Source organism: Dama dama, chromosome 22 (assembly GCF_033118175.1).
Source record: "Dama dama isolate Ldn47 chromosome 22, ASM3311817v1, whole genome shotgun sequence".
In the NCBI taxonomy this organism is placed as follows: Eukaryota; Metazoa; Chordata; class Mammalia; order Artiodactyla; family Cervidae; genus Dama; species Dama dama.
This window is the reverse complement of record NC_083702.1, coordinates 57,074,293-57,146,381: the sequence shown is the minus strand read 5'-3', so window position 1 is coordinate 57,146,381 and position 72,089 is coordinate 57,074,293. Positions and strand designations below refer to the sequence as shown.

Sequence of the window (72,089 nt, the reverse complement as noted above, 5' to 3'; positions counted from 1 at the left end):
GCCTGAGAGCCAGTGTAGGAAGCTGTGAGTGGCCTGCAGCAGTTTCGGGGACTCGTTTGTCACTCTGCGTGCAGTGAAGAAACATTAGATGGTCATCTGCAGAGGAATAATGTGATTTCATGTCCTTCTAAATGCCATCCCTGTGGTCAACAAGTGAAGAATAGACTAGCGTGGGAAAGGGCAAAATGGAAGCAAGGAAGCTATATTCATATGTTGTCTAATATTTCCTGTTTTATTAAGAATGTTTTTCAAGAATGTATATTGATTTTATCATGCACTTACTTTAGCATGTTTGGTAATAATTATGATTTTTTTCCTTAGATCTATCTACTATCACTATAGTATAGTGAATTATATCAATAAATTTCCAAGTCAAGAATCGATCTTGCATCCCTGAAATAAACCCTGCTTGATCATAGTATATTCCTTTTAATATGCTTACTGTTGCATAATAATGTTTTATATGAGATTTGTTTGTTAGTGTTCATAAATTTGATTGGTTGATAGTTTTCTTTCTGAGCAATGTTTTTGGGGTTCTGCATTGATGTTTTTATTACTGCAGAAAAAAAACTGGAAGCTTTCTTCTCTTTTCTGTAGTCTGCAACAATTTGAAATAGAATGAGAATTAGCTGTTCTTTAAAAGTTCGTTGGTAGTTTTTCTGTGAATCAGTTAAGCCTTGGGAATTTTTTGGAGGGAGTAGAGAGATGAAGCTATTTCACAAATTTCTTTATTTCTTCTATAGTAATTGATCATTTAGATTATATCTCTCTTCTGAAGTCAATTTTACAATGTCATATCTTCTTCATCTCAACCAGATTTTGAAATTAATTTGGAAAAGTTGTCAGTCAAAGCCATTTGATATGATTACTTAAGTTTCGTCTATATTTACAATTATTTCTTTTCTGTGTTTATGTTCTCTCCTTTCCTGATTATATTACTTAATAGTTTATCCATTTTACTGTATGTGGGCATGTTGTTGTTGCATTATTTTTAAAAACTAATTTTTAGATTTGTTAGCTCTCCATATGTTCTATATGCTGATTAAATAACTTTTGCTTTAATGTTTACTCTTCTGATTCCTTATGTTTACCTTATTAATCTCTAATTTCATGAGTGGGATTCTTAATTCATTCTTCTTGTTTATTCATGAAGTAGAAGTAAAGTTGCTCAGTCGTGTCTGACTCTTTGCAACCCCATGGACTGTAGCCTACCAGGCTCCTTCCACGGGATTTTCCAGGCAAGGGTACTGGAGTGGGTTGCCATTTCCTTCTCCAGAGGATCTTCCTAACCCAGGGATTGAGCCCGGGTCTCCCTCATTGTAGGCGGACGCTTTACCGTCTGAGCCACCAGGAAAGTGATTCCTGCTTTAACTGAATCATGTGGTTCTTATATGTAGGGTTTTATTGTCAGTTTTCAGACATTTTGCAATTTTGCTTTATGAATATTCTTTATGACCTAATAGGTGTTTGAGAGTGAGCTTTTAAATTTTCAAGTGGTGGGTGGTTTTTGTTTTATGATTTGTTCTGTTGCATTGGGATCAAGTATTAATAATATTTTCAGTACTGCTTCTTCTTGGAGTTTCTTGATGTTTACTTTGAGGCTTAAGTATGTCTTTCTCTAATGACTATTCATTTGATATCTAACAATAAAAATAATCAGTTTTCAGGTTATAGGATTTAATATATATCCATTTGAGCCACCATATTAATTTTTTAGGCCTCTTTATGTATAATTTTTGTATATCTTTATGTATAATGTTTGTACTTTTGATATATTATGGACTAAAGTGAAGTAACTGTATTTCTTATTACATCACTTGTAGTTCTTACTTTAGAAATGGCGATATATTTGGTAAGGAGACACTGAGAGCTTCTTTGTGGATTGTACCCTTTCGTATTATAAAGAGTTTATTTGTCTTACTTAACACTTTGTGTGCTGAATGAAACGTTAGTCTGATATTAGGATCACAGTTCTGGTTTCTTTTTGTTTTTATTATACTTGCCATGCATTTGCCTATCTTTTTGTTCTCAACTCTTCTGAATCTCTTTGCATTACCCATCTTTTATACAGCACACAATGGAGTTTTTTCTGTAATACTAGCTACACATCTTTCTCCTTTAATAGTTGAAATTAGACCATTAACATTTAATGATATGATAAATATGTTTGATCTTAGTTAGGTTTGTTACTTCATGTTTGATTTCTGTTTTATTACTTTCAAATACTTCATCATGTAGCTTATTTTTATTGCTTTATGTGTGTATGTTTTTTCTGATAAATTTGAAGATTTATGGATTTTTTTGTACTTATTGTTTTAAAAGTCTTAATTTTTTCCTCCACTTCTTTTGCATTATCTATTAATTCTCTACCCTGAGTAACAATCTTCCCCATCTTTCCTTCTTCTCTCTTCCTATTCAGTTTTAGAAGATAATCTTGCCTTTATTATATATATATTTTTAGTATTAAACCTCCACCAATTTATTTTTTTCCATTCAACTCCCTAGTTTATTATTTTTAACTTTCTATTTTATATTGGACTAAGCCTCTTGAAAAACCTGTATGCAGGTCAGGAAGCAACCACTAGAACTGGACATGGAACAACAGACTGGTCCCAAATAGGAAAAGGAGTACATCAAGGCTATATATTGTCACCGTGCTTATTTAACTTCTATGCAGAGTACATCATGAGAAACGCTGGGCTGGAAGAAGCACAAGCTGGAATCAAGATTGCCGGGAGAAATATCAATAACCTCAGATATGCAGATGACACCACCCTTATGGTAGAAAACGAAGAAGCACTACAGAACCTCTTGATGAAAGTAAAAGAGGAGAGTGAAAAAGTTGGCTTAAAACTCAACATTCAGAAAACTAAGATCGTGGCATCCAGCCCTATCACTTCATGGCAAATAGATGGGGAAACAGTGGAAAGAGTGGATGCCTTTATTTTTCTGGGCTCCAAAATCACTGCAGATGGTGATTGCAGCCATGAAATTAAAAGACACTTACTCCTTGGAAGGAAAGTTATGATCGACCTAGACAGCATATTGAAAAGCAGAGACATTGTCAACAAAGGTCTGTCTAGTCAAGACTATGGTTTTTCCAGTAGTCATGTATGAATGCGAGAGTTGGACTATAAAGAAAGCTGAGCGCTGAAGAATGGATGCTTTTGAACTGTGGTGTTGGAGAAGACTCTTGAGAGTCCCTTAGACTGCAAGGAGATCCAACCAGTTTGTCCTAAAGGGGATCAGTCTTGGGTGTTCATTGGTAGGACTGATGTTGAAGCTGAAACTTCAATACTTTGGCCACCTGATGTGAAGAGCTGACTCATTTGAAAAGACCCTGATGCTGGGGAAGAGTGAGGGCAGGAGGAGAAGGGGATGACAGAGGATGAGATGGTTGGATGGCATCACCGACTTGATGGACATGGGTTTGCGTGGACTCCGGGAGTTTGTGATAGACAGGGAGGCCTGGCATGCTGTGGTTCATGGGGTCGCAAAGAGTCAGACACGACTGCGCGACTGAACTGAACTAAAGTTGATTAACAATGTTATGTTAGTTGTCTTTTTATAACCACCTTTTTGCATTAAACTTTTATTTTTTTCCTTGATGTTCAGTTCAGTTCAGTTCAATCTCTCAGTCGCCTTGTCATCTCCTGTTTGACCACTTCCAATTTGCCTTGATTCATGGACCTAGCATTCCAGGTTCCTATGCAATATTGTTCTTTATAGCATCAAACCTTGCTTCTATCACGAGTCCCATCCACAACTAGGTGTTGTTTTTGCTTTGGCTCCATCCCTTCATTCTTTCCATGATGTGTCAGCTTTAATTGATTGACTTTGATCTATTAAATATGAGAAAAATACTGTGCTTAAGTTTTTTTTCTTTTCTATCTTCTCCAAGCTGTTGTTAGTTATAATATTTCTAATGTTTCATGTTTATATCACTATATTCTCTTATATAAACACAATCTTTATACTTGTTTTAATCTTAATCCAGCAGTTAAAAGGATTCAATTTTCGCCAGTGGTCTTTTGCAATAGTTTTTCCCAGTTATTTCTGAATTTGCTTAAGTTTACTTTATAGAAGATTCTTCATACATGAAGTTCTCTGAATTATTTAATGTTTTAAACTGTTGATTATCTTTTTATGCCTAAATGGCATTTTGGCTAACTTCTGATTTTAGGGGCTTCCCTGGTAAACAATCCACCTGGGTTTGATCCCTGGGTTGGGAAGATCTCCTGGAGAAAGGAAAGTCTACCCACTCCAGTATTCTGGCCTGGAGAATTCCATGGACTGTATAGTCCATGGAGTCGCAGAGTGGGCCATGACTGAGAGGCTTTCACTTTCACTTAGATTACAGGGTGACACTGTTCTTCAGGATCTTGTAGGTTGTGTATTGGTTTGAAGAAGTTTAAGGTAACCTGATTTTAAAATTTTAATTACTGTAAGTTACTCAGCCATTTTGCCAGGAGAAGCTTTGTATTCTTTATTTTGGTATTCTTTTAATCTATTTATTTCTATTTAGAGGATAATTGCTTTACAATATCGTGTTGGTTTCTGCCATACATCAATGTGAATCAGCCATAGGTACACACATGTCCCTCCTTCCTGAAGCCCCATCCCACCTCCTACCCCATCTCACCCTTCTAGGTTGTCACAGAGCGCCCAGTTGGCGCTCCCTGTGTCGTATGCTAATAGTTTCTTAGTACTAAATATACAAAGTCATTACATGCTGGGGATACTGTACCTTCCCTTAAGGTGATTAAATTCTTTTGTTATTTAAAAAAATTTTTTCCTTATATATTTTAATATTTGTCCTATTTCATTACTTCAGTTTCCTTTTTCTGAGACTCCAATTATGTACATGTTGGAATTCTTTTTCTTTTCTTTTTTTTGCTTGTCTATTACTACTTGAGTTCTTTTTTTCTCTGCTTCCTCCTTATCTTTTTCCTTTCCCTCTCTCCTCTCCTCTCATGCTCGTCTTTTCTTTCTTTGTTCCTTCCATTTGACTTTACTCATTTTTCTTATTTCTGTTCTTTGTATCTCTTACTGTATTTCAGCAGTATCTGTACTCTCTTAATATGCCTAATTCATACTCATTTCTTTTAATTTTTTTTCACATTCATTTTTTTTTCACTGTTTTTGCAGATCTCTGGGAACTCCTATTTCATGTCCAGTTTCCTATTTTCCCCTGGGGTCCTTTATTACAAGTTATGTTCTTGCTTCTTAGAAATAATTGTCTTCTTAATAGTAGTAGTAACATTTAATTAGTTAGATATTTGTCAAAGTTTTCATCTACTTCATTGAAACCTTTTTTCAAAAATATTTTGGTGAGTATTCTTCATCTATCACTACATTCGTGACTCTTTTTCTTAGTTTATTTTATTTTTTAAATAATATCTCTATGTATTATCCTTATCTGTTCATTTTGAATGTTCACCCTGAAGTGGAAAATTTATCATCTTCTGAACCCACCATTTGCAGGAGGTTTCTATGTATGAGCAGAGAAGACCCAAGATCATGCTTTAGTTGAGCAGGAATTTTCTGTTTGACCCACGTAAAATGTGAGATTTTGTTTAGCCTTACCTCTCCCCAGTTAACAGAAACAGCCAGCTGTGGGGTGGTTCATGATACAAGCTCTCTTTTCTCCTCACTGCCATAGGTTGCCTCCTGCAAAGTTTGGCTTTTCTACACTATTTTTATTTGGCTGGGATTCTTTTGTTTTTCAGAACCAAGTCACATCTGGGGAAACTCCCCTGTCTAGCTAGTTTGCTATCATTCTTACTGTAGTAGAGCAGACATTTAGATTTTTAATTTATGTTAGGGAAATAATAATTTAATAGGTCTCTATGATCTCTGCAGCTGAGGGAACGCCCCTCTTCATTCTTCTGCATATACCTCCATATGATCTATACTGCTATTGGTAGCCACTCCATCCACTTTCTGATATGAGGCTTCAACTATATCCTAATCAGATATAGAGCTTAAATTTCTTACTCACAATCACCTAATTTATTTGAGGGAGAAGAATTTCCAACAGGATAAAAGGAAAATACTAACTTCATACCACAATATTAGAACTAGAAATATTTCTGTTTCAGTAGTTTAACCTGAACACTTGTTTAAAGTATTTCAGCCATGCTTTTCCATTTTGATCAGAAAAAATCATGTCTAATGTAACCCAGATTGACACTAGTGTTTTCATTTACCAAACACTTATTCTGACCCCTTTTCTTTCAACAAATTTTAATGATGTATTTGTGATTATTTTTAATAATGATTAAATAAATAAAACCAATTTACTTTATAAAATTGATATTTTAGCCTTTATGTTAAAAGTAGGAAATAATGGTTCCCCAAGATCTAGAGGACTAAACACCTAATTTTAAATTGTATTTTTCATTTTTCAGTAAAAATAATAATATGACTAGAAATATAGTGCCTTAGAACTGTTAATGTTTGATAACCTACCTGATTTCTGAATCAATTAGTCAAAGAGTTCTTATAGTTGCAAAATATAACCATATTGTTAGAGCAATCCCATCAATGTATGAAATTAAATCTAAGCTCACTATAATGATTAATTTAATTAATAGAGTCTGTTTTAATTGGAGACACTGTAATAGAAAATACCCCTAAATTATATGAATTGGAAATAAGAGGAAAACACCTTAAAGGAATTCTCAGAAATTATATCAAAATTATAGTAATAAATTCAGAAAAGACAGTCTATCACTTTCCTATTTCTTAAAAGTCTTAAATAGACTCCGATTCCTTTTAGAATAAAAATCAGAACTCCTTGGGCTTCCCTGATGGCTCAGACAGTAAAGAATCTACCTGCAGTGCAGGAGATGTGGGCTCAGGCCCTGGGTCAGGAGTATCCCCTGGAGAAGGGAATGGCAACCCATTGCCATAATGGCAACTCCAGTATTCTTGTTTGGAGAATCCCATGGACAGAAGAGTCTAGCGGGCTACAGTCCGTGGGATCACAAAAAGTCGGACACGACTGGGCAACTAACACTTTCCCTTTCAAATATAATCAACCAAGCTTTCTCTGGTTTGGCTCTTACCTACATCTCCAGCTCCATCTTCCATCATGCCTCTAAGTTACCTTTTCAGGAAATCTTGTCTATTTCCCTCACGCTGGGCATGCACTTTTCTACTCTCGGGCCTTTGCACTTGTTTTCTCTCTGCCTAAAGAAACTTGTGTGTTATCCTTGCTTATTTAACTAATACTCCTCTTCAGATCCCAGCTCAAGGATGTCCTCTTTCAGGGAGCTTTCCCTGGCCTACTGGGCTGGCTGGCCTGCTGTATTTTCTCACAGAATCTATCCTTTTCCTTTGCAATTTTAATGTCTCCTCCGCTAGTTATAAGGTTGGTAAACATGGCTGTTTTTGCTTAGTATTTTATTCCCAGTGCTCATCACAGTGACTTTCACACTGTAGGCACTTTATAAATATTTGTTGAAAGAATTAATAATGATGCTTAGCATTTATTGATTGCTAACTTTGGGTCAGACATCTGTGTTATCTTATTGCAGATGGAGATTTTTCTTTTAGAAATTATGAAGTAAAGTAAAGAAAAAAAAGAAGAAAATAAATGAACTTAATTAAAGGTCCTTGAGGAAGAATTTTTGATCTTGCAAAGTTTTGCATATTTACTTCTTACGCTGGTTGAATATGAAAGGTACTCAGGAATCTAAAATTTGCATTGAAGGTATCTAAACTCTTAAGCTTGTAAAAATGAGCAAGGAATCTAATGATAGAGTTTTAGAAGATATATTTGGCATTTTCTGCTTATAATTGGATTAGGGTTACAAGCCAATCAAGTTTCCCCATACATTTTTTTGTTGCCACCCTTGATGCTATACTAAACCAGAAAGCCTGAGGTAGCAAGGGGGAAATACATTTTTTTTTTTTAATGTATTGTAATCTAGGCCTTTGTCTTCTGTAACCTAATGAGAAGCTTGCTTTGGCTTTTGATTTTTAATTTCTTATATTTATTCCTCTTTGTGGTGCCTTCTGGATATTCTCCTGCTCAGTGCTACTTTGAATTTTGAGAGAAGAAAGTGAAGTCTTTGGAGAAGGAAATGGCAACCCACTCCAGTAGTCTTGCTTGGAGAATCCCATGGACAGAGGAGCCTGGCGGGCTACAGTCCGTGGGATCTCAACGAGTCAGACACGGCTGAGCAGCTAACACATCAGTGAAGTAACTAAGAACTTCGGAAGGCTGGAGCAAGGAGGGGCTGTGGGAAGTATCTGTGTGACGCTTCTCATTTTACAGACGAAGAAACCGCCACCTGCAGAGCATGCGCGCCAGAGCCTTGACGAGACCCGTAGCTGCCAGACTCCACTCTCAACCATGCCTGACCATGGGGAAAAGACAAGAGTTAGACCCAGTGCTCACCGTGCTCAAATATCAAAACTAGTTTTCTCATCGACTTGGCTGAAATATAGAATCATTAAGAATATATGTTTTGAGAATACATGGATTTTACATAAACACCACGATGAAAACATAAAAGCATTTCAACTTTCAAGTCTATATTCCTTAAGTACGATTTTATATCATATAGAAGTTACCATTTTTGAGAGTTCCACATGAGGACTGTAGGGCATAAAGCACATACAGACCTTTGCCATAAGTATATCTATGTTCAATTCCCAGTCCCCCCACTTCCTAGCTGATATTGAAATAGAAGGGAAGGGGGCAGGACACAACTTTAAAACACAGGCAGGGCCAGTGACATGGACATAGGACATGACAAAGACTGGTTAGAACCAAATGGGTCCAAGACGGTGGAAGATTTGACTTCCAGTAGCCTTCAAACCTCATTATATGCTCACTGTAATACATTAGCATTCTAAATGACAAACCTACCGGCGCCATGCCAGGTCTGAGACCAACCATAAAAGGTCAAAAAGTGGGCAGTGGCCCATTTCCTGGACATCTCCACCCCCTTAGTAACTGGAATAATCCTCCCACTTATTAGCCCAGTGACCCATAAATATTAGCCATGCCATATTCTGAAGCTTGCTCTCTCTCTGATTTTTCAAGATGGTCCACATTCTGTCTGTGGAGTGCATGTCTGTCTATATAAATCCACTTCTTACCTGTCATTTCATCTCCGAATTCTTTCCAATGAAGCAAAAACCTCAAATTCACCAGCAACAACACCTTGGGCAGACTACTTATACTTAGAGCCTTGGTGTCTTTATGTGAAAAAGTAAAATATTGCTACCTGTTTAGAGCCAGACATTTTGGAGTGTGAAGTCAAGTGGGCCTTAGGAAGCATCACTATGAACAAAGCTATGGAGGTGGTGGAATTCCAGCTGAACTATTTCAAATCCTAAAAGATGATGCTGTGAAAGTGCTGCACTCATTATGCCAGCAGATTTGGAAAACTCAGCAGTGGCCACAGGGCTGGAAAAAGTCAGCTTTCATTCCAATCCCAAAGAAGGGCAATGCCAAAGAATATTCAAACTACCACACAATCGCACTCATTTCACAAGTTAGGAAAGTAATACTCGAAATCCTCCAAGTTAGGCTTCAACAGTACGTGAACTGAGAACTTCTAGATGTTCAAGCTGGTTTTAGAAAAGGCAGAGGAACTAGAGATCAAATTGCCAACATCCACTGGATCATAGTAAAAGCAAGAGAATTGCAAAAAATCCCATATACTTCTGCTTCATTGACTACACTAAAGCCTTTGACTGTGGATCACAGCAAACTGGAAAATTCTTAAAGAGACCACCTTACCTGCCTCCTGAGAAACCTGTATGCAAGTCAAGAGGCAACAGTTAGAACTGGACATGGAACAAAAGACTGGTTCCAAATTGGGAAAGAAGTATGTCAAGGCTATATATTGTCACCCTGCTTATTTAACTTACATGCAGAGTATATCATGTGAAATGCTGGCCTGGATGAAGCACAAGCCAGAATCAAAGTTGCTGGGGGAAATATAAGTAACCTCAGATATGCAGAAGACACCACCATGATGGCAGAAAGCAAAGAACTAAAGAGCCTCTTGAGGAAGGTGAAAGAGGAGAATGAAAAACCTGGCTTAAAGCTCAAAATTCAAAAATCTAAGATCTTAGCATCCAGTCCCATCACTTCATGGCAAATAGATGGGGAAACAATGGAAACACAGTTCCTTCAGATTGTGACTGCAGCCATGAAGTTAAAAGATGCTTCCATGGCATGGAAGCAACCTAGATGCCCATCAGCAGATGAATGGATAAGAAAGCTGTGGTACATATACACTATGGAATATTACTCAGCCATTAAAAAGAATTCATTTTAATCAGTTCTAATGAGATGGATGAAACTGGAGCCCATTATACAGAGTGAAGTAAGCCAGAAAGATAAAGACCAATACAGTATACTAATGCGTATATATGGAATTTAAAAAGATGGTAATGATAACCATATATGCAAAACAGAAAAAGAGACACAGATGGACAGAACAGACTTTGGGACTCTGTGGGAGAAGGCGAGCGTGGGATGTTTTCAGAGAACAGCACTGAAACATGTATATTATCTAGGGTGAAACAGATCACCAGCCCAGGTTGGATGCATGAGAGAAGTGCTCAGAGCTGGTGCACTGGGAAGACCCAGAGGGATGGGATGGGGAGGGAGGCGGGAGGGGGGATCGGGATGGGGAACACAAGTGAATCCATGGCTGATTCATGTCAATATATGACAAAAACCAGTACAATATTGTAAAGTAATTAGCCTCCAACTAATAAAAGTAAATGCAAAAAAAAGCAAAAAAAAAGCAGAAATATTAGTTTGCCAACAAAGGTCCATATAGTCAAAACTATGATGTTTCCAGTAGTCAGTTGTGGATGTGATAGTTGGACCATAAAGAAGGCTGAGTGCTGAAGAATTGATGCTTTTGAACTATGGTGCTGTAGAAGACTCTTGAGAGTCTCTTGTGTGCAAGGAGATCAAACCAGTCGATTCTAAAGGAAATCAACCCTGAATATTCATTGGAAGGACTGATATTTAAGCTGAAGCTCTCATATTTTGGCCATTTGATGCAAAAAGCTGACTCATTAGAAAAGACCCTGATGCTGGAAGAGACTGAAGGCAGGAGGAGAAGGGGATGACAGAGGACAAGATAGCTGGATGGCATCACTGACTCAATGGACATGAGTTTGAGCAAGCTCCTGGAGGTGAGGAAGGACAGGGAAGCCTGGCGTGCTGCAGTCCATGGGGTCACAAAGAGTCGGACGTGACTGAGTGACTGAACAACAACAGCCCCTGTTTAATAGACAGATATTTTTTGGCACATTAATAAGCAGATAAATACATATCTAATAATAAAATACTTTACAGATAGCTATGAGGAGTACATGGTATGACAGTGCCTGGAGTATAAAACCTGTGTGCTAAATCTTAGTTTGCCTTCCTTTTCTGAAATTGGTGGAACTGCTCATCTCAAGTCAGCTTGGGTGACGTTTTGCTTTTCATCCTGCAGAGACAGACTTTTTGAGATTTCCTAGGGCAGACACCATTGGAAATATTTCATGTCAATGTTACGTGACATGGAACATGTACTGAGAATTTTTTTTTTTTTTTGTATTGAGTATTTAAGTGGTTTCTAAAATGACCCCTATGGTGGTTGGTGCTGTAAGTGACAGGAAAATATGCATGCTCTTGTGATTGAAAATTGCTGCTTACTGGTACACGAAACTTTTGTTAATGTATTGATGGAAAATATTTGCATACTAGGTTTAAAGTTCTGTCAGTTTAATATATTTGACTATCAACGAGAAAACAACACATTTTTTTTTGTAAAAACCAGCAAGTCAAATTCAGTCTGCCTCATGAAGCAGATTAAATTCTTCAGAAGGCCGTTGCTACATGACACTTGAAGAATATATCACTTCAAGGTGAAAAATTGCTTCAGATTCTGGCTTTTTCTACTTAGAACCCTATGGCCTTGGGGATCAGCAATAGAATTTAGTGGGATAATTAACACTGTCTTGGGCTTCCCTCATAGTTCAGTTGGTAAAGAATCTTCTTGCAATGCAGGAGACCCCAGTTTGATTCCTGGGTCAGGAAGATCTGCTGGAGAAGGGAGAGGCTACCCACTCCAGTATTCTTGGGCTTCCCTTGTGGCTCAGCTGGTAAAGAATCTGCCTGCAATGTGGGAGACCTGGGTTCAGTCCCTGGGTTGGGAGGATCCCCTGGAGAAGGGAAAGGCTACTGAGTCCAGTATTCTGGCCTGGAGAATTACATGGACTATATAGTCAATGGCATCACAAAGAGTCAGACACGGTTGAGGGACTTTCACTTCACTTCACTTCTTCAAGTTCCCAGAACCATGAAGAAAGAGTTGAATTATCTTCCACGTGCCATATTGTTGTGGAAAAGCCATTGGACTAGAAACTCAGAATCTTGCATTTTCTCCTACCACTCTTTTTGTTGTTCAGTCGCTCAGTCATATCCAACTCTTTGTGACCCCAGGGACTGCAGCACACCAGGCTTCCCTGTCCTTCACCATCTCCTGGAACTTGCTTAAATTCATGTCCATGGCATTGGGCAAGACCACCTAACCTGTTTTGATCTCAGTTTCCTTTTTAATAAAGTGGTAGACCTGAAGTAAACTCTCAGTAAAGGAATATAATTCTGAGTCTGTCTCAGTTACTAGAAAGATATTTTCCCTAGAGCCATGGGGATCCAGAAACTGAGATTCCATTGTCCCAGAAGGGATCCTATGTTTACACCTCATTCTTTCCTATTCTGTGTATTCAGTGTTAGTCACTCAGTTGTGTCCAACTCTTGGCGATCCCATGGGCTGTAGCCCGCCAGGCTCCTCTGTCCATGGGATTTCCAAGGCAAGAATACTGGAGTGGGTTGCCATTCCCTTCTCCAGGGGATCTTCCTGACCCAGGGATTGAACCCGAGTCTCCAGCATTGCAAGCGGATTCTTTTACCACTGAGCCACCAGGGAAGCCTCCTTAAAGCTCTTAAGGATGGCATTTTGTACTCCCTTCCCACTGTTGCCTTTTCTAGGCCAAATATCCTTATTACTCTACATATTGATGTGGTTTCGAGTTATTTTATCAACCTGGCTGTGTCATCTGGATGGGCCACCACAGCTCACAGTCCCGTCATATGCTGGATCCCTTGACTTCAACATAACACTCTTTATAGAGTGTCTCCAGGGCTAAGGACAGAGGCCAAGATTTCTTAGCTACAGACCTATTTCAGGTTTCTCCATCTTATCTGCAAGAAGTCTTAGGACAATGATCTGCTAGTTTGGAAAACTCCTATCAAAGAAGGAAGTATATTTTGTTCAGGATTACTCATTTCTTAAAGAATCCAGGGGGCCTTCCAATTTATTCTGTTTCCTTTGCTAATTGCTCATAACATAGCTATTCAATTATTTCTAGTAGCATTTTCTCCAGTAGTTGATGTCAGACTCACTGATTTATAGGCTCATAAATCTAGAGGACAAAAAATGATCCTACCTGTTCATTGTATTTGTGACTTGAATTTTTTTCAAAGTCCCTAAATGCTCTTTTTTTTAATCATCTCACTTCTTATTCCTTCTAAGCCAAACTAGTGCTTCCAGAAGCCTGAATTTGAATGTCTTTGGGTTGGTCATCCACTCTCCTATCCACTCAGTCCTTACTAAGCTTTCTGTTTTAATCTAGAATTTTCACACATTTCAGGGACAGGACTGGTTCATGGAGGACTTTGAATCTACAGGCTATATTATTTCTGTTCTTTTTATCTTGAGGATTATTTCCCTTGGTAATAAATATGGAATCACAAAAAGAGTTGCTACCTTTGCTCACAGTGCATTCTCTGTCTAGAATCTTCTCCACTTTTCCTACTTAGACTCTTTCAAGCTTTATCTCACTTGAGAGCAACAATAACAACTATTTATTGTGCACCTACCATATCCTGGGTGCTGAGAAATGAAAGGGGATATGAAAATGAATGTGTCCTGACCCCGGGCTCAGATTCTTGGTCCTATGTGATGGAGTAATGTGTAAAGCTGGACTTACAGTGTGGTGTGAATGATGTGTTTTTGCATGTGAACTCAGGAGCCAGACTACCTAGCTTCAAACCTAGGCCCAAAACCTAGTGACTGTTTAGCCTGCAAAAAGTTTTCAACTACTCTGTGCCTCAGTTTCTTCATCTGTGAACTAGGGATAAAATTAGCACCCCCTTATAGAGCTGTTGTGAGAATTAAAGGAGCTAATGCATATAAGATATTTAGAATAGTACCCAGCATGTGTAATATTTCAGTGTTTGCTATCATTTCCATCATTCTTAAAATATAAATATAGTAAGGAAACCATTCTCTGATCACCTTCCTTCACTCATATAACCACTTCCACGTATTAGATGTTTCTTCTCTTTGCTGTACTACTCTGCGTATATGTATATATTTATAACAGCCAATGCTGAAATGATGTAATGGTCTCTCTCCAAGGTACTGGTGGTACTATATTGAAATCTTTCCTCTTGTTTGTTTTAAAAAGTTGTTATCTCAAGGTTACCTTTCCATCCACTGTTCTCATTCACTCTCTCTTGGCAGCCCCATGACTTATCTCTGATATTCTTTGACTTCCTTAAAATATAACAACTAAATGTAATCAACTAAAAGTTAAATCTTGACATGGAAGGGTCTTTAGGATCTCACCCCAATGCTAGTTTTCATTATTTCATTCTCATTGGTCAGTGCCCCAGCTATATGGTTGCTAAATACTTTGAATTTCACTTTTGTTTTATTCCTCTGCAATTTATATAGAATAGTTAGTTAATTAATTAGTGTTAGTCACTCAGTTTTGTCTGACTGTTTGCAACCCTATGGACTATAGCCATCAGGCTCTTCTTTCCATGGGATTCTCCAGGAGTGGGCAGCTGTTCCCTTCTCCAGGGGATCTGACCAACCCACAGCTTGAACTTAGGTCTCCTGCATCATAGGTAGCTTCTTTACAGTCTGAACCACCAGAGAAGCCTTTATACAGAATAGAGGTTGAAATTCTTTTATTGATGATCCCTAAATTAGAAAAGAACTGAAAACCAAGTTTTCTCCCTCCTTCTTTCTCTCCAGCTTCTTTCTTCCTTCTTTTCTTTCTTTCCTTTTTCCTCTTCCTTCCTTTTTTTTTTTTTTTTTCATCCTTTCTCAGAGATCTCTCTCTCCTTCAACTTATACGAAAATACATTTGACCACAAGTCTACACATGAACTGAGGGATGGAGTTTATAATCTTTATTTGTTATTCCATTTAGTATTAAACCAATATGTTTCACTAAAAAACTGTTAATAAATATATTACAACCACTGCTTCAGACTGTACTGGGGATTTTTTGAAATAGTGTATATATTATTTTATATTTCCCCACATTTTTTAATTCTAAAACATATCTGTCTCTAAGAGTTTCTGATAAGAGATTTGTGGATTTTACAGACTTTCCCTTGACTTTAAACCTTGGCCCTTCTGTAAAAAGGGCTTCCCTGATAGCTCAATTGGTAAAGAATCCGCCTGCAATGCAGGAGACCCTGGTTTGATTCCTGGGTCAGGAAGATCTGCTGGGGAAGGGATAGGCTACCCACTGCAGTATTCTTGGTCTTCCCTTGTGGTTCAGCTGGTAAAGAATCCGCCTGCAGTGAGGGAGACCTGGGTTCGATCCCTGGGTTGTGAAGATCCTCTGGAGAAGGGAAAGGCTTACCCATTCCAGTAATCTGGCCTGGAGAATTCCATGGACTGTATAGTCCATGGGGTTGCAAAGAGTCAGACACAACTGAGTGACTTTCACTTTCACTTCTTTCTTCTGTATAAATTGTGTGATTTTGAACAATTTGGTTAACCTTTCTCTATATCAGAAACTCTCATCTTAAAATGGAGATAGTATTAATATCTCTCCATGGAGTTCCTAATAGAACTCAATAGCTAACATATGGAAACTGCTTTAAATGTTCCTGTTTCATGGTAGGCACTCATTTATTAGTAACTAATACTTTTAAATTTGTTGTTGTTGTTGTTATTTGAGGACAATGTGTGGTTTCCAACTTCATGCCTGTATAATACCTACTGCACAGTGAGAACTCTGTAAAAGTTTGCTGGATAGCTGCATGAATGAATGACTTCATTTCCCCTCAGGAGTGAATTGATCCCTTTCCAGTTTATTTTTATTCCTGAAAAACAGGTTAAACAGGTTAAAATGCTTCTTTTTTTTTTTTTTTTTAATGCTTTTCACACACCTCAGCTTAGACTAGTCTTTTCTTTCTGATAGCATCTTATATTAATAGCTCTTGGCCCTCCTATTCTTTCCATCCTTGGATATATGTTTTTCTTTCTATCTTTTTCATATGACTCTATTCAATCAAGCACTTTAAAAATGTACACTGTCAAGCAACACTGCTTTCTTCAAATTTTCCTTATTCGTATTTTTTTTTTTTTGCTAAAGTTGTTTTAAGAATTTCTCATCATCCTTGAGACCACTTCCCTCTTGAGTTCTTCCTGGGACACGCAGAATTCCATCTATATTTCCTTGAAACTTTCTGAAATCCGCATAACATAGTACATATTTCTTTTCTGTGGCTACTACAAACCACAAGAAATAGACATGCTCTTCCTAGGCTGCTGCTGCTGCTGCTGCTAAGTCGCTTCAGTCATGTCCGACCCTGTGTGACCCCACAGACGGCAGCCCACCAGGCTCCTCCATCCCTGGGATTCTCCAGGCAAGAATACTGGAGTGGGTTGCCATTTCCTTCTCCACTTCCTAGGCTACCATCATTTTAACCCCAAGAAATATTGTCTTTTGTCCTGAGGGTCTACTTTTGGTTTCCAGCAAAACACATAACAACATCTCAGTACATTTTTGTTTTAAAAAAATTCAGTGCTTCCTTATTGGTCAGAATGAAGTTCAGTGAATCTGCCCCATGCACTGTGTATTCTATCGTCTGAGAGTCTAAACTGTTGCAAGGGCTGACTTGGAGGTGTCTGGCTGTTCCTTTGGAAGAGAAGGAAACTTTCTGAACAAGCGCAGATCATTGGAGTTACTCAACATTATCCTGTCTTTCTCCTATAGCTATTTATTTTATAAATTGTCTTTTCTAGTAGGGATATCTGCAGAACACCCCAGTGGCATGAGTCTTCTTGTTCCTTTTCTCATTCATTTTTATTCAAGTTCTTTTTGTCTGCCTTTCTCTACTGGCATCCTCTTTTTAGGTGCACTGTGTTTTACTTCCACCACTTCCATTAAACATATTGATTTTGAGCAAAATACACATTTTCATTGTCATAGTCTTATCATGACTCCTGTCATTTCAAACATCAGAAATACTTTAAGATCATACCTGTTTCTTTTGTTGACTGTCTCATTTCAATTTATTGTCCAAATATTGCTCATCCATAAATATGTATTGGAATGCACATTTATTATTTATGACACATTTCCTGTTACTTGAGAACTTATGCACCTTCTACCTACTGTTCACTAGTCATATGTACCTTCTTCTCTACAATTTTTGGGCCATTTTCCTTTCTCTCAAATGCAGTTTTATCACTCTTATGATCTAGTTGGAAAGTCTCTGCTAAGAATGTTCTTCTTAGAACACATTGTCTTTTACCAAGAGTTTTTTTATGCAGGAAATGCTTATCATGTTCTAGGAAGGCAACCCTGTTCCTTGACCCTATATAACTTTCAGGTCTTTAACTTCCTGTTACCAGTGGCCTGTTTCTTCGTTCAGTAGCGGTTATGTACTCTCATGGTCTTGATTGGAACTATTCTTCCTCTGATATCTCAGTTTCAGACTGCGGTCTCACATCTTTCCATCTCATTCATTCAGTCTTCAGCCTTGTCAAGACCAACAGCCCATTAGCCCTCTCCATTCTCATTTGCGAGGAGAAAGGAAAGGCTTCTCTTCCCTCCTTCTCAAGATATGATTCCATAGTCCATTAAAACAACATGACCTAGCAAATGTTTCTGATTCATTTTATCTAATATCTTTCTCATTTTTCTTGACAAAGTCCCAGACTGGTAACTTCTCAGATGAAACGGTTAAAGTTCATTGGGAAAAAAATCACACATGCATCCAGAATTTTATTTCATTTAAATTCAAGACTGTAAACCTCAAATCTGCCTGACAGCTCACCTATATTTATCTAGTAAACTCATATTTCTACCCCACCAATGACAAAGACTCTCAATGAATGACAAACTCTGGACAGGTTCCTCTGAGCCCTTTCATAATTAAGCCCTGACCTTGGGCTCTGTCCTTGGCTTGCTTAGGCCAGTTTTAGCAAAAATCCTGCTGAGTCAGTTTAGAAAAATCTACCATCCTTGGAATCTGATTACCCTTTTTTGTTGTTCAATTGCTCGGTCGTGTCCGACTCTTTACAACCCCATGGACTGCAGCACGCCAGTCCCTGTCCTTCACCATCTCCTGGAGCTTGCTCAAACTCATGCCCATTGAGTCAGTGATACCATCCAACCATCTTGTCCTCTGTCGTCCCCTTCTCCTTCCGCCTTTAATCTTTCCCAGCATCAGGGGCTTTTCCAATGAGTCGGCTTTTCGCATCAGGTGGCCGAAGTATTGGAGCTTCAGCTTCAGCATCAGTCCCTCCAGAAAGTATTCAGGACTGATCTCCTTTAGGATTGCCTGGTTTGATCTCCTTGCAGTCCAAGAGACTCTCAAGAGTCTTCTCCAACACCACTTCAAAAGCATTAATTCTTCAGTGCTCAGCCTTCTTTATGGTCCAACTCTCACATCCATACTGGTAAAACCATGGCTTTGGCTAGATGGACCTTTGTCAGCAAAGTAATGTCTCTACTTTTTAATACACTATCTAGGTTTGTCATAGCTTTTCTTCCAAGGAACAAGCATCTTTTAATTTCATGGCTGCAGTCACCACCTGCAGTGATTTGGGGCCCCAAGAAAATAAAGTCTCTCACTTTTCCCTCTATATTCTGATCAAATCCCTTATCCCCTCAACTCTTGGTATCTTATCACCCTGGTCTCCCTTCAGCAAGAATCCTGTCAAGTTGGTTTAGCTAGAATCCTCCTTACCCTTGATGTTTCTTTTGTCTTAAAAATTTACCACCCATTAACATCCACCATTCTCCTTGGCTATAAATTTCCACTTGTCCTTGTTGTATTATGAGGTAAGTTGATCTCTCTTCCCTACTGCAAACCCCCCAACTGCAGTGGTCTCTCTCAAATAAAGTCTTCCTACTGTCTTTCATGGGCTTCCCTGGTGGCTCAGATAGTGTCTTTAAGAAGTGTTATGAATAATTCTTTAACACAAAATGACATATTTCATGCTTTCTTTTCAAACTTCCAAATCTTTTCTTCTCCCCTTGCTCTTAGCTGATCACCTTGACTCACACTTTGTTCTCTTGATCTATGAGGAATGTCCTCCTCTTTTCAGCACCAAATCTACACACCTACATGCTTCTTCTTAGATCTTCCTTTTATTGCCTCCTGTGGTACTGGTAGAGCCGTGCCTTCTCTAGGAAGTTTCACTCTTCCACTTGCTCTAAATTCCACCCTTCTTGCCTTGTCAAAGGCTTCAGTTCTTCCCTCATTCTCTCTTTCTCCTCAATCAATAAACTCTTCTTTATACAGGGATGAATCCATCATGGTTAACATGCTCCAGACTCCTCCATATTGAACGTGTAGAAGGAAGCCTCCCTCAACTTCATCTCCCCCCCAACAGTTATTATACCGTCTGCTTCCTTTCATGACCAAACTTCCCAAAGATTTGTCTAAATGTGAGATCTCCACTTCCTTACCTCCCAGTCATCCCTTGACCCATTTCAGTATAGTTTTTACCTCCGGCATTGCATAATGTCACCAATGAACATTTAATTTCAAAGTAGTCTTTTTCATTCCTGTATCCCTTGACCTCTTCATAATATTCTGCCCAGATGGCCATTCCATCCCTCTTGAAATGGCTTCTTCCTTACCTTCTGGGGCCCAATGTCTCCTTGTTTTTTCCTCATCTCTTCAGTTGTTCCTCGTCTCCTTTTGTCATACCTTCTGATGTTGACATTTCCAGATCTCTAGCTTAGGACTCATTTTCTTTTCTTTTTTCTGTACAGATTTTTCCTAGATGATTTTTTCCCCTGGAAATTAAGTATCTTTAAATATTACCTATATGCTGAAAATTCACAGTTTTATGTTTCCAACCCAAACCATATCTCTGAGACATCCAAAGATGTTTCAATCTAATGTGTCCAAAAGTAAACTTTTGCTCTTCCCACCCCATCAATTATGTCCCTTTACTGTATCCCCCTTCCCATAGTTGTCATTCACAAACCTAGAAATTGTTACCTCTCACTTCTGACTCACCACCCACACCAGCCTATCCATCTCCACGTGTTAACAATTCTGCCCCCTCCGTCTACTCAAATCCATCTTCATTTTCCCATCTTGACAGCATCTCCCTACTTTAGGGCATCAGCATCTCTTTACTGGGTCTCTACAATTTATTTGCTTGTCTCTACATTTGTGTTATTCTAATCTATTTGAAACATGGCATCCAGAATGATCTTTAAAAATGAACTTTGATCATGTCACTTCTCTGTTTAAACTCTTCAGTGATACCCTTATATGTTTAGGACTAATTGACTTGAAGCCACATTCTGTGCATGCTCTAATGAACTTATAAACCACCATCAACCTCACTCATCTTGCTGCATTCACATTGGTCTTATCTTCATCTTCTCCAAACAAGAATGCTCTATCTTTGTCTGGAACACTGATCCCACACAAGTGGTCTGTGGTAGCTTCATTCTTCAGTTCTTGCATTACAGATGTCATTCTTGGAGGCACTATGATTTTATTTAATACTGTATATATTTTATTTGCTTGTTAACCCTTTTTTCCCTCTATCTCCTCCTGACTAGAAGCTCCATGAAGGCAAAGATAATGGCTCTTATTTACAAATGTATACCAGACATCTACCAAAGTGTCTGGTATGTGATGTGTTCAGTAAAAATTTGTTCAATGACTGAACCCAAGATTCTAGCCGGCAAGGTCTTCAGTGCTTCCTTGACTCCCGTTTTATTCTCTGTGAGGTCTGTAGTATGGTTCAGTAGATCAATAGGAGATTTCTTCATTTATTACTCTGTGTCATCTCACACTCAACCATGCCACTAGCCAGGATAAGTCCAGGGAATCCCTATTCCTTGATCCTCAAAGAGCTTGACTAAAGTAGCAGTGTCCATCTTGTTAATGTCTACTTTAACAATGTCACCTACCTTCCCACCTTTTAGAATTCTCACCGTATCAGTCAATTCATGGGGCTTCCTTGCTGGCTCAGTCAGTAATGAGTCTGCTTGCAATGTAAGAGTTTGATCCCTTTGATGAGAAGATTCCCTGGAGAAGGAAATGACAACCCACTCCAGTGTTCTTGCCTGGGAAATCTCATGGACAGAGAAGCCTGGTGGGCTATAGTCCGCGGGGTCATGAGAGTCAGATACAACTTAGTGACTAAACCATGACCACTACCAAGTCAACTTACACTTTTCTCTTTCAAAATCCATATGGTAGCTACTTTATCTGATGACAGTGGAATGAAAAGAAGAAGAAATCTTATTATGGTATATACTTTTGTTCACACTGAATAAAAGTTCAGAATAACTAGCCTATTTAGGCTCTATGCTCTTTGGATATTTAAAAAAAAAAAAATCCTGAGATGGAATAAAGTATTTGTTGTAATAACCATAGGGAAAAGTCCATAGATTTCTACATCTTATGGAAATTCAAAGGTTTTTAATATGAAATATACAAAAATATATCATATTATGTAACTTAAGTACTTTGATAGAAACATTTTTTTTTCTAAAATGACTATATATTTACTGTCATTTCAATAGTTTAATATATATAAATAGAATATATACTTTTGTGGTAATTAACAATGGTGCTATTTTCATCATAATCTTAAAAACATATTTAAAGCTTAAAGTTTACTTGTAAAGCATCTATAGCATTGTGACGAATTCAATATATTTAATAAGTAGTTAGAGAGCAGACATTTGTCTTAGGAGTATAGCAACCTATAAGTAGGATTATTCAGGTGCCAACATTATTAAAATAACATGAAAGCTGAAAGAAAAATCAGTTTAACATTTAAAATTCATTTAAATGCTCAGTTTTAATAGGAAGAAGAAGTACATAAATAACAGTGTATAACCAGATTAAGTACTGAGCCATTACTTTATCAAGGCTAGAAAGAAATGAATAAATTTCTTCCCCAGGTTTTTTACTGTTTTGCTAAGGACAGTCTAGATTAATTTGAAAATGCAGTGCACTTTTTCTTAACAGAAAAAAAATTGAATCAGCTGAGAGATAAGAAGAATAAACACTGAAGTAAACATTGCAGCCGAAACTAAAGTAACTGAAGTGAAAATGTTTTCATAATGAACTTTTATGTTTAACAAGCCCAGACACTTGGAACAGTGTAAGCTATATTAAACCCTTTTATGAAAGGATTATGTTTTGTATGATGAGTGTTTTAATATAAGTATGGTACACAGCGTAAAATACAACTACGTTTAACTCAAAGTAATTACGAGAATTCAGGCGAAATTATTTTCTCCTGTACTATCACACTGATACAGGAAAAAAAATTCTTCTGGAACCTTTCACCAACATGTCTCTGTTTCAATTATTTTTGGCAGTATATATATTGCGTCTCTGTCTCAGCTACCTTTTATATCGACAGTTGGTAGCACAAGCCTTTTAACGCACAAAGGGTAGCAGCTCTTCAGCCAATCTGTGATAAAAGGGAAAAAATGAAATCACTATGGAAACTGCAGGAAGGATCTAAAAGCTCTCTTTATAAAGTAAACGTCTTATGTTTGTGACTGCAGGGGTAAAAAATTCATAAATCTGTGTGATGCTATCATTTCTGATTTGTTATCACTGCAAATGCCAATTGGAAGCAGCCTGACCTTAGCTTCATTAAGTGTTGTCTGTTCAGAAATAGTTACTATTCAACAGGAGGAAGACGGGGGCCTGCAGAGAGGTCAGGGGTTTAAGCGGGTAGTGTGGGACAGAGGAAAGAAACTAATTTGCTTCGAATGTTTCTTTTCTCATTTGATTGTCTTTTTCTTTTAAATCACAGTGACTTGATGGACTCGGGCACAATGAATTTGTTCTGCTCTATGTTTTATTTTGGTTTGCGTTTCATTCAGAAATGGAATAAACCTCAGACCCAAATTCAACTTAGAAAACTATGTCTGTTTTTGCTTTTGAAGTGAAAGAAAAAAAACCAAAAAACCACTCACCTTCTCCTTTCAATCAAAAAGCGAATGAATACCAAGGAGAAGTCTTCTCACTTCAGCACCCTGGACCCTCAGGAGTCAAAAAGGAAGGATCCTGACTCTACAAGCTGGGATGAATTTGATTTGACAAGACAGAAACAAACACCTGTGTCCAGGAGGAAGTTTCCGAATATCTCATCAATGCTCAGAAGTTAAGTGACTTTTAAAAGAGTTGTATGGATGCTGAAATAAGGAACTTTTTATTTAATAATAGTTCACCTGTGGTGGAGGGATTATGAGGTCAAGAGGACACTGAAAAATTCTCCAGTGTGAAATTCTGCAAATTCAATAGTAGTCTTAATTCAGAGGAAGATGAATATTCAAGTAAGTAAACCAGTTTCAGCATTACATATGCTACTAAGCTTGTCTTTTCAATGTTTGCAATTGAATACTAGTTCATTAGTCAGATTCTCAGGCAATAGAGACTGTGACTTTAAAAAAAAAAAGTTTATGGCAACTTTATCACAGTTGTAATGCATTGAAATGAAATGTCAAAGATTGATGTGCATGGTAATTGATTTCATATCGTCATGCTCTATTTAGACAATTATAAACATCGCTAATCTAATGTTTCAAGGTACTTATGAACAATTAGTGATTCTGCACCAGCATCTCAAACACACTTTTGATGATAATAATATACTGAGGTGAGTTCTATAAATCCTAAAAGGGCTGTTGTGTAAATTATGATTAGAAAAAAATTAGTTTATTTTTTCCTGGTGAAATGATTAAGTCTTTGAAAATAAAAACAGGAGCATTCTAGTTGTAAGCATGTAAAAATTCAGCACAATTAGTAGAGAGAACACTTTGCTTTATAATAATATACTTATTTAAAATAAAGGAATATGACATCTACCATTTCAACTTTATATAACTTCTACAATTACTAATGACTAAATTGGCTGTTTGTGCAGCCTTTCCAATTTCCATGGTGCTCTCATATTAAAAGGGTGTCGTTAAATGGTCAGTGATACAGAATCGAATGAAAGTGTGTGTTTGGGTAGCCAAACATAAATATATGCAGGCTTTCATTTGAAAATATTTAAATGCCTCATACACACTGACTTCACTGATGCTTTTTGTGCATATAATGAAAACCAATTATCTGTGGAGAAAACTTGACTGGGTGGAAGGAAATTAAATTGGTTTTTAAAGACTTCCTTAAACAGCAGTAGCTAGGGAAAGCTCCAATAACATTTTAGCTGAAGATTGTAATGACTTTGCCATATTAATAAATCATGCTTTATCCTGACTTTTATCAAAAGACTTGGAGGAAAGACTGCACATGGCAGAGTGAAGAGGGGAGAGCACTTTTAGCTGAAGCTGCGGGGCTGTCCGCCGCTCTCCCACTTCCTGTGAAGCTCTGCAAACAGCTGTTGGGAAAGTCAGGTAGGTCCCAACTCACCCGAAAAGCAGGATACAGAGTACTTTTAACAAAACTTCCACTTGTAATTTCTTGAAGGGAATGTTCTGTGATTTTTAAAATGCTGTACAAAATAGATGTGAGGAAATCTTGACCAACTTTTCTGCCTAATTTCCTCTTGGAGTTTCCCAACTTCTTCACAATGTTTTTGTGCTGAATATCAACTCTCATCAATCAGCTCTGTGTTAATTTTTTTTTTTTTTCTCATTGTGCTGTAAGTCTGAGATCACTTAAGGAGAACATTTATGGAAACATGGAAAACATATTGTTTCCTTTACACATGGAACAATGCAAATGCTTTCCCTTTGTTACTATTCAAAATATTAGCATTCTGTTGTCTCTACCTATGTTCTCAGACGTGACTTCCAACAGCTCTTGGAGAATAAGGAAAACAGAATACTTTACCCTTATCTCCAAATATCTGGTTGCTTACTAATTAATGAGTAAAATATATCATGGAGTTTTTGTGAAACCAAATGTTTCCCTAATTTAAACTCTGTATCAGAAAGTTGATTATGGAGACGCCATAAAATATGTATTATTCTGCTGCAGTGAGGGGACTGTTAGGGAAAAATGCATACTTTTCCTTCTACTATTTACCAAATGGCAGAACTGTTAAATACTGCAGGTATTTGGTTGGTGTAAAGTAGTCTCTAATATTTTCCAACAAATTTTCACTAACTTTTCACAACAGTGCTCCTAGAAATAGTGTTTTTCACTTAGTGAATTAAATGGAAACATAAGTAGCATTTATCCCATCCTGGATCTTAAATGTTGAGAAGAAAATTTATATATTCCACCGTATGTTTTCTAGTCAGCCAGTTGCATGATCATATTTTTAAGATATTGGTTTTGAATATGGCAATACTTTCCTCTCACACAAGAGAAATTTTGTTTCTCATGTTTTTTTTCTCTCCGACTCTCAAGAAAATAAAGCTCTGTGGAATACGTCCACGGGGAGTCTCTTTATGGCACTAAATACCCAGGACTAGAGGCGATTTCTGAAGTTGTTCATAGTTTTGTATTTTTCCTTCCTATTAGAAATGCTTCGTGGTCCTGCCACACATTGCCAACTCGCAGCTGTTAGAGATCTCAAGCCCACCTGAGCTTTCACTCTGAACCAGAATTTACTCTCCAATCTCACATCGGCCAACAGAGATAAGACAAAAACTTTTAATTAGAATTTTAATATGTAATCCAAGCCATTTATAGATTATGCACAGAGGTGATCTTCTATGTATTTAAATAACTGTGTGGAGAAGTTAGATAATATTTAATTTGGTGGGGAGACTATTTTTAACTTTGCTGGAGTCTGGTTACCTGCGATGTTCCCGGAGAGTCACTTAGAAGTTCTATCAGCATGAGGTTTATTGTGTGAATGAGTAACTGAATGTGTCTATAACAAGTCCTGGGGGCAGCTTATAAAAATTGGTCTATTCTGTAATATAATGAAGATATTCTGTTTTCCTTTCACATTTCTTCTGAGGAGCCTAATTTCACGTCTCCATGTTCGAGTGATGTGGATGAAAAGAGGGAGACACAGAGCCGGAGCCGAGTGCCAGGGAATTAGCCTACCCCTTGCTACTGTTAATGAGGGTGCCCCTCACCTCATGGGTTTATTCCTCAAAAACCCAGCACATGAAACAGTTTTTTTCCCTTTCCTTTCAAGAAACAGTTGGCACTTTATGGTGGACTTCTGCTTGACATGAATTATTTGGCAAATTGGGGACTGAAGTTGAATTATAAACTTAGGACTGTGTAACAGGCTCCAGGGGTGTTCTAGGGACAAAGTCTTCCTAGTCGAGTTTTCACAAATAACTTTATTGAGAGAAAAAAGTGATCTTTTCCCTCACTCATAAAAGAACAACAACAAAAATGTATACCTTGCTCAAATACTGATTTCCATTTATACACACACACACACACACACACACACACACACACACACACTTCGAAGGAGTGCATCCTCGGGTTCTTTTATTTCCGTGTGCACAGACTCTCATTAATGTTGATAACCTCTGCACATGCTTCCAGAACATAATGGACCCCGACTGTGACAACTGTCAATATTCAAACATGGTAAGAGCGGAATATTTAAAATCTGTTTGGCACACCAAGCTTGGTTTTTTGAAGACAACAGAAGTTGGACGGAAAGATCAAAAGAGAAAAAAAAAAAAACCACCATAAAAGATAATGACATCTGGATGGGGCCTGGGTAATGCTCTAATTAAATGTACTTACACCTAAGTCTTATCACATGCTCAGGAGCAGAGCTTAGATGCCCCTTTTAAACTGCTGCATTAGAGGCAGTCGTGGGAGCCTTGCCTGCTAGCTGTCACCTCCTCTGTGATCCAGTTCTGTTCTATATGTGTACCTATCATCTTTCTTTCACTGAATGGCCTTCTGCTATTTTGCTGTTAAGACAGTCATGATAAATTGGATTATCCCTTAAGCTTACAAAGATATGCATGTTCTTTAAAATGGGTTTGAAAAATATGTTTCTTCCACCTAGCAAAAGCAGGCTACAGGATTCTCTTGTTTCGTTGCTGTCTCATAGGTGAAGATGAGTTTAGTAAGAGGCCTTGCATATTTTCCTTCCTGTTCAGGTAAGGTCTTGACATCCTTTTCCTTCTACGCATAATAGAAGTTCTCCCTGAAGACTATACAAGAGGTAGACTTCCAGAGGTCATCACATCGAGCAATTTTAACTTCTTAAAAGAGTTCTGTGTTAATTGCACAGAGTTCTAGGTAAATTGGCATAACTTGAACTGGTTTCAAAATGCTGGCATTTAGGCTGTGAGACAGTGTGAAAGGAGGGAACTGCGTTTGTTAGGTCTCTTTTCTCCCTTTTTTTTAATAGTCTTGAAACATCATGATACAATCTCTTATTTGGTTCTTAAAAAAATAAAACAACCCTAGATATTTAGAAGAAGCTGCTGGGCAGCATGTAAACATGTATAGCATATCTCATTACCTCCCCCTATAGCTTTGAGTATTTTCCCCCTGGCTTTGTAAAGTGATGCTTGAGTGTGGGTCTTACCAAGGAATTTCATAGCCATTTTATAGGCCCGGCAGCACATTTACTATATCAGAATATGCACACTGTTTCTTGTGCAAATGTTAACAATTAATAAAATTAGTGTCCTTTCTGGGAAAAAGTCCAAAGTGCTTGTGGATTAAGGCTTTGTGGGGTGCATAAGTCTATCTCTTATTTTAACTCAGTGAGAAGCTACTTTTTCTTTTGTTTTTCTATTACCTGCCTTCTAATAGTGCTAAACAATCAAATGCAAGGGATTTTGCCTTCTCTGACTTTGCAGAAGAAAATTATTCAGTTGATACAGAAGATGAAGGTTAGAAACCCACTGTCATCTAGAAGGTCCAGGAATTTAGAGAATCAGAGGTACTCCCTGGATTTCAGGATCCATCAGGGGAAATAGAGTCCAAGTTATTTTTCTCTGAGCTTCCTTAATTTTGTTTTACTGCCTTGGGCATAATTAGGACAATGGTGAGGCTTTGAGGAGGGGAGATGTTTGGGGGTTGCTTGAGATGTCTAATGGGGTCTCCAAATGTCTAGTCTTTCTGGAGACCAGAAAGACTCCAACCCCTAGGAAAACAGAGGTCTCCTGAGCAGCTTTTTGTGCGGAAGGAATTTCGTGCGCCACACCCCTCTGCAAAATGTTGGGACCCCTTTGGTTCAGGTAACCCCCTTCACATTCTAGGCTGCTTTCCAGAGCCACAATTGCTCCCCTCCTTTTAAGACTGGCTGTTCTGTTCATCTTGGGTGCCAAGATTTTCTTTTACTCGCTAAGTCTTCCCCATATAATGTAATGCTTCATTTCTTCCCAGAAAAAAATAAGATAGTTGCTTCAAATTCAGCATTTCCATAATACTAGTAAAAAGTCCTTCTTCGTAAAAGGTACAGGGTCAGTTCCTGCCACAGAGCTCATCTGCATTATCTCTGTTTATCTCTCGTGGGTGAGGAGAGGACCTTTGCATTTGACCAAAAAGCACTAGTAAATAAGGAGTTAAAATGAAGGCAGGCTCACTGGTTTGCTGAGATCTGTCAGAGTCTGACTGGCTGGCTACATATCTGTCTCTGGAACAATAGGTACCTGTATTCTGCACGGACTGCTGGGCAGCGCTGACACTCTGGAGAAGGTCTGCCTCCTCACTCTCCTGGTGAGAATCCCCAATGACAGTTCCACTTTTCAGTGGAGGAGAAAAAAATATCTGTCTGCTCTCCTGATGGAGGGCAGAGCTTTGATCATTTTTATTCAGGCTTGTCTTGGCCGGAGGTTTCAGGTTCTTAGTCTCAAGTCAGCAGTCTCTCTCTCTCTCTCTCACACACACACACACGCACACACGCACACACATCCACTCCCCCCCTCTGTCTTACTCTCTCTCATTTCCACTCACAGGTTGTACGAAGGCAGATGAGTAGCCACAGCTGTAACTGGGGCACACGGCAATAAACACAGTGGAGCCGATTTCTGCGATGGCGAGAGAGGGGGCATCAGAGTTGACAGCAACGACAAGGACCCAAGGACCGTCCTTCTGACAAGTTTCAGGTAAGAAAATATTTATGCCCTGATTCTGGCATTTTGCATCCTTGTGGCTGAGAGAGACATTGAGCTAGAAAGCAGGAGTCTCGATAGGGAAATATTTGTCTGAGAGTATCATCTGCTGGCACTTGCCTGCAAACCTGTGTTCTCAGAGCTTTGTGTTACTAGAATCATCGGAGGTGAGGTGTGAGCGGGGCAGAAGGGTGAGTTGCTTTTTAATGTCTGTCTGGTGACATTTATCGTGCTGTTTAAATTCATATCTGGAAAAAATGCTGTTTGATGATAGTTAGCAATGTTTTGGGTAACAGAGAACATATGGCTGTGTAGAATTCAAGGATGCTCTCTCATTCTTAATTTGTAATTATTTTTACACTCAACTGTACTGAGGTCAGAGAGTTTTAAAAATTAATGAGATTCCCTGTGGAGTTCAAATAGTAATGCCTACGTGAGCTGTTACAGAAAGATAGGATTATGCGGGTATATTTTTAACATAGATTTAACTGTCGTTTTTGAATGTACTCCATTTGAAATATTTGAATTGTACAGTAGTTTATGGAAGCTTAAGTATTTAGAGATTTTAGTCCTTAATTTTTGTTGTTGTTGTTGTTGTTAATGATCTGGAGAAATTTTGTCAAAATTAGACTGTGGAAGATGAACATTTTCTGTGGAGTTATTACTAAAACTTAACAGATATTATTGTTATGACAATGGAGAATACATTATACTTTCGAGGAAATGACAAATAATGAATGAGACAGATGCTAAGAAAATCTGCAAATTGCTTTCATCTTAAGTAATAGAAAAAAATTCAGGAGATGGGGTAAAAACTGCTGGCACGAACAAAGAAGCGAGTGTATACAGAGATGAGAATTCTTTGTCACAAAAATGAACCCAGGGCATGGATTTAGGAGGTTAAGTGATTTCTACATTCTTGGTGCCCCACAAAATGGGTGAGTCCAGGCATTTAAAAATGTACCGAAAACTTTCATTTCCCACAATTTAAAAACATTGTTTGTGTTCCTGATACAACACATTGTTTAAAAAGAGGGGAATTGGAAAGCAGTCTGAGTATACAGTAATCGGGGCTAAAGATGCTTTTTATCCCGAGTTCCCCATTTACAAGCCCCATTCTGAGCTTCCTGTGATATATTGTTATGTAAATACTGAGCAGCCAGGGAAAGCAGTGCTATGGAGATTCAATTTACTTTGAAAGTTGTTCATTATAGCGGGGATGAATGTTATTTATTTGATGTGATTCAAAGGCTGGAAATGACTTTTTCATTGTGGCGCCTTTTGTAATGGGTGCAGGGTGATCTAATCTTTTTAATTTTGGCTTTCACACCAGTGGAGATGAAAAGAGATCTGAACTCATTTATCGGTTGCTAGGTCCTTCTAGAGACCCAAGTCCTGTTCTTGGTTGCTATGGCCAGTCTGACCTCAATCTCTGTGGTTTTGGGGACTTAAGCAGTCTTTTTTTTTTTTTTTTTTTTTATTGAGGAGCATGTACCTTGATTTATGTCCAAAATTGTGGCTGAACGTCTTTGTCTGCGAGTGATAGATGGTGGCGAACCATTCATCAGTTCTTACAAGTAAACACTGCTGTCCCACTAAAAATATGTTTTGTTCTGAGTTAATGGTATGGAACAAGGCAGCCTCCACACTCAGCTATCTTTTATTGTGGAGGGGCCTCGGAAACTTGGAGCAAAGTGGAGGAAATTGGCATTCATTTTCTTGTCTGTTAGCATTTCATTCCTGATTCGGATGATGCGGCTGTAGGTGGATGGAGGATGAGAGGGTAAACCTTCCATTTCTTTACTTTCTCTTTAGTTGGGGCTGCTTATGAAACAGGCCTTCTTCAGATGCCAGGATTCTGCTGGGGCACTAGGAAGTCAGGAGTAGTTTCTACAACGGGGTTGGCCTCCGCTTGGCAACTGCCAGGAAGAGCTGAGGCGTACACAGGCGGGTGTGCCGCGACCGGCTGCCTTCCTCTTCATGCCGCTGTTTGAGGGAAAGTTGTATCCACTCTTGGTGGCTCCTAGGAACGCTCTGCCTCCAGGCTTACTTAATGGGCCCCGGACGACCTTGCATTCTAGAACCTTGTTAAAAGGAGCCTTGGTGATTAAAGAGGCTGTGGAGTATACAGCCCGTGCTTAGCAGATGAGCCTGCGTGCATTTCCCCGTTTCCTTAAAAACTGATTAATTGATGCTGCGGGGAGCACCCGGTCTGCTAATAAGATGATGATAACAAAAAGGTATCAGGAAAGGCTTATAACTGCCGTCCGATTCCTTCCAAGAGAGATTGCGGCTTTGTAGTGTAGTTTTCTCTTTTAATAGTGATATGCTAATGGTTTTTATTCTAAATCGGCCAACACTGAGTATCTCCAGGAAAAATGGGTTCCATAAGAAGTGGCATCCTCCTGGAATGGAAAGGTAAAAATTAAACATTTTTTAAAGTGCAATTTTCAAACCGTTTCCATGTACTTCTTACCAGTAACATTAGAAAACTGCTTTCTAAATGAGTGTTTAAAATTTAAACCCTTGGTCTAAACGTAAAAGGTTTAAAGAAGAAACTGTCTTAGGGAATTTTATTGTTAGTCATTTGCTAAAGATTGCCTAGGTTTTATTAACAAAAAACAACCGGACACTTTGTATGTTTACGTTCAGCCTTGAGAATAAGTAAATTTTTATATTTTAGAGAAAATGATCATTTTGAGGATCAATTAAAATAATCTTTATATACTTATATACTTTATTTCTAGAACTGGTTAGAGAAAACAGGATTTGGTGATATGGATGGTCTCTTCCAGCTTAAAAATTCTTCAAAGTGTGTTAATTTTCTGAAAATACACACAAGGATGCCTTTACTAGTGTAATTGGACTAATTCAACTAATGTTTAGCTCTTCAGTTGAACAACAATTAAAAGTTCTATGTTCTGTTGTACAGGCAATAATTTTGGTGGAGGTAATTTAAGAAAAATTGATTTTTGAAGATATTTTTACTTAACTGCTACTTTAGCGCTTTAATAAGAGTGAGGTTTTGCAAAGCTTAATTGTGGCTTCTTAACTTGGGTTTCTTACTTAGGTCTTCTTGAAGGTAATGCATTGTATGAGTGGTTAATTTCACGAGGAATATTGAATTCCAGGTATCTGAAGGCAAGTATTCCCCGGGATGTGGTATGTATGTATGTGTGTATATGGACATATTTTAATATAAAATGTCTTATAAATTTGACATTGTGTTTTGCTTTACTGTTATTTCAAAAGATTTAAGTAAATGTCGAATAGCGCTCAATTTCCTGAAATGATTAAATTCAGTCTCTGAAGAATCTGGGGAACAGGCCTGTAATGACATTTTGATGACTTTCATTTTAAGGTGTAATAGAAATTGAGTAAAATATTTTAATAGCTATTGTCTAATATCTCATTCAAATACAATGTTTTTATTGCTCATTCTAGCTTACAATTTTCTGGTGATAATAACATTGGCTGGTGATTGTTTCTTACATAGAAATCATTTTATCCTTACGTAGAAGTATTTTAGAAATGTCTTCATGAATTTATCTCAGCTGAAGCAATTGTACTAAACTCTTGAGACAAAATAGTATTTCCCGATTCCTCCCATTTTAATTTGGTACTTCCTTAAAATATTTAGGTGTATCTTAAAGGTACATATTAAATATTAAATATTACATATGATAGTTTGTGGTTTAAAGGGGAAAAAACAATCATTCATATAAGTCAGGGAAGGCTGAGAAAAGAGAAGGAATAAATATTGTTACTAGCCACTATCACAAAATTGATTTGATTTTTCTTCCAGATATCATGTATTTTTAAAAATTTTTAAATGGGCTAATAAATAAAAACTATGTGTAAAATACACAGTTATTATATCTCTTTATCGAATAGGTAAGTGCAGATATATAAACATATTGATTGCACCTAATGTTACCAGAAACATCTTTGCACCTCAATTCTTTCAGGAGATGTAGACACAAGTTAAGCATATGGCTTTTAAAGAAATATTTTGAGAACTGGAGTTGTGACACATTAGATCAATTTCATGTTAAGTCAAAATGAAATCCTTAAATCAGTTTTTCTGTGTATGTTACACAAAGCCATTAGCTTTCAAATTGCATTGTTCTAAATGCTAATTAGAAAAAAATTATGTAATTTAACTTGATTGTAGTGAATAAAGTCAGAATATAATATTATTGCTGAATTAACATGCCATAAGTACATTTTTTAAAATGAAAATAAAGTTATGCTCTAGTATGAGATTATTATCCTCTTCTAATGTGTTTATTGAATTTCCCCAAGTTTGGTTTCTTCTTGTAATTAATATTCCTTTCTACACATCAGTGTTGCAGGGTTATTGGTTCCTCTTAGTTGCTTTCTGCCTCCTATAGTTTTGGGTTTTGTCTTTTTGGTATAATATTATCCTGTCACCTAGAAAGTTGTTTTGACTTTGAAGGTATTTGTCTGAGTTTGGGGTAAAAAAAAAAAAAGTAAAACACCAAACTTGTTTTATTAGAAATTGTGTATAAAGTGCTGAAAGATTTGAGATGGCCTTGGGATGTTGTTCAAGGGGTTGATTTTAGGATATAGGATTTTCTCAGTAGTGGCAAGTTACTTGTATAATTCAATAAAATCTTTCCTTCAGCTACATGAGTTTATTTTCCACAAAATAGTTTGCCAGGTGACAAACCTCAAATTACACTGACCATCAGCAGGAAATTTTATTATAGAGAAAGAACTGGGAAGGGAGGGGGCCTTTTAGACAGCTAACGGGTTTGCCCCAACTTACCATCCAAGCATGGTGGCAAGGACACATGGTAAGGTTTTATCTACTGATTAATCACCTCTGAGATCCAACAGCAGATTTTAATTTGCACAGCCAACAATCAGATATTTTTGTTTAAATGATATCAGGATGATTTGAGAAAATAAAAGTTTTTCTAAAAAGCCGAATTTCATACTCTAGCACTAATAATTAACTGAAACATTTAAAATTTGTTCAGATTTTAAAATGTGAAAATTGTAATTTACTTAATGGTGTTTATAATTTTTTAATAAAAAATGGCCTATATAGACTCATAGTGACCCCAATTCCTTCTAAAGGCTTTGGACTTTATGATCTTATACCATATAGTAAACAGAACCTTTTTCCATTTTTAATTATGTCTCTAAGCCATTATTTGTATTCTTAATGGTGTTTGGCATTATTTAATCATAATGATTCATAAATCCTTGAATTTCCTACATTTTTCTGACAATTGAGTTTACAGTCCAGAAGTAAAGACTAAAATATACCATAAGGCTAGGAGTGTCCTTAGAGAAAGGAAGACAAGGTGGCTTGCCATGGTCAGGAACATATGGTGTATAGTTGGATTTTAACATAATTTACTACAGACATCTTTAAAAGTATTGGATTTTTAGGAAATGTTTGAAGACAAACTCAGTTTGCTAGAAGTTTGAAACATAGGTATCTAGTAAATTATACCAATATCTTTCCATAGGATTTAGAAAATATTCATTCATTCATTCATTCCACCAACACTGATTCAGGGCCTACCCTGTATCGACACTGTCTTTGTAGCTCTTAATTTAATATTCTCCATTGATTCAATATTCATTATTTGCCTGATTTTGCAGATGATAGCAGGCTCACCAGTTATTCATACATCATCAATCAATCACATCACAATCCATATCATTTTGGAACTTGTATTTCTCTTGCCTCTTCTTTAGATGGCTTAAAGTAAATTCTAGGCATATATACCAGTTTAGAAGAATATATTGGCAAAACAGTCACAGTGAGTTTTAATAAGCTGTCTTATTGATATTCAGGCCCATGATGCAGCAAACAAGTTGGTTTTATTGCTTTTTATGCTTCCTTCCAATGCCTCTGATTCTATTTTAAGGGACCTCTAATTCTAATTATTAGTGGCTAACGTTTCTTTTCCATTTGCCTGTCAATTTCCTAAGCTCTTTACCTTTGTTCTTTCCATTACATTATGAGAAAGGTGGCGTCACTGACCCTCCTTGCAGATGAGGAAAATGAGGCTCTAAGAAGTAACTGCCTGGGCGTCACCAAGCTAGTAAGCAGCCAAGATGACTTAAACCCCAGGTCGTTCAGCCTCTATTCATTCTTCTAGTCGCTAGGCAAATATTACTGAGCATTTATGATGGCCTTGGCTACTCAAGATGTTTAGAAAACAGAAGTGTCTGTAACAGGCAAACCTCTGCGTTAGAACAGATACCCACAAGCACCTTGATACTTCCATTATGTTATTTTCCTTTGCATCTATGGATTCCCCAGAACCAACTCCTTCAGAAGTCTCACCATTTGGCTTCAGTCTTTTTTTTTTTTCTTTTTCGATTGTATTATTGTCTATTTCTAGCCAGGAATTTTCTACACTGGAGGGTTGATCTGCTCATTGCCCCCACAAAGTTTGCCTTGCATTTTCTCTGATCATTCCTGCACCCGAAACACTTTCTGCTGCTTTCTCAATGCCTCCCATCCTTCAATGTCTGGGTCAAAGCCCGTGGTTGCTACGAAGCCTGTCTTAGAAATGAAATCCTAAAATTCTTTTATCTGTGCTGATCATTTGACATGTGGCATTTGTAATAAGTAAAGTGACTTGTGGCTGGGCAACATCTCACATATTTCCTGTGTCCCAGTCACGTCACTGTTTATAGATATGCCCAACTGACATGTTGGCAAAGAATTCAGAGAATCCTCAATAAAATCAGAAAGTAGAAAAGCTAAGAGTGGAAGGTTTGGAAGCAGAGGCCCTACTGCCCACTACAGTGCCGGGCATAGATCATACAGCTAATATACATTTGAGGTGGGGAAATAGGGAAGAGAGACCAAAGGAGGGAGAGATGGACAACAGACAGAAAGCTCACAGGGAAAAACAAAATAATATTTCCAAATTTATAGCCCAGGGCATTCAAAGAAGTTTAAATATTTAATAAGGATTGGGGATCCTGTTTAGGGTTATATAGCTATACACAATAATCTTTACTTTCATATATTTTTGCTTCTTCTGAGAATGAACTGTCACTTGTATCAATATATATCCATGAGATACATAATGAACTTTCTGATGTTTCTAAGAGAAAATACAATTGTGTCCTGCTTGTACATGTTTTCATCACTATTAAGGCCCACAATACTGAAGTTGCTGGCCCTGCCTTTTTTTCCCCACCCCTGCCCCACCACAAAACAGCCAGTCTCTTAACCAACATGAAGCTTTATTAATTAATACTTCCTGTTGGAATTTTTTTAGCAAAGTTCAAATTCAGCATTCAAAATCCTAGCACAAATCTCTTATATCAACAAGCAGCTCTTGTGGTTAATCTTATTTATGTCTTTACTCAATTGTATTAAAAAATGTAGCCTTGAACTCTCAAGGAAAGTATTTATGTCTGTATTTTTACAGATTCTCAAACTCAACTGCTTAAGTTAGGAAGTTTACTTCATAGGAAAATACAGGTGGATATTTCTTAAAGCAACTACTACATCTGACCTCTGCCATGGAGCTGTTTTACTGACTATAAGAGTCATGACTTGTGGACGTAGATATGAATATAGGGCTTACTTCGAGAAGGTGTTATTAATACCTGGCACCTACATAACATGCACTAATTTTCTTGGGTGAAGCGAGTTGGAAAGGTGGCATCCTGAGCCAGTGAACACGATAGCCAGTGTGTGCCCTCTAATTTATGTGGAGGCCCTCTGCTGAAGCAGCCCCATTCTTTGGGCATCCCTACATGCTAATTGAGATAAGTGAGGGTGCAGCTTGTGCCATGAGGCTGTTAGCTTTATCCTGCTTTTAAGAAAGAAGAAACATTTCTGCAGTCAGTATTGTAACAGGAGCAGCTGAACTGTCAGTAAGAGTTCCAAATATGAAACTGTTCCAAAGGCTTATCTGTTTATCTCATGCTGTGTTGCTGTTGGTAAAATGCAGAGGATGAGCTTGCCTCCCTTTTAACCCTAACTTTCTTTGGTCCCTTCATTTTGACACTAATTTCAGGCATGAACCTTGGCACCCAGCTACAGTGTGTAATTGTTGGTATCCCGCTGCCACCTGGGTGCACAATGGAGAACAATATTTAGTCCCTGTGATTTGCCCGAAGAACACACCACATGCAGTTGGGAAGGGAAATATTTAATCACCCAGTTTTCTCCATGCAGTTTCAATCAGTTGAATCCTTTGAAGATTTTATTTTCTCTAAGTTAACTGGTTGTTTTGTTACCGCTCAGGTAAAACCTTTAGATCACTCTTGAATTTGGACTGGGTAAATTTGGGGATGTTACATATCAGTCTGAGTGGACAAACAAAGAGAAGATATTTTTAAATATGCTAAGTTAAGAATTCATTTTGGTCAGAAGAGTTTTTTAGAAAAGTTCCTTGAGTCGTCTGTTTCGTTGTTGGCTGTGGACTTAATATGTAAAATGCTCTAAGTGACACACGAATAATACCATTCCATTTTTAGGCATATTGTGTGATGATGCTGTTGATCTTTAGAGGAAATTCCATTTGGTGACATTTACAAAGATAGTTTCATGTTAGCAGCTTTTAATTTTAATTTTTTTAAAAATAACAAGAATGGTATAACTTGCAAGTGACAAGAAAGTCACCCAAGAGGTATGTATAATTGCATAATGGAAATATGAAACATACCTTGTCAGCCACCTGATGTTGTGCTTATTTGCAGTCCAGGGAAATAGTTTTGACAAGTAGAAAAAATGGTATAAGAATGGAATTATCTGTGTAAACAGGCAGTGTGTCATCTTAAAGACTGAGATCTGTGTTTTTTTAATTTTTAGGGCTAGTGCTTTCAAAGTGCTAGGAAGATTTGAGTCCAGAGTTTAGTCTTCATTGTACTTTAGTCCTGCAAATTCAGTGCAATGCAATGCAATCCAATACATTTCAGTTCACCTCGTTGCTTATTGAATTTCTAATATTTATGAAAATTTTACCTCCTCTAGACAGTTATCTCTTTAAATTTTTATTTAAATACATTAAATGCATTTATTAATACATGTATTAAGTACATTAATACATGTATTAAGTAAATACATTAGGGAGTATCAGTACATATGACGAAGAATTTGTGATTCTTCACTGCAAACAAAATATTTTTAAAGTTTGAGATTTCTACTGGTTTAGGGCATTTTATTTTTCCTATTCCAGGTTGAGTGAAAGTTGGTATAACATATGATCTTCCTAACTAAATCAGTCTCTCTTTTACTCAATAATCATAATTATGTCATAAATTTGGGAAGAATTCAAATCATTTATTTACTCAATTATTCAGTTGGTTTTTTCCCCCCTTAATTATCTTGTCTGACCAGTGTTGCTAAAGGCACTGTAGAGGATTTTATAAAAGGAGAAAATATGATCTTTCTCTCATCAACTATAGTATAATTGGAGAGAGAAAAAAGAACTCTAAAGAACTAATTGGATAATATAATAAAATTACTCCTAGTTATCATGCTTCAGTACTGTGAAGGGAGAAGCTATTTTCTCACAGGTGGAAAACAGTATTAACTATCAAATATAGCTTTTGGATTCAGAAGATTGCTTCAGATTATTTGTTGTGAGAACAATAATGAGAACATTTAGAATAAAGGCTAACTTCTTGAAAATAGATTTTACATCTTTTAATTGATTTCATCAGCAAAAATTTTCCTTTCATGAAGATTTTAAAATATCAAGTGTGTTGCATGGTTGGTCAATTAATTCAACTGTCCAAAACTTTTAAATGCGTTACTTTAATCGATTATTTATAATAGAATATGTGTGTGGGGATTGGTGGAGTTTACCATTGCCTTATTTGCACTTCATGATATTCTTCCGAAATTTGGACAGACATGTAAATTGAAGTGTTGCTTTTTTTTTTTTAATACTTTAACTTCCTTGCTATCTTGAGAAGACAGGCTAACATAATCTGTAAAATGGAAAACTTTTCAAAGCTGTCTTTAACAGCATCCCTGGTTGTTTAAAGCCCTGCCCATAGTTTTGCTCTCTTAACAGAAATATTACACCCATTCACCCACAATAAAATAAAAACACTATTCCAAATAAAATCTAACATTAAGCAAAGAGCTTAGGGATATGTTCAATTTTAGTTCCTATCTGGAATATAAATTTTTAAGATTGTAAGAAAAACCAACAGTTTTGCTTGCATATTGATTCTCATCTTCCAAAGCCAAAGACTAGTCAGTCAAAAAATTTTGAAACTTAACAAGCCTTGAAATGTTTATCCTTAGTTACATTGAGAACTATGTTGAGAAACCCAGTAATAATGATTCTTTTATCTTGAGGAGTATATATCTTGTAGACATAGAGAGAAGAACCTTGACCTTTTCTGTTTTCTTGGGAAAGGAAAGAATTGGGGAGGAAAAAAATGCACTCCAATCCCAGCAGAACTCCCCGTGGACAGGGTGTGGCAGCCGCCAAGCCGGGGAAGGCACGTGTCCTGTTCTAAGGGTTTCGGGGAGGCAGCAAAGAGCTGTTTCTCCTGGGGATCCTAGTGTGTGGATGGACTTATAGACACTCATCATGGGGCAGATCAGACAGAAGGACACTTAAAGAGACCCACTTGGAGAGTAGACAGGAGCACCCTCTCTAGAATGCAGCAGGTCTCAGTTCTCGGTTCTTTGGGAAGCAAGGCTCACCATCTACCTGTCTAAACAGGTAAGGAGAGCAGAGACAGGACACGCCCCCTGTGACTTACAAATTCCTTCACTGCCCAAGTGAGGACTCCCCTCACTGCTGTCTGCTCGGAGCTGTATTTCATCTTGATAGCTGTTTGCGGTAGAAACTTTTGAACTCCATGCAATGTAAAGTTATGGTTGAAAAATTCCTCAGTAGAATTTCTCTCTATTTCTCTCAGGACAATTTGGAACATGAAGATTAGAGAAGATTAGAGCCTTAGAGACAGTCTATCTAGCCTAAAACTATACATTTGGGCTCACATCATTTGAAGAAAAATGAAACAAACAAAAAAAAAAAGCACCTGAGAAGGTCAAAGAATTCTACATCCGGGAATATGGAAAATGGTTAAATTTGTGAACCGGAAGAAATAAAAGAAAGTGTTTAGGAAAAAACAGATCAAGTTTGTGCTGAGTTAGAGATTCACTGTTCTCAGTTTCATTTTCACTTGCTGGATCCTGATGGCTTACTGTCTTCTCCAGATGTAATTTTAGCATCACACTTCTCAAAGTAAATACGTTTGAGCGCGGACATTCTCACCTTGTTCATTCTTTCAGGGCTTGGCATGCCTCTTTGGTCCGTCTCTGGCAGGCTCACACTTAATTTAACTTCGGCACAGCTTGCTCATCATCATACAGTTCTTTCCCCCAATAAAGTAGCCAAGGTGTTTTGATGGATGATGCTTCTAAGGCCAAACGCGACATTTTATGTTTCATTTGGAAATATGAAAAGGCGAAATTGAAATTAGAGTGTCCCGTCCATGTCCAGGAGCACAGAACCTTTTTCCTTGCGCCTGCAGTGAATTCACATCTTTCCAGTCATCTATGAGTATCAGATTTTTCAGGTTTATGTTCATTTTTTAGGCTATATTGACTGGCCATGGTTTTGGTTCTTTTCACTTTTGAGTTTAGAGCTCCATGATTTGAGGACCTTGAATAGTTTCTGAGAGTCTAATATTCCAGTGTTTGAATATACATTTTGGAAGAAAGGTGTATTAGAATGCAGGCTTCCTAGAATAATCATCAGGATGGCATGTAGAGGATCTTATCAGCTGATGTCTCCTCTTGTTCACTTCAGGGCTCTAAGTTAAGCAGCAGCCTTTGAGGCAGGAAGGGTAGAGACTTTGGAAGCAAATCAAATTAGATCCAATCCCAGACCTGCTGTAACCTTGGACCAATTGTTTAGCATCTTTGAAACACCATTTCTGCAAAATAAGGATTATAACACCCACTGGTGTTTCTTGGCCATTTCCCTCATTCCAGATATCATACCCACATGCCTATAAGGCAAGTACTATTATTATCCACAGTTTCCAAATTACCACACTGAGCTTGGAGAGGTAAAGAAAACCTACTTAAGCATACATGGTTGTTAAGTACTGGGGCCTCTTTTTGGTTCTTTTATTTCTGTACTATTTGTTTTTAGGAAAGAACTTGCAGGATCAAAAGGTAGGCACAAAATAAATTTAGTTAATTTTCAAAAATATCATTTAGTTTCAAGTGCTTGACTCTGAGAAGCAGTGTTAAGGCTGTAATTTATATCTTGCCGCGTTGCGGACCGAGGCTGTTTGAGAGTGGCTCTGTAAGTGGCCGTGGAGGGCTATATGCTATGAGAGCTGCTTTATGCTTTTCTTCTTGAAGATGGTGACGGTGCTTCTCATTCTGATGAGCACAACTCCTTCTCAGTAAAGATTCTGGATAAATGGCTGTTACCTGGAATTGAATGCCCGTCTACAAGGTAATTGTTGTGCCTCAGAGGAAGAGTGGATGCCATTTCCAGAAGAGCTTGACATTCTCAGGGAAGAGTTTTCTAGCCTTGATGAATATTATATGTGTGATTTTTATGACCCTTGATAAAGAAAAAAATGAGTATTATTTACTATTATTTACTAGAAATTTCAAGCTTTCATTCTGTTGTGGCTTCATCTGCTGCACGTTCCTCATTCAAAAGATACTTCTAACTTCAGCTTCTTCTTCTACTTCATCTGCAGGCCCTTGAAGTCTGTGGGAAGCCCAGGTGTGTGTAGAAACACGGAAATAGCACAGTCTCTTTGGTTGAGAATAACATGTCAGTTTTCTTTCCTTGCTTTTGTGTGCTCTCTGGAGCTCACCCATGCATGATGTTCCAGTTGACTTCAAAGACAAGTCTGTGGTTGGATTAACTCCACAGGACTGGGAGCAAGGTTTAAAAAAAAAAGCAGGCTTAGTGCTTTCCAAGCTCACCGAGGAGCTGACAGAGCTATGTGGTTACTAAGAACACATAGCTTGTGGTTCATTATGTCCTCCTCGAGGAACAGGTAAATTGGCATACTAGTTTCTAGATTATTCTCACTATTAAAGTTATGTTTTAAATGATGATTGCACAGTACCAGAAAGGGTTGACTTACAACTATATAATACTTGCTCTTGGGAGCTTAGTGTCTAATAAAGGAAATACAGATATAATACATTTGGAGTGGGAAAATACCACTGAAGTTATGAACATATAGGACATGCAAATCATAGGGTAATTTTAAGTGTTGAAAAAAAGGATGGTGTAGTGAGTGGTATGTGTTTGAGAAATTACAGTGAAGGTGTGTTTGCTTTCCAGACATTGCCAGCAAAGATAGACTTCTTACAGAAGGCTAAAGTCAGAAATTGCTGAGGGAAAAAGGGGAGAAGACTGAATGAGTTGAAGCCATCATCACAAAGTTGGGACACACTTTGGGAGAAGGCCTAGGGATGAAAGAGTAATGAGTAGATGGGTGGGCATCAAGATGGCTTGCTGGAGAAGAATATGGCCGACTGGAGAGGGTGAAGAGACAGGGCAGAGTGAGGTGCCGCTATGGACTGTGAAGCTAGGAGAGCCTATGAAATAAAGCATCCGCATGAAACTTTGCCTATGCAGGAAGTAGAAGTGATGGGCTTCAGGGAAAATAGGGAAGCAGCCCTAGCAGTTCTGCTGTGTATTGACCATAGGCTTGTTTGTGAAATTTGAAAGCCGTGTAAAGGTAGATGAAGAGTTTTAATTTTCAGAAATCAGAGGACCAGATCAAAGAGGCCATAATAATTCAGGCAGGTGACTGCCAGGCTCTAGACTGGGTCTGTAGATGTGATGTGAAATAAAAGGGGGAAAATTTAGTAGACATGAGTTTGAGCAAGCTCTGGGAGTTGGTGATGGACAGGGAAGCCTGGTGTCCTGCAGTCTATGGGGTTGCAAAGAGTAGCACATGACTGAGCAACTGAACTGAAGGAAATAATCTTAGAAAATAACATTAATGAAACCCAATACCACTGAAGGTGCACTCAGAAACAGTGAAGGACAGAAAGGAATTAAAAATTGTTCAAAGATTTTGCTTATTTGATGGAAAAATTACAAGTAGGGCGAGACTGAGTGAAGGTACATAATAAATTCCAGAAAGAGGACCCAACATACTCGCTGCATGTTTTTTCCTTCTGTCTCTGGAATGAAGAAGAAAGAGACTTAAGGCTATTTCTTTGCACTTTGGTTTATCCCATTTTAGATCCAGGATCACCAAGTATTAACATATACTCACATATTGAACGCTAAAACATTTTTTTATTCCCCAGCTCCCACACACCAGAGTTCCCCGAGGTCCTCTCATCCGGCATTGTCTAGGGAGACACGACAGAAACTGCAGCCTGTGTGGTAACCAAAGGCACAGCCTCTGTATCACTGAACCTCAGATTGAGTCTCGACTGTGGTCATGTTCTAGTGAATTGAGCTGAAAGAGAAACGAATCATTTGTCTCCAGAAATTGTCATTCTGACTCTGCCTTTGGAGACACTGGCATGTGTACTGTGGCTGGAACAATCCTGCTTTGATTTGTCATCAAACACTTGATATTGGACTTTGAAAGTAAAGAAAAATATTGTATGATTCAAATGAGCTTTTCATTAAAAAAAAAAAAGACTATGTGTATCAACTCTCTTTTCTAGTTCTTACCAGTAGGTATTTCTCTCCCACGATATATGCCATAATTTAATGATCTTGGAACTGTTGATTTACTTCAGAACATATTTGATGTGATTTCCTAAATCTTAGAAAATGTAACGGGAGTTTTGGTCATAATTTTCTTTGACCTGGAAATTCTGGATGAGGAAACCATCAGATTTAAGTGCCTTATTTCATAGTTAAAATGAAGACTGAGCTTAGAGGGAGGACTTGCATGAGGTCACAGGTCTAGGTGGTGACAAAGCCAGGAGGATCTCAATTCTATTTACATCCAGATGAGCCTCTATTTATCCTGTGCTGGCCTTTCCCAGTGTAGGAGACTCTGAACTGTAGAAAACCAACAGCACGTATATTTGCCATCAACCAACAAAGCAGATCTTATTTTCTGTGTCTCATAATGTGCCTGCACATCTATCACAAAGGCATTATTATGAAGTATTATCACACTAGTAATAACTGACAGGGCTTAAATAGGAGTTAAGAAAGAGATTTTTTAAAACAATAATTATTTAAGAAAAAAAATCTCTGATTTCTTCAGGAAATATCATAAAAGAATTGTGGATCTGCCTCTATCTTATTTCATGCTTGCTTGCTAAAGAACCTTCAATCCCAGGACTAGGGTTGATTTTCCAGAAAGTTTCTCCGTGTGAATGTAGTAGAACAAAAAGGACGGTTGGAAGAGAAAAGGGAGTGGGGTGGAACGGACGTTGATGGAGCCACAGCTGAGTTTACTGTGGTCTGGGTTGGCACTCAGGCATCTAAAATGACTCAGGTCATCTGTTCAAGTGTACCCCTGTATTTTTCCTGTCTGAAACGTCCTTTCCTTTGCCCTGTCCACCTTCATTCCCATCTCTCTACTCCCCATCTTATTCAGACCTCTTGAAAATGTGACCTGTACGTGCTTTGCTCTTTGTCTTGTCTCTACTTTACAATTCCCAGCATCTAAACCTGCTTTAACTTCACAGTGGAGCTAACGATTCTTGGATTGCTACATCTCGTAGGCTTTGAGATCTTTCATGAATCTCTGAATTTCTTTCCCCCTCAAAGTTCCCTACTACCCTGGCTTCTATGGTGCCATTCCCACCAGATCATCTTGTTGTTCCTTCTCTGTCTCTTTCATGGCCTTCTCTTCTTTTTCTTCCCCAAGGTTCATCCTCAGCCCATTACTTTTCTCACCTACCACGCTTTCCTTTTATACTCTTATTTACTGCCGTGATTTACAGTTACTCAGAAATTGTAAATGTAATTTGAATTTCCTTACTGCAATTCAGACTTGAATATCCAACTGTCTGCCCTGTCCATTGGGAACCCTCCAACCAAACATGTGTAAACAAACCTCCTCATTGTTCCTGTAACCTGGTTTTTCCATCTGCGTTCTCTGCATAGTCTTGTTTCCATAAGACTTCTGTCTACTCATTCACCCAAACTACAGACCCCAGAGTCATGTTGGCTTCTCATTTCCCATCTCTGTTGCTTTTCAAATCAAACCCATTACCAGGACCGGCTAACCTTCCATCCTAGATACTTCTTAAATCTGACTGTACTGACCATCCTTATTACCACTGTTGCAGGCCAGACCTGCCGCCACTTGCTGTGGTTTATCTCTTGCTTGGGCATCTGTGCTGTTTAATGACTTTTCTTCCACCAGCCTTGGCACCATCATATCCATACAACCCAAAGTCAACCTGCCACTTGCAAGTTTAAAACCCTCCCATGTTTTCCTGCCATGCTGGATAAAGCCCCAAATAGTCGCATCTTAAACTCTATTCATAAATGTTCTATTTCCTGCCTCTTGAAAGTCTTATCTCTAACGATTTCCTGTTTTAAGCTTTGCTCTCAAGAAGCACACAATAGCTGCAGATTCTACATATAAACGGCATCATTGCTTCATTTTTACAGACTCCTCGGCCTCTCAGTCACTTCTCACTCCCCTTCCCCAGCCCCGCCCCCCAATCTTCCTTCCACCAATACAAGTATGTCACCTCCTCCAACAACCTTCTCTTTACATGTCTTGTCACCCTCCACCTGTCTATTCTTATCAGTACCCTGTGCATATGCCAGTCATTGAATTAACTCTGATTTTCTAATTTGTATTTTTGTGAGATGTACAGTCCACCAGTAGCTGTGAACAACTTGTTAGTTACTTCCTTCCTTCAACTAAATTCAGATGTTCTTTAGATAAGAATTCAGTACAGAAGCAGTTGGCCTCACTGCTGGCAACTAAGTCAGGAAGGTGAACATTTAAATATATATGTGTGTGTGTATATCTTTGTATATGCATTGTGACTTTAATTTAATTTTACTTTTCCTTCTGAACAGTACCTGAGTCACAAATATACAAGTATCTTTAACCTCTCTCCCAGCATCCATACCTTACTTACATTTTACTCCCCCAGAAAAGCTGAAATTTAAAGGCTAAGTTTATTGACGTGCACAGAATACCACAATTCATTTAGAAGAGTCACAAGAGTCAGTTACAATGTCAGAGCAAGTATTTTGCAGGTTTATTTATCCACGTTTAGATATACATAGTTTTTGTACCAATAAGTAGCACACTGAGCTTTGCTGTCCCCAAAATATGACAAATGTTATTTTCTTAGGGAGAAGAGTAAGGTTTATTTTTTGTTAATGAAATGCCAGACAAGCCCAGCCAACTTGCGGGGCATAATTAAATTGGAGCATCTTTGGCAGTTAGCTATGTAGCTCCATCCATGCAAATGTTTTGCAAAAATTTATCTTAAGCAATTTTTTTTTTTTCGCCAGATTCTTTTCAGGATAAAGTTGGGACATTCAGGAATTGGGGCAGTTCTCAAAGCATCATAAACATGTCTAAAGACTGGTTAAATAAGCTCCATTATTGTCCTAATTATTCAACTCTAACCTTTCTTCGTACTCCCCACTACAGACACCAGAAATTTAACACTCGGCCCATATGGGTGTGAATGAAGTGGCAAAGTTGAGATTTAAAAACTTTGCTTGTAAAGTCACTCCAATTTTAACTCATATTCTCTCTACCTATGTTTTACAATGCTACTTATTCACTGTAGCTTTTTGTTCTTCCTAGTATGAGAGAGGAAGCACACATTCCTTAAGAATTCACTCTTAGGAATATCCTACAGGAATAGATTTCCTAAAAGAACACACCAAAGACTTTTCTGTCAGTCCAGTGGTTAAGACTCTCTGCTCCCAGTGCAGGGGACACAGGTTTGAACCCTAGCCAGGGAACTAAGATCCTGCCTGCACACTCAATGTAGCCAAAAAATACAGACACACACACACATGCACCCCAAGTAGAAAATAGACAAATAAGTACATTCTGTTTTATAAGCACATGGTCAAATTTTAATTAACTTACTCTTTGTTCTAGCTATTCACCACTTCTGTTGTGGTGCAAAAGCAGCCATAGGTAATACATAATCAGATGAGCATGTGTGCCTTCCAGTGAAACTTTGCTCAAAGAGGGGGCAAGTGAGATTTGGCCCAGTGGTCCTATTTTCCAAACTTCCCATTTAACCCACTGCTTCTGTTAGTAGCTCTTTTATTTTGATTTTCAAAGTGTGGACATAAATATTAATGCTCACTCCTACAATGAGTAAGATTTTAGGTTATACTAAAGACACACACATGAATTCTTCAAAGGTTAGAAAAGATGGATTTTTAAGATCTTTAGTGTATTTGAAGTTATTGCTTGTACAATAGCTTGAGGAGAGTGAATAGAGGATAATTTGTCTTCTGCTCTCTCCTTGACCAAAGTGTCTGGTTCATGGTAGAGGCGTATTTTCAAACAAATGAATGACTAGGGCCAACTCGTAAGTCAAATTGGTCATATTGTAGACAATATGTTAGACCCAGTTTTTAAGACTCAGTTCTTTGTGCTCTGTTCTGTCAAAGGATCCTAGCTTAGCTGCACTGATACTGGGATAAAGAACTGTGCTCTTGGAGGTGGGAAGCAGTGTGTGCTACCTGGGCCCGTGTTCTAAAGCTTGCTGGTGCACATGCATAGGTTTGTAATAAGTAGGGTACAACTTTTACTCTAGTGCCTTAAATCTATCCCATTACAAACAAGAAGGAAAACCCTTTTAGCTGTGAATGTGGGCTGACAAGCATGATGGGTTTAGTACTATTTTCGATTCCTTAGATTTGAGGTTATCGTGGGCATGGTATCTTGGGTGAAGCTTTGAAAGCTCCTGTGATGGCTAAATGCCAGAAAAGGTGCTTACATCAATAAAAAATAGCTCTTCTACAGAACTCAGTTACCACCATGGAGTAGTAGGCTCAATTATAAAAGACATGTATATATATATATATGTAGGGGCTTCCCCAATGGTTCAGATAGTAAATAATCTGCCTGCAATGCAGAAGACCTGGTTCAATCCCTGGGTCAGGAGGATCCCCTGGATTAACCATTCCATGCTAGCTGGAATATCCCTCATTCTTGTTTATGAGGGTATTGCCCATTATAAAACCACTTCATAGTTTTCTCCCCCCACCCCCCGCCCCACAATAAGCGCTGTGAAGTGCTTACAACAGTATTCCAAAGATGCTTGTGTTAATTACTTAAAAGAGATAAAATCGTCCTCATGGTAGGGAAGTGAATATATACTTTTACTCATCTAGTTTTACTTTTCATTGGTTCACGGATGATCATTGATAGCCTTGTGCCAAAGGTGTCCTGTAAGATATTTTTCTGAGACTATTTGCATTTATAATTATACCACTATAAGGGCCCATGCCTGCATTTGCACATACATGCACATAAGCAGATTTATTAATTTCAAGGAGACAGTTCAGATGGTCAAGCTCAGAGCAGGGATCTTGATGACATGTATCTGCCCTTTGTGACAATGGTGTGCTAATAGTGTGCAGACTTCGAGCCTCAGAATATTCTACCATCCTACAATAATTGCTCCACGCTTTTAGCCATATTGAAAAAGAGCATCTTTAGCCCTTTATGAAAGTGAAAGTCGCTCAGTCATGTCTGACTCTTTGCGACCCCATGGACTATACAGTCTGTGGAATTCTCCAGAATACTGGAGTGGGTAGCCTTTCCCTTCTCCAGGGGATGGATCTCCCCAACCCAGGGATCAAACCCAGGTCTCCCACATTGCAGGCGGATTCTTTACCAGCCGAGCCACAAGGGAAGCCCTTTGCACCTTACTCTTCAGAGACAGTTATTTTTACAATTTCCAAATTCACCTGCACCTCTGTTCTCTACGAGATCTCCCCATCTCTTCCAGCTGTGCCAGACTACGCCAAAACAGGAGAAAATGAGAAGAGACTATGTGTGTCATTCATGTCAGCTGAGAGATAAGCTGAGAAAGCAAAAATTGTATGACGGAGGAATAAACTGGACCATAATTTGAAAAAAAATTCTTCTCTTTCAAGCTATATATAACTTATCCTTTGTAAACTGAGTGAGACTATTAATAGTAATAATTACAGTAACAACTTTCCTGACATTCCTCTATGTCAGTAACTTCAAAGTCCTCCTCAAACTTGAACTCATTTCATCTTTTTGACAGTCTCATCCATTAGTCAGGACAGAGCTTATTATTTTCTCTCTGCTTCCCACCTCTGCAGTTACTTCCTGCTGCTCTTTGCAAACCTGATGCACCAGATTCAGAGAAGTAGAACTCCTGCCTTGAACACCTAGATGTCATTATGCTTGGGCAGCATGCTTGGGATATGTTAGAACATTTCTGCTGTGGTTAGCATCGCCTTAGAGCACAGATCACTAAAAAGCTCAGGTCAGGTAACTTAGTATTACTGAAGTGATGCTACTTTTTTGAAATAGAGACAGATGACAGTATAAAAATGGATAGCATGACTTAATTCTTAAAATTTTATTCTCAGTTATATCACAGAGTGATTTCAATTCCTACTATTTCTCCAGTAAATTAGCCACTGATAATCATAATTATGACCCTTAGGTGCAATGCGACAATGAAATGTCTCCTGAATTATTAAAAGAGTGTTAATTTATGTCTACTCTGTATGTCATTTTGAGGATTTTACTGCATTATCATTTTTTGAAAATTGGTCACCTGTACATATGATATATACATAAGATTAAATTTTAGTAATGGTAATATTTTTTAGAAGAAAGCCATATTCCTACTGTTGAATAAACATGATTATATTTTATGTGGATTTGTCCGCTAGATTTCTGTTTGGTGTCCATGACATATTTGCTCATTAAGTCTAGGTTGTTATTTGAGAAGAAATAGTGCCAAGCATTTGTATGAGGCTTTATTATGAACCAATGCTTTCATTGCCATATACACTGCCCAATTTATTATTTAAGCTTCAAGAGGTATTATTACCAGCATTTTATAAAGTAAGCCTCAGGGAGTATGTGTGGTTTGCTCAAAGCCACATGGCTAATAAGTGGTAGAGAGGAAACCCAATCCCATCTGTTCAAGTCAAGAATTTTTTCCATCAGACCACAGCCATCTCAGAAACTGGTCTCCCAGAATTGTGGCAGGAGTTTCAGCCAGCATTGGCCTCTCTACTCGTAAACCCATCTGGCAGAGTTCTTTTCCTAGAGCTTGTCAGAGGAGTTAATATCAACCAACAGATCCAAAATTCAGAAAACTTGTTGTAATCCCGATTATCAGTGAAAAGGGATAATGTCCCCAATATTAGATTGCTTTCCATCCACCTGGAGAGGTGCACAGAATGCAGCATTTTGCAGAGAGATGACTTTATTTATCCAACAATACAACCAAGACTGTGATAAAGCGGGACCCTTTGTAATAGCTTTTTACCATATATGAGAATAGTCAGCTTTGAAAGGAACTGGAGATGTGGGCATTCTCTATTTACCTTGGATACAAAACAGATTTTCTGCCTTTGATGAAAAGAACAGGCAGTGCCCATTCTAAGGACAGAGTAGGAAATAAGAGACAGCTCTGAGCGCAAGGTTTTATCATCACCTCCTGGTTTTATTTTTTCCAGTCTAGTCAGAATGCTGCTTTGAAACAAGCTGCCCTGATATTAAAAAGTGACATAGAAAAGTCACTGCCTTGAACTTGCTCATATGAAAAGTGGTACAAGAAGGTGAGGGTCACCTCAGAGGGAGAAGTGCCTTCACCATTAATAATTATCCATAAGGAACAAGCAGTGTTTGGGAGGTAGGGCTAAATTCAGAGAAATAGAAATCTGAAACATTAGGGCGGACCTCTGCTTGTTCATGTGATATGACTGATGCTGAATGCAAATTTCCAACTAGAATAAAACTCATAACAAAGCTTTCTGCACTCATTCATTCTGGAACAGTAAAGAGCATGGTCTTGTATTTATTAAGCCATTTCTAATTATTTCTGACAAGTCAAATATACTGAGGACATAAAGAAGAAAAGATTGGGGAGGAGGGTTATATGATGTCAGTCTTCAAAGAATTGAACAAGTGGCCCTAGAAATGAGGCCCGATTTCCTTAAGACTGACCCTACCACCTAATACACCCACAGAGAAAATACTGAAAGGAATTTTGTCAGTATTCAAGGACTAGTGTAATTTTGAACAATCAGGCATAATGGCAAGATCAAGCTTGATGTCATGCTATACGGCTTGTCATTTTGTGAAATTATAAAACCTGTGAATGAAAGGGAAGGAGAAATATTTAACTGTGGAGTAGAGGTAAGGAGATGAATACAGGAAGCCTGAGATTCCAGTTCTATCTCATCTGACCTTACTGATAGGCAGGTTATTCTGCTGAGTCAAAATAGTAGAAATGAAACAACCAAAGTTTCCAAAGAAAATAATTTCTAGTTTCACCACAGATAAAGCTAAGTATTGTGTTTGGAACATCTGAGATGTGTTGTCTCCTTAAAATTTATGATCAGAATTAATTCACATTCATTCCACTAGGAACCAAATCACCTGGGTTTAATCTGTGTGAGCAATCATAAAAAAAAGGGTAATGAGAAATGACAGCAGGTCCACAGAGTGGTCAGTGAGGACCACTGGGCAGATTTGAGTCGTCTCTTCTCCTTTTTTTTTTCTTTTGTAACTTCCCATTTGGTGTTGGGAAATCAATGTCATTGGTTGATGTTTGCACATGATAAGAAACAAGTGACATGCTTTCTAAAATCACTCTGGTTAAAGGATTTAAGTTACCTTAGTGAAAAGTGAAAGTACTAGTTGCTTTAATCATGTCTGACTCTTTGTGACCGCATGGACTGTAGTCCACCAGGCTACTCTGTCCATGGAATTCTCCAGACAAGAATACTGGAGTGGGTAGCCATTCCCTTTCTTCAGGGGATCTTTCTGACTCTGGGATTGAACTGGGGTTTCTGGTATTACAGGCAGATTCTTTACCATCTGAACCACCAGGGAAGCATTCAGCTCAGTTCAGTTCAGTACAGTTGCTCAGTCGTGTCCAACTCTTTGCGACCCCATGAATCGCAGCACGCCAGGCCTCCCTGTCCATCACCGACTCCCGGAGTTTACTCAAACATATGTCCATCGAGTCGGTGATACCATCCAACCATCTCATCCTCTGTCGTCCCCTTCTCCTCCTGCCCCTGATCCCTCCCAGGATCAGGGTTTTTTCAAATGAGTCAGCTCTTCACATGAGGTGGCCAAAGTATTGGAGTTTCAGCTTCAGCATCATTCCTTCTAATGAACACCCAGGACTGATCTCCTTTAGGATGGACTGGTTAGATCTCCTTGCAGTCCAAGGGACTCTCAAGAGTCTTCTCCAACACCACAGTTCAAAAGCATCAATTCTTCGATGCTCAGCTTTCTTCACCGTCCAACTCTCACATCCATACATGACCATTGGAAAAACCATAGCCTTGACTAGATGGACCTTTGTTGGCAAAGTAATGTCTCTGCTTTTTAATATGCTATCTAGGTTGATCATAACTTTCCTTCCAAGGAGTAAGCGTCTTTTAATTTCATGGCTGCAGCCCTAAATAGCCTTAAATGAGACCTAAATATATGGCAATGAGGAAAAATAACACTGCTACAAGAAAATGAGAATTTTATTTGTGAAGGATAATTTTGTGCCTGGCACATCACTCCATTGATTTAATTATGCTTGCAGATAGAAAGCCTGAGCGTGGGATAACCTTCCCATAGCGCTGCTGAGACAGTTCATTTCTTTGCTCCGGATGGCTCAGCATTTCAAGTGAGAAACCAAATTGTGCTCTTTAGCTCCTCCTCACCCGTGTTCTCCTCATCCTCTTGGTTGCGGAACACCAGGTAGGACATCTCCTCACACCTCTATCGTTCGTGTAGATAATTCCCAGCTGAGGCGGCTGACCTGTCTTGCCAGTAGAAGACAGTTGTTTCCAGGACTTTCCATTTTCCTCAGAATAATTGAATTGCTATCAGGAAATGTACTTCTTCTGTAACACTTCAGCCACCTTCTTCTACCTTCATGAATTCTAATCCTAGAATTGCCCCTGACTCGATGATCTTTTAGGCTGATGGCTTTCTGGGATGCACCATCGTTATCTGGAGAACTGGAGACTGATTATTGCTAAAACTTCCTTTCAGAATGAAAGGTTTGTGTGTTTGCAAGTCTGAGCCTTCTGAAGGTTGACGGTGGTAAGCTTCCAGGGGTGCACATGTAGGATCAAAGTGAACACCTTGTGTATTTGTCTTACCATGCCTATTTCTGTCTCTTTATGCCAGATGAGACTACACTCTGATCCCTTTATTCGAAATTTTAATTCTTGACTAGCTTTTTACATCAATGCTTTCTTCTCCTCAGGATTGTCAGAGAGCACCTATCCCATGTGTGAGGCACTGGGAAAGGAGACAAGTGCCCCCCACCCCACACCCTGCTCACTGCCAGCCCCTTGGGGATCAGCAAGTGGTTCTCAAGTCCCATGGTCCCTGGAACAAAAAAGGATATTCACTGTATCCTGGGAATATTCAGTGCATCCTGGGAATATCCAGGTGAAAGTGTGAGCTTTACCTCAAATAGCTTCTCTGTAGTTCTCTTTGGGGGCCTCCAGGCTTCTTCTTCTCTCTCTGGTGACCGTGTCCATTTTAGAACTGAAAGAAAAAAAGGTTCCAATCTGTTCCTTTTTCTTTGTATAATTCACAGAAGAGCCCGATGCTAGTGAGCATTCTGCGAGTCATCTTCTTCTAGTGCTTACATTACTCTCTCTTCGATGGAAATTTCTATTTCAGGTTCCTAAGTAGCCATTTCTAAGTCTCCCTTTTGACCTGAAAGAGTCAGGGCTTAAGCATAAGCGTAAGTTTTTAGAATCTAAAGAAAAGAAGGGAGCAGAGAAGGAAAGGACAAGTGGGGAGTGTGGACACTTCCTGCTGCTGAACTGTGCAGTTGTTAAAGTTGCATCTTTGTTGTCTGCGTCAATGTCTCTTCAGTAATTCCGTGCAAAAATATGAATTGTGATATAAAAGACAAACAAGCAAATTATCCTTTTATGCTACTTAAAAGTTAGCCATATAGAAAAGCCTACTGGCTCTTGAAGTGAGTTTCTGACAAAATTTTAAGCTCTGATGATTTTTTCATATTCTGTAATTTGTCTGTGCTTTCACCAGATAGAGGGGAATGAAATTATTTGTGGAGCTATGTCACGGTGAATTTTAAAAACCAAATTGTCCCTGGGTTGAAAGAATTGCCTGTGACCACAACCAATATTCCTAAAATCTATATTAATGCTTTTACACTGAAATGGTAAAACTTTTGATGGTACGTGCTTAGTTGCAGCTCAAGTCTAATCTATACAAACTAAATGTAATAATAACAAGACTATATATATATTTTTTTGAGTGCTTGCTACATGCCATGCACTAGGTTAAGCATTTTATGGGGATTAGTTTATTTAATCCTCATAACCCTCAGTGGTAATACCATTTTTATTCCCATTTTATAGTTGAGGAAATTAGATTGCCGAGAGATATTAGTAAATAGCTCATGCAACTTGTCAAAAGTAGTACCGTTAGGAATTGACCTCAGGAGGCCTGACTCCATTCGGCTACAATTAGGTACCTGCTCTACTGAAAGTCCCCATTCAATCATTTTCCATTCTTGCAGTTCCTTTTCTGATTTGATATACATCTTATGTTCAGTGAACATCTTCCAGAATTTAAATTTTAAAGGAGTAAATAGTATCCCGAATGATGATCAGTGAGAATCCGTTTTGCTCCGAGGTACATTGAACTTGTTCTGACAGAAGGAGATGCTGGCTCCATAGAGACAAAAATGCCCCAGGAAGAAGTGGATAAATGAGCCTGGGGCTCATTCATACCACTTTTAGATATGAATCTCGATACAGAATGACATTGGTTTGGTGGCTGTGGCCGGGCAAGGACAGGAAAATCAGTGTCACATGACTCTGAAGCCAGACTGCCCGGATTCAAATCCTTCCATTTTCAAATCCTATCCATTTCTGACCCAGAGTGAGTTCTGGCTCTGGAGTGATCTGGAGTGAGTTCCTTGCTGCCTCTGTGACTCTGTTTCCTTATCTGTAAAGAGAGATAGTAGCACCCACCTGACAGAGTTGTTATAGGGATTAAATGAGTTCATGTCTATAAAGTATTTAGAACAGTGTCTGGCACACAGTAAGTACCAAGTGTGTTTGTTGTTTCATCATCATCATCACCAGCATTGTCATCATGATATCATCGTCACCACCATCGTCATGACGTCATCATCACCACCGTTGTCATGACGTCATCATCATCATGACATGATCAACATCTTGAGGTGCTCAGACAGGGTGTGGCAAAAATATCAACAGTGGTTTTATATTTAGACATTCTTAGGGCTTTTGTATGGCAAAAGATACCAGATTCAATTTATCTTAGATAGACTTGGCTATGTAAAGTGATTCTTAGATCACCTAGATTTATTTTGGTTTTAGAATGAGTGGTAGTTTAGAAGTTAGCCAACAAATGTCTTTTAATGACTCGGTCTGGAGGTGGGATTTTGCTCCCAGCCAAGGGGACCTTAGCATCTAACTCGAATGATTATTAAATGGAGAGACTAACCCCAAACCTAAAAATCTGAAGATAGGAGTAGCAAAAAAAAGGGGGAGGGAGATAATTCTACCTGCATTAGGGTAACTAGAGTTTGGGGGTTACATAGCATAAGCATGGCTAATTTATTTTGGGGAACTGTAAAGTGAAGCTCTGAGAGCACAGTTCTGATTCATTCCCACACATTCCTCCTTTCTTCAAAGGGTTGGAATGGATGATCCCTAACACACTCTGAGGCATCTGTGGGAGTGAGAGAGGCTTTATTCCTTCAAGGCAATTTGGTCCAACATCCCTGCTCACCCATGGGGGAATCCTGGCAAAATTCCAAACGTGATTAATGTTGTATCTATTATTTCACAGGGTGGAGTGTGTTTGGGTGGATGGAGGGGGAAGCCTATAATTTCATAGCTGTTAGAAGAACATTTCTGCTAAACCTCTTTTTATTCTAAAAATTAATGAAAGGATCTCCATGTTCAAGATGATTTGATGGTATAGTACTGTCCCCAGAATAGAATGCAATCCTGGTTGCTACTAAATCTTAATAGTGCAAGTTAGAAGAGTGTAAATATTTCCTCCAAAATATCAATTACCATTTTGACCCATTTTTTTGTGAGGTTGAACTAATCTTTTTAATTAGTTGAACTCTGAAGATTGTTTTCAATAAATATAAAATCAGAGCCATAAGCTTTATCTAGACCAGTTAAGAAAAAGTACTGCATTTTAAAATCATGCCATCACTGTCTTGTTTAGGAAGAATATGACTTGGATTCAACCAAATGTTGAATTATCAACTATTTTAATACCCACATTCAGGGAGAAGGTGAGGGTGGGATGTTTCGAAAGAACAGCATGTATATTATCTATGGTGAAACAGATCACCAGCCCAGGTGGGATGCATGAGACAAGTGTTCGGGCCTGGTGCACTGGGAAGACCCAGAGGAATCGGGTGGAGAGGGAGGTGGGAGGGGGGATCGGGATGGGGAATACATGTAACTCCATGGCTGATTCATGTCAATGTATGACAAAACCCACTGAAATGTTGTGAAGTAATTAGCCTCCAACTAATAAAATAAATAAATAAATAAAAAAGAGAGAAAAAAATACCCACATTCATTGTTACCTGTGAAGTGTAAGCATTCTTATTTTTTATAGGGTCTTTGAATTGCATCCTAAATGACTACCATGTAAATAAATTAGAATAACAATCACGCCATGCCTTATTTGTCATCTTGGGTCATTCTCATCAAATGCTTGGTAATTTCATTGCGCTTGTGTAATTAGGTGCAGAACCTCCACCCGAGCCTCCGTGGATCAGCTATGTGGACTCTAGCTGCCAAAGGCGCTTCTCCTTCTGAACCGAGCGCTTTGCTCAGCCAGTGTAGACATGGCCTGATAAACGATGGAACTTCTCCTTTGAGAACTGGAGTCTGGACTGATCTAATTCTTTAACTCAAAAACGTGCACAGGTTTGATGAGCAGTTAAAATGCCTATGTTTTAGTGAAACAGGAACTTAAATGGACAGTAATGTGAAGAATGCCACAACTTCTAATGAACTTGAAAGGCAGTAGCACTCACTGTTGCGCAAGCTAATCAAGGGACGATCCAATCAAAGTTTTAACATGAGCTTAAATATCTGTGGCAGGGAGGTTGTTCTTGCAGGTTTATATCTGTCAGGTCTCACCACTAAGCCTGTCACGGGCAGCATGGCTATGTCACTTTTCACCAAGATGCCACATGTCACGTATATTGGGAGAAACAGCCTGCTTTGTTTTCCTCTCTGGGATTTTACAAGGAAAAGCGAAGGAAAAGGGAATTTGTTTTAACACTGCATTTTTTATCTTGCAGATTTGCAGCCTCATGGAGTGAGTGACGGAGTGGTTTGCCAACTTGTAGTGACTCCACTCAGCGGCGCAGAATGGCTGTGGGAAATGTGTATTCAGATAAGCCCAAAGAAGTCTGCCCAGGGTGAAATACGTACCTTTGAAGTTTAAATCAGGTGTGTGAAGAATGCTGGAAACATGACTTCTTGGGTTTAGATTTTTTTTATGTATATATTTATGTTTCTCAAGGAAACTGATGACTCTTGCCTGTTCTCCTAGCTCTTTTAATGTTAAAGAACACACCCCAAAGTGTAATCCACCCTCTCTCCTAGGATTCGATATGCTCTATTCCACTGCCTGGAAGGGTCTTCTGTTTTATCAGAACTTTTGATTTTCAATGCATGATTGTGAATTTTCATATTTAAAAAAGGTTTTGATTTTGGACGTATTTTTAAATTGGGAATTGAAGTTTGATAGGCTTTACCATTTGTCTATTTTCTTAGAAAAATAAGTACTAATTGTAACATATGTGTTAGTTGCAACATACTTAAGAAAGTTAACACTCAAGTTGTGTTTTAAAACTTTATGTTCATTTTATCCTTAAAAAGTTAAGTGGCTCAGAAAAATCAAGTGAAGCCAATGATTTTTTTTAGAAAGTGTAAACCACATTTCCTTGCAGGATGAAGTTGTGCTTAGTAGCCTCTTTAATTTATTCAGAAACTATACAACTTTTGTTGCTATATTTTGTTAGAAAGGAAGGAGAGGCTGTTTCTACAGGTGTCAGAGAAAAATCGATACTGAGCCACGGATTATTGAATCCCGTAGAACCATGGAGGCTTGGCAGTGAAATTCTTCCAAAGGTGAGTAAGGGCATTGATTTTCCTTCTCATACCAGAAGAAATATGACACAAGGAATGGAGGCTAAATTTAGACTGGAAACAAGTCTGACTTGAAACTATGCCTTTAGAAAATTGGTGACTTTTTTTTTTTTTTTTCAAAAAAATTAAATGAGCCAATCCAATGAGAATTTGGACCATATATTTTTCTCATATATTTTTCTTAGATTCACTTCTTTTCTTTATTCCTTTGGGGAAAAAAAATTGATCTTTTGACCAACATCTTATCTATAATTCAGATCCAGTGATTTCATTGTGGAATACTTATACTGTACAATACAAAACAGTCTCTCTTATAAACTTATAACCAAGGAGGCAATATTCCTTCAGTTTCTAAGAAAAAGCATGTTACTTATGCAATCAAATTTAAAAATATGTGCCCATTACTGATCTTCCTAATTTAAACTGTGTATTCTTCCTGCTAATCTGTGCCAGAATTTTTAGACACATAGTTGCCTGTTTGTGTACTTATTTTAGGGTTTCTTCTAGATTTCACAAAGTTGAAAAACTATACCTAACGCATTGGTGGTTTGACTGCATTGCTTAGCGTTCCGTCCATGCAGGCAGACGGTGTTCCTAGGTTTGGAAACATAAATCCCAGGGGACGTGAGCTGAAGAACGTTTTATGCATCACTCATCCTATTATGAGCCCTGTGCTGCTCCATCTCTACAAGGTAAGCAATATATTGTGAGTTGGCTTCCGGCAGTTGAACATGATGTATGTTCATGGCTCTTGCTGCCAAGCATATGTTTTTGGAACTCATAATGGGGAGTATAGAAATCATTTTATAAGTAGAAGAATCATTGGAGCAGTTTAAGGTACTCACACGTGCTCTAGCTTGCTCATCTGTCCCCAGGTAGCATTTGATTGTTCTACCCTGGGACCTACATCCTGTGGTATTGTCTTCCTCATGTGAAGCGAGGTGGTAAATTGGTCATTTTCACAATGAATTTGAACAGAGTAGATGACCAAGGAAGATAATTCAGGCCTCCAAGTAGAAAACTGCCAAATTACCACCACTTTGTTATGTCTGAGGGTAGATAAAATTCGGATTTTCACACTTTGTGGGATCAAAAATTGATTATAAGGAAGTTAAAAATATGAAATGCTAGCAAGTTTGTGGTAATGTGTAGCATTAGCTTAATATTTCTTTCTTTTTGATACCCAGTGGGAAATTCTTAGCACTTTTTTTCTGATCTTGAACTTTCAGATTGGCTGAAGCAATAGCAACCGCAAAAATTGTTCATAATTTGCATTCTAACTTTCCATCATTTGGTTAATACCCTGACTCTGATTACCCAAGAAAACAATGTTCTAAAAGAAAGACTATTAGAAAGTTGCCACTGCATTATTAGTGAATAACATGGAAAGTGCAACATTCTAGATGTCCCATCGTATGAGGTAAGATTTTATTATGTCTCATTAAGTTGAGATTACAGTTAATTTTATTTATTATGATCCCAGCCCAAAGAAAATTTTGCATTTCAGTTTGACAGAGAAAACCATAATATAAAGCTTTACATGCATTGTCTCAGCGGTGACCAGTTTGAGGGATTTAAAGCTAGGCTGTTTAATGTATTTTATTTCTGCATAAATTATGTTCTTTTTAGTGTTTTCCCATCCTTTCCAGCTCAGACAATTGTAACTCAGTGTATCATGCATATTTAAGCAAAAATAAATTATGTACATGGTAATTCTTTTGGGGGGAAAAGGCAAACTGTTCTCTAACCTTTGATGGAGTTTAACTTTTGATGTGTGAATTCTTAAATGTGATCAAACCAAAGACAATGAAATGCTTGCTTTGAAGTATTCTAAAATTAAAGTGGGAACTAAAGATTTCATGGTAAGTGGGAGCCTTGTGTTTACTGTTATAATAATACAAACTCTGCATGGGAAGAAAAAAGTACAAAATATGATGGAGAGGTGATGGAGGAGTCAGACATATGGAAAATTCCAGGTGCCCGTAGATACAGTGTGAAGATTCTCAAATATCTAGTTGTCTCTATTTGGTACAGATACTGTCATATATCAAAAAAGATCTCATTGGCTCTTTTTTGAAGCCCAAAAAGCTTAGTGTTTTTAACATCACTATGCTTTATGTTTATACAAAATTCTCCCACAATATGTACACTATATCTTATCGAAGTCTGAGCAATGTAATAGCCGCCATTCTCTCTTTGGATTAAGTACATCTTATGACTTTTCCTAACATGTTGCAAAGAAGAATTTCCACTAGATAATTTGTAGTTTGTAAAACATGAGTTTTTGAGGGGGAAAGTGGCAATTAATGGAAGCATAATTATCTTCAGTGTGAAAATAGTCTGGGAGGCCAGCTTGGGTGAGCAGTCTTCGGCTCATTACCATTTCCTTTGCTTGCTTTGTTCTCCTCCTTCGGGTTCTTTCTGGATCCATCTCTCTTTTGTTTCCCTTTGACTCCACTGTTGTACTCCAGTTGGCCCTTAAAGAGCAGAAACAGAGCAGTAAGACTGCGTGGCTACATTTTCCCAGTGCCCCCAGCTGAGAGCTAAGCTGACTAACGTGTTGAAAGCCCAGCCCATTTCATTCACAGCAGGCGTGGCAGGTAAAAGCATTTCTGTATTAAAGTGCCTGCTTTCTTTCTTCAGGCTCTTGGTCTCATTTCTCTTGTTTGCCAGTTGGGGGGAGAAGCAAAAGTAGGTTGGGGACCAAATGCCTGGGGTATTTAATCAAATGCTCAGCGACTCTTGATTATAGGATACAGAAATTTCACTTTTGAGGATTAACTCTGGTGGATTTTGCCAATCCAAATGGGTATCTCCTTCTACTCAGCATGTTATTGGGCTACTTCCTACCACTGACTAAATCAGATGTCATGGAAGAATCTCAAGTAGTTTTAATAACTCCTGGGTTAGCAGAAACTAAATGTGCAGGGTGAAAATTATCATTAATTATAAGTTTTTGTGAGGGTTCACATTTTACATGTTATTGTTTGCTTCTATTAAAACAAGAAATTGAGAATTGATTTCTCTGTGTTCTGTTAATTTGACTCCTCTTTCCTAAGTGGTAGGTATAAACCTCTTTAAATATTTTATGAAGATCACTTAATCAAGCAAATACCCTAACATATATCACTGTATTGATCCCTGACCCTTTGACCTGTCACTCTGCCACGTTGGATGCCTTTTTCTGATATCCTTGCAGAGGAGAGTTTAGGGAGCAGAAGGCATGAGGAAAGGTGTTAGTCTTCTCCCTGAGTAGCAGTGGGTTGTGAAATTGTCCCCTTGGAGGTGATTTCCTTGTGAGTGGCGAAATTGGGATGAATAATATCATTTTGCATTTGTACTGAATATATTTTTAAGGACGCTTAAGGGTACGATGTAAGAGTCATCTTGGAGGGATAAATGTAATATACATGTAAGGTGGGAAGACTAGTGCTCTGCGATACATCAGATTATTGAGATACAGCTGTAGCAGGCTTTGTGAATAAATCAAAATATTCCTCAGATGGTGCCCACATGCCATATAATAAATGAATTTTACAAAACCTCTTCTTTCACTGGAGTTAGAGGTTATACTTGTACCTTCTTACAGTGAGGTATAAATTTAGTTTCTTTTATGTTCTATGACCATCCTATGGCTACTTCTTATCGGACTCAATCAAAAGTTAACAGAGAGTGCCATGGAAAAATAACTCACCTTTAAAATGTTAGCAAAAAGTCAATTGATAAATATATGTTTTCACATATATTTTTTCATTTATATATATATATACATACACATGCATACATATATATGAATGGTTAGACGCCTAAGGATATCCATGCCATGACTATATCTAAATTTTTTTCAGGAGTGTGAGGTCCCTCCATTTTAGCCATTAGACAGATTCTTTAGCCAATTTGACCTTAAGCTGACAAAGATTTTCTATTTATAAATATCCCTTGGGGTCCTTGAAGAATCTCTGACACTCATTTATTTTCTAAAGAAAGGTTTAGGATCAATAAGTTCAAAATATTTCAGATTATCATGTAGTTCTTTGCTTAGCTAAACCAACGTTGTCATGAGGATAGCCAGAGTCTTCGGGACACTTGAGACGGCTGGACTTTAGTGGATGAAGTGACCTCCCAGTGGTCTAATAGCATGAGATCGCACATCTGGTTAGTTAGTGCTTTCTGGTTTTCAAAACCCTGTCCCAGTATGGTCATGGTTGATGGCCATCCCTTCTATAGGCAAGGGATAGAAGGGTGGGGGATAAGAGTGATTTTTTTTTTTTTTTTTTTTACATTTCTATCTTTTTGTATGTGTGTGTTTCTTTTTCTGGTTTGTTGAATGCAACATGCTGGAGTACTAAGTGTCTTTCTTTTTTTTTTTGGATCAAATAATTGCATGAATTACGAATCACAACATAACTGTCATGATGAGGAGAGAGGGAAAGAAACGGTTACCTTTCAGCTACTGTGGTTCTTAGGGGCCATGGTGCTACCTGTTAATGAGCTAAGAGGAAAGATGCACCATTTCCTTCTAACATAACATAAAGACAACAGATCCTTTAAGCCATTTCATGTTTAAATATGAAGGTCAGTGATCCATGACCAGCTTGCATATGTGCACACACATATTCGTATGTATATACCTGTCCAGATTTTTCAGCCAAGTAATAAAAATGGTGGAAATGAGAGAACAGGGACTCTTCTAGAGCCTGGGGAGTGGGGTGCTGCCCCAAACAGGTGCCAGAGCAAGTCCATTTTTAATTTGAAGTTTTAGGTTAGACATTCACTTACATTCTTAAATATTTTATTCATTATGTATAGTGATTGCTTTATTATTTGACAAACTTTTAATTTACTTTTCTTGCGCTCCACATTTACTGAGCTTCTCCTATGTGCCAAGCACTCTCTTACCCCTCCCCCAGCACAGTCACGTACTCTGGATAGTCCCATTCAAGTCTGAAAAGCAGAGAGCAGAGATATACCAGTTTGTGAGCCAGATGAATTGGCAATAGATAGGTGAAATGTAAATCACTATAATTACCCGCACTGTGTACATTTTCTACCTAGGGATTTTAGATGAGCATTGTCAGAATTTAGTAAAAAGCCCCATCAAATCTGTAGGATTTTTGTTGCACTAAAAGCAATTCCTTTAGAAGGTTACATTTTTATTGTCTATTTTTCAGAGCTACAAAAAGTTCTTTTTTTCCCATTTCTACTTTGATAGATGTTCCACACTTAAAGTTTTATGTCCTCCCACTTTCACTCTTTCTCTCCTTGTTTCCTGTTTTTCTGAAGGTGAACTGCTGCATTCTTTTGCTTCTTAATCCAATTTTTGTATACTTGATGTACATTAAACCAGGAGATTAAGAGCGCAATAAGTGGAAGGCTCTGGCTTTGCTACTGAGTGCTAAGTCGCTTCAGTAATGTCCAACTCTTTGCGACCCCATGGACTGTAGTTCACCAGGCTCCTCTGTCCATAGGATTCTCCAGGCAAGAATACTGGAGTGGGTTGCTGCGTCCTCCTCCAGGGGATCTTCTGGACCCAGGGACTGAATCCGCGTCTCTTACATCTCCTGCATTTGCAGGTGGGTTCTTTACCACTAGTGCCGCCTGGAACTGGGTCTAGAATATTGGGGTGTGTGTGTGTGTGTGTGTGTGTGTGTGTGTGTGTGTATCATGATGAAAACACTGCAGCTTAAATTTGGTGCACAAAGGTAGTTGTTAAACTGAAATTAGATTGACTGGTTTGAATTCTTGTTTTACCACTTACTAGCTGTAAAAGCAGTTTCTAAACTTACTTCTTCAGCTATGAAATGAGGAAAGCAGTCATACCCACCCCCATTTGGTTGCTGTAAAGATTAAATAGAATAATGAGTGTAAAACACAGTGCTTGGTAGATAGTAAGAGGTCAATAAATACAAGCAGTGATCAGAGTATTACTAATTTTTATTGCATGTCAGTGCAGATACATGCATACGCTGTTTACAGTTTTCTAACCAGTGCCTTATTCAAAGAATAATGGCTGATCTGAGGCAAAGTTGTGAAAAGTCAGTAGCTACCTTCAGCATTGCCAGCTTTTATTGAGTAACTGCCTTCTCTTCTGACTCCCTTTGAATGCCCGGTGCTTGCCTCTCTTCTTGCCTTTACTGGTAAAACCTCCTTTCAAGTAAGGACCTGAAAGTTAACCCCACAAAGGCCTAGATGACTGAGAACCTTTGAGCCGTTGTGTCCATCAGGGTCACGGACCTCTTATCAAAGATCAGATGCAGAGCTGATGAGACTCCAGGCACCGGGGAGCAGCTGGAGAAATTTGCTCGACAGTGTGATGTCTCCTTTGCCTTTTGGAAGTCTCCCCAGAGTGGGAACAGTTAACTGGGCCAAGGAGTAAGGATCCTTCTGCTGCCCAGGCGCCTGCATGGGCTCTTCTGGAGGTTGTCTGACATCCTCAAAGGCTGCCTCTCTCTAAGCCCTGGGGCCATTTAGGAATGTCTGTCTGCTTTTCTCTTCTGTTTTTTTCCTTTTGTGAGTATGGGTTTTGCATTTAGTGATGCCTTAGACCACACGCATTAATCCTTTGAACATTTTTTCCTAATACTCTACTTTTAGATATATATCCACTCATGTATTCATTCTTGGTTATTCACTGTATTTCTTTCACTAAAGACTGTATTCATGATATAAAGTTTTTCACACATCAAACTATTGTTCTGAGACATGCTCCTGAAATAGTCTTCTTTTTTAATGTACCTCTACTTTACCTATATTTTCTGTGCCAAGGCCTGAGGATTTGAAGGACTGGGTTCACGTTTCAGGTGTGCCTACACAAAGGACTTCTGGCTGGAAAATCATTTCTCAGCTTCAGTTGGTCAATGGAGGGGACACTGGTTTGCGTTGTAAGCCTCAGCTGAAAGTGTCTTATAAACTCACAAGTGGGGTAGAGGCTGTTTTGGTCTTCTTTTCAACCATTGTGATTGTCTTCTCAAGCAACATTTCTCTGGAAGGACATGAAAAGATGCATTATGTTTAGTAATTTGTGAAAGAGGAGACAGGATTCTCTCCCTTTGACATTTTTCCTTATTACCTAAATTAAAATAGCTCTTTTGTATATTCTTATGATACCTCTGTCCATTGCCTTTTGCCAGCATCATGCCCTATAATGCAGAGACAGCCCAGACAGAAATTCTTAGATGAAACTGCAAGAGGAGACACGCCTACTGAAGTACAGAAGGGGCCTGTCTGGATGGGCTAGATCCACAGACTGTTTTCTCAAAGGCCCCAGATCTTTCTTTTGAGCATCTGTGTGCAGTATGGTCAGTCTGAAATGCTCCTTGGTCACTCAGAAGTTTGGACTGAGCCCATGAACCATAATAAGATCCTCTACACAAATGAGAAGAGATGATAGCAAGTATGTATCAAGTACCTACTATGCTTAAAAAAAAACAAAAACACTTTCAATAATAATAACTGCTAACTTTGGGGTTTTAGTAGATTCCAAGTAGGTGCTGAGTTACAAACATTACCCAGTTAGCTAATCCTTATAGCAGCTTTGTGATATGGTATTATTATATTCATTTTACACTCGAGGAAACTGAAGGCAGACCCCAAAGCCAGTGTCTTCGTTTTTTTCCTCACAGATCCTGGGATATAAACAGCATTTTGTGCATTTTGAAGGTAAGAGCTGAGACACAGGGGGTTGAAACAACTTGTCCCCGTGGCTCTGGGTGGTAGGTAGCACCAGAGTCTCCTGCAGGCCTGCCTGACCCTGCACACCAGCCACCGCTGCATTCTGAGTCATGTTCCCTCTTCATTTACAATCTGATGCAGATTAATGCTTTCATAAAATAGGATAAAAGTGAATGGCCGGAAAGATAAAGTTAGAAAAGGCGTATAAAACACAAATAATTCTTTATTACAAGATTCAGCGAACATTGACTTGCTCTTACATGGCTCCAGGCGCTTCCAAACCCTTGTTCGCAGTTTCTGGCCGATCTCATGGTGGATCAGTAGCAACTGCTTGCTCCAGCACGCATGCAGACAGTGCTTTGGGGAGCGCTGTCTTCGGCCTTTGAAATATGAAGATGAGACAGTTTCCTCACTCAGCAACAGAAATCTTATAGCCATAGATTCAATTTAATAATACCCAGGTTGGAAATATACTTTAAAACACGGTTAAAAGTCAGGGCCCTTGTTTTATGTGTGTGTGTGTGTGTGTGTGTGTTTTAATCTAACTGAAGTTAAATAGAATGTCGTAACAACATACCCACAGGAACGAAATTAATTTTGTATGGAATGTGGCTATTACATGAAGGCCTATCCTCTTGTAACCTCCATAACTGAGAAATGTAGACCACTATAAATTAGCTTATTTGATATAATAGAGATAGCCCCATATTGAGAGTATATCACTTTCTCTCCAGAGGACATGTTCATTGTTGTATCGATTCATTAATATTCTCTCCCACTGTCTCCAAGTAGGTGAAAGAAGTGAAAAGAAGTATGATAACAAAGCCAGCAAAGCAAACATTTCTGGTTAGTTTCCACTGTGACTAGAGAAATGCTTGCCACCTGCTTCTTCTTGCTGGGCAGAGCAAGTCAGCTTCACCATGGTCCCTTTTTTGGCATTCCTAAAAGCGAGTCTTAAATAGAACGGCCGTGAAAACAGCAACACATGTTTCCCAGGGGAGGACGGGGTCTGCCGCAGCTGCCTGTCTCCACGTCCATCTGGAGAAGCGTCTGCAGGAGATGGATGAGGGGGAGAGGCTCGATAAACAGAAGATGTCAGAGTCGCTGTTTTTGATGTTAATTAGCAGAATTGTATCCCGGATTTCAAGAAAATGCTTAGTTTTTGCCTGATTCCTAGCCCACCTTTCCAAGTGTGTGACGGCTGTTGATGCTGCGTTTACATGGTATTAGTGTTGGCTATGGCGCTTCCCTGGTGACTCAGCGGGAAAGAATCTGCCTGCAATGTAGGAGACGCAGGAGATAGGGGTTCGATACGGGTTCAGGAAGGTCCCCTGGAGGAGCGCATGGCAATCCACTCCCGTTCTTGCCTGGAGAATCCCACGGACAGAGGAGCCTGCTGGGCTACAATCCACAGGGTTGCAAAGGGTCAGACAGGACTAGAGTGACTGAGGATGCACAGTGTTGGTTATGGTTAATCTTAATTGAGTTTTAGCTTCTCGGAAGAGGTGCTAGATTTGAGGATCTCTTTGGATCTATCATCGTGTTATTTTGTGTCACTGATTCTCTGCAGCCAGTGGAGGTAAAAATAATGGCAGAAAATACAGAGGATCTTTATTTGTTCTCATAAAGGAGCCCTTTGCTGACCATGACATTGGCTATCTCAGTACCCTGAAATTCTAATGAAACTCCATTCTTGTCCTTAAGCAAGGCCCTATCTCGGTATCTAGTTTGTTATTCAGATTTGCTGCAGTCATTCCCCCACAGTGATCATTCATTTACGGAGTATATACCATGTGCTGGGTCATATGGGAGACACAATTGTGAGGGCTTGATTCCACCTTCAAAGAGTTTCCAGCCTGATTGGGGAGGCAGAGGGATGCAGAGATAGATTTAGAGTTTTGTAGCATCTGCTACAATAAACAGGGATGGACTGACCTGTGAATGTAGGAAAAGTTACTCACTTGGGGTATAGAGTTAGAAAGTGCTTCACAAAATGAGTGACATGCAGCCTAGGTATAGAAAAATCAAGAAGCATTTTAAATTTAGTAATGGTAAGCACATGGGCTTCTCTGGTGGTTCAGAAGGTAAAGAATCTGCCTGCAATGCAGGAGACCCAGGTTCTATCCCTGGGTTGGAAAGAGCCCCTGAAGAAGGAAATGGCCACCCACTCCAGTATCCTTGCCTGGAGAATCCCATGGACAGAGGAGCCCAGAGGGACGGGATACAGCCCATGGGATTTCAGAGAGTTGGACATGACTGAGTGACCAACTCTACACTCCTAAAGACGTATCAATACTTTTGCACAGTGTCACTTTCCTTGGGTTTTCATTCATGATGTGTTTTCTTAGGACTCACTAAGTCTCCCAGTGGAATTAGGAGTGGTTTAAAGCAAAATTTTATTTATGATCTCAATATCTCCCTACTGACTATCTTTGCCATATTGATAGCCAGCAGCTTTCTTCTAGTTTCAAAAATTTACCATCTGCTGATGGTTTTTATTTCCTTCTTCCCCTACAATAAAATTCATTAGTAGTTAATGAGTTCCTACTGTTAAGTAGGGCTTTAGCCTTGCCTCAAAGATCTATAAGACATACCTAAGATAGCGTTTTATTTTTTAGAAAGCTTATAGTTAATGAGTTTTGGCTATAGGAACCTTGACAAACAGCAGCTTTTGTTTAAAAAAATAAAGAAAATGAATAAAACCAGAAGGAGATTAGAAAATGTTTTAAAATATCCTTCCCCCTGCCTTATTTTGTTTTTGTTTTTTTTTTTGAGGATTCCAGGAAAAAAGTGTGGTACTTTTAAAAAAGCAATAAGCACTTTTTAAGAATAAAGACTGTCACCATTTATTGCTAACTGACAGTTTAGACAAAGCCAACAAAGAAAAAAGATTATATTAAGTAACAGGAAAATTTCCCAAGTGAGTTAAATTGCTGTCTCAGAATTCCTGGCTACAAACTAGACATTGGGTGAGGTCACAAAGAATTTAAGTGTCATTGATAAGAGATGCCATAACTATGGTATATGTCAAATAAAGCGTGAAGGTAGCACATCCTTACACAAGCTGAGAAAGTGGTGCGAGTGAATCCCAGGATTGTATTTTTGAACAGACACATACTCTGTTCCCATCCAGAATCCTGCCGTTCTAACATCAATAAAGACGTCTGAACATCTGAAGAAGCTGATAGAAAATGCTCGATAAATGTCAGTCGCTGTTCACTTATTAAGTTAGACTGATATAATTAAAACACTATTTTTAAACACAAAACCAGAAACTTGGCACCAGACTTTTACATGTGCCAGACACAGTTCTTCTAAGGGTTGGAGACACAGCACTGAATGAGAAATAGTGCTTCTTATCCTGTAGCACTTAAGACCCAGGCAGGGAGACAGACACTCATCCAGTGTAAAGCATGTGCCAACAGGTTCAGTAGAGGGTACAGTGGGTGCAGCTAAGGAGAGAGTACATACGGGTCTCGGGGTGTCTGTAAGAGTCTCCTCAGGAAGTAAGGTTTTAGTTTGGAGTTGAAATATCAGTTAAAGCTAGAGGCTAGATTGGGTGAAATATGGAGTCTAGGGATAGGATGGAGTGGGGGAAAATGTTGAGCAAATATGAGAGATAGGAATGGATTTCCTAAGAGAGTAGATTCTATAAACTCCAGAATATAAGCATTAGAATATAGATCGGGTAGCTTTGATGGGCAGGAAGACCAATTATCAGAAGATGAAAGATCTAAGACCTAATGTCAACTTGCATACATACCAAAAGTCAGCTTAGGGATGTCTGTATCTCATAACAGATTCTCCGAGCAAGAATACTGGAGTGGGTTGACAGGCCCTCCTTCAGGGAATCTTCCCAACCCAGGGATTGAACCCGGGTCTCCTGCATTGCAGATGATTTCTTCACCAACTGAGTCACCAGGGAAGCCCAACTTCTTGTCTTTCATCTGTAAAATGGTGGAAATGATATGGACCTTGCCTAGCTTATGGGATGACTGTGTGGATCATATTAATATATGAAAATTCTTCATAAGCAGTGAAGATATTTGATGATGAACCTTGTTGATTAGTACTTTACATGGAAAAGGAAACTACTTGGGAAAAATTGTTCCAAAACATAAATCCATTTTGTAAGATCTAAATCTAAGATTTATGAATTCCAATGAGCCAGCCCCTCACATTAATAGTGAAGGGAACTCATGGCAATGATATAGAATAGTGGGGACTGTGGCAAAGTGGAAAAGGCATGGCCTGTCTGAAAACTAAGACAATGCTTTGTTATATAAAAATATGGCAATGCCAGGTCTTATGATTTTAACTTTTAAAGATCTTCTGGTTATAAAGTTATTCAGATGTTTCTGTGAAACTAGTTGGTGATGTTCAAATATTCAACAATGATCCTTTGTGTAACAACCTTCTCCCTCTAACACACACACACACACACACACACACACACACACACACACACACGAGAGCTGTGAATTCTGACCTATGGATTGCGACCTCAGGTTTAAATGAATAATGGAGAGTGAATGTATCTCTAATCATCTGAAATTACCGTCAATAGCATATAAATCAACTCCACGCTTTGGTGCACAGGGCAAAATGTGTGTGTGTGCGTGTGTGTGTGTGTGCCTGTGTGTGTGTGTGTGTGTGTGTGTGTGTGTGTGAGTCGCTCATTTGTCTCTGACTCTCTGTGACCCCATGGATTGTAGGCCACCAGCCTTCTCTGAATTCTCCAGGCAAGAACATTGGAGTGGCTTGCCGTTCCCTACTGTAGGGCATTGAGCCCAGATTTCCTCACTGCAGGCAGATTCTTCACCATCTGAACTACCAAGGAAGCCCACAGGGCAGAATACTAGAGTAGAATATCAAATGATGTAAATGGCGGTCTTTATGTTCCTTGTCACTAGATTCCTAGACATGTTGCTTGCCCTTTCATTTTTTTCATGTCTGTAAAACCCATTGCAGCCTTCAGAGTCATATTTGCTCACTTTTATGTTAAATATGTCTCTCCCTTGCTCAAGATCTTTTAAGTATTTCCCACACAGACATCAAACTCAAAACCTTCTTTCTCTTTCTCTTGCTTTGTGTTCCTTTTCACTCATACCACCTGATCCCTTCTTTCTGTTCTACTCTTTGCTCTCTACATCTTACTAAGAGCCAGCTCTGTCTTCTTCATGTACATTGAACCTTCTGAGCCCATTTTATTAACTGTCAGCTCTCAGAGTTCTTAAGAACCACAATACGCAATTGCGGAGCTTATAGTTATGTTTAATGAACTTCCAGAAATTTTCTTAAGCTGAACAAGAAATCTCAGTCTGATTAATCATTTATTAGTATGTCCCTGTCTTACTAAACTATATTGTCTCAAGCCCAATGGAAATAGATGTCAATACCTGATTCAGAATGCACACACACACTCACTTAATTACTAGGTTTAGTCCAAATTTAAATGGCTGCATTTCCTAAAATATACTTCATGCTTTACATTAGCATTATAATATTAAAATATTGTCCTAAAAGTATTATTAGCACAATAACTCTCATGTGTAATGGATGTAATATCAGAAAACCCCAGCTTTTATCTTTGGCTTTTATATTCCCATAAAAGGACTCTTGAGTATTATTGTGTGTCATTTTAGAAATATGAAGAAAAAGTTCTTAGACAGAATTACATTTGTCAAAAGTGGTCAATTTTATTTATTCTTAGATTTATTTTCACTATATCTTCGAGGTGTCTTCCCAGGTGGCGCTAGTGGTAAAGAACCTGCCTGCCAGTAC

General features: G+C 38.5%; 1 long non-coding RNA gene across 1 annotated transcript; it reads left to right on the top strand.

The window, feature by feature from the left end:
• The first annotated feature begins 29,161 nt into the window (after window positions 1-29,161).
• On the top strand, window positions 29,162-58,591 carry LOC133043411 (uncharacterized). Its single transcript, XR_009689695.1, has 3 exons — window positions 29,162-29,298; window positions 57,782-57,932; window positions 58,508-58,591. It is a non-coding gene; the product is annotated as an uncharacterized LOC133043411 (long non-coding RNA).
• Window positions 58,592-72,089: the final 13,498 nt, after the last annotated feature.